This window comes from Arvicanthis niloticus, chromosome 2, assembly GCF_011762505.2.
Source record: "Arvicanthis niloticus isolate mArvNil1 chromosome 2, mArvNil1.pat.X, whole genome shotgun sequence".
NCBI classification, from domain to species: Eukaryota; Metazoa; Chordata; class Mammalia; order Rodentia; family Muridae; genus Arvicanthis; species Arvicanthis niloticus.
In genome coordinates, this window is record NC_047659.1 from 13,647,008 (window position 1) to 13,699,257 (window position 52,250).

The following is a 52,250-nucleotide window of genomic DNA, read 5'->3' on the forward strand; positions in this document are numbered from 1 at the left end:
TCATTAATATCCCTTTTACACTTCAATGCTTTCCCTTGGGAAGATTTGTATACCGCACACTCTTGCTGATTATAGTATCTCTTCAGTGAGCATGGATTCTGGGAGATGGATTCTTTGGGGATTCAGAGATGGAGGGGTTCACAAGAGGAACCCAGGCAGGTTCCTGCACTCTAGATATAATAACAGCCTTCACTTGAATGGTTGCTAGGCTCTCTAGAAGACCTCTGTACAGTGCTCTATTCAGACATTGTTATGCAGTTATTTTTCAATATAATATATATGGACTATTGGAGAAATGTGGTGTTTTATTTTAGCTCCAGCACAGTGTGTAGTTCACAATTAACTTGTAAGCTGTTTATTAAATCTGAGAAAAAGTTTTAGGCCCAGATGCTCTGTGGCACTGCTTCTTTGGGGATACAAGGAAAGACCTTAGCTCAAAGGTCCTACTGGATTGTCCTACTGAATAAGCCTGGTGTTTGCTGGATAGCTGACATGACAGGTCCTCACCAGGCCTTTATGTCTTGCTCCCCTATGTCTGAAATACTCCAACAGAAACTCAAACAGGGCACAGAATAGGTCAAGGTATCCCGCAGACACAATTCTTCACCAGGAGCACTGATTGTGCAAAGCAAGTGAACCACCATTGCATCTCATCCCTATAACCATGGAAATCTTGGGCTGAATTTTCTTCCTTTCTTTGGGTAACTATATATCATAAAGGCCTTTATTTTGTCTAGCCTCTGGTTCAGCAAGAGTGCATGTTTGGAAGGCTTCAGAGAAGTGCTAAGGGTCATTAAGATATGCTGGTCATCCAGGAGGTGCCTGAGAATGCAAATTTTGCTTGTCCTCATGGGTCATCCTGAATCATTTCATGGAGATAAGTCAAGCAAATTTTAAGGACTTTGAGGTATTGTCTGTAACATGACTCCTGCTTTGCTTTGCAAGGACTTGTCCAACAGCACCCCCACCCCAATTGGGGCATAGCTACATTCATCTTGAAGACATTATTACCATTAGTCACAGACTTTGCACTATATTTCTAAGGCCATCAACAGACTGTAGGTCTCTGTTACAAAATCTACAGGAAGAGAATGCTGCTTAGCTTAAGAACTGAGTTTTGGTTTTGGTTACTTTTGATTTCCTTGAGTATATGATTTTCTTTCTTTTCATTTGAAGTTTTGTCATTTATTTGTTTTTGTTACTATAATTAATGTGCTGTTTTGTTAAGGCTATGTACTACATATTTTGACTCTCCTATTTTAAGCTTTTATTGAATAAAATTAATGTATTCTTATGAATAAAAACATAATCTCTAATTTTTATCTCATAAGAACCTTCTGTATTCATGTGTGGTTCACAGTCTTGTAACACTAGAAGTATCAGGTAGGAATGAACCTCTTCAAGTGTAATGTGGCTTAGTCTTCATTATTCGTTCCCAAATAGTCACAGCTACACAGAGAATTGTGCTTTTGGTGTGGATAGTGTTTCAAAATCTGTGGACCCAACTTCATGATGAAAAACATATCCATGCTGTATCTTTGTGGTCATAAATTCAACTATGTTAAAATGCACTACTCCATGGATTCTCATGATGAACAAACAGAGGAGAAACACAAGAGTGTTTCTATAATACATCCCAAGAAATAAAATTCACTAAGGGAATATCAAAGAAATTAGTAACCACAGAGCTGTATGCCTTTTATTTCCTTGAATGGTAGCATCACCTATAACTGCAAAGCAGAGATCATGAATTCCAAAATCATTTGGCAGATTTTAGGATTTTTGTTTGTTTGTTTGTTTGTTTTGTTTTGGTGGTGGTGTTGTTCGACTGATGATGAATTTTGTTCTCTTGGCCTGGAAAATGTATTTGATGATATTTTTTTCAATTTGGTTAGGGTGTTGTTTATATTTTTGCATTATTTCATTTATGTGTATGGGTGTTTTTCCTGCTGTATGTCTGTACACTACATGCATACAATTCTCCCAAGGCCAGAAGAGGTCAATGGATTACACCTGGACCAGAAGTGATGGAGGATTTTTTTAAATTTTTATCTTATGTGCATTGATGTTTTGCCTGCATGTATGTCTGTGAAAGTGCCAGATCATGTAGTTATAGATGGTTGTAAGTTGACATGTGGATGCTGGGAATTGAACCTGGGTCCTCTGGAAGAACAGTCAGTGCTCTTACCTGCTGAGCTATCTCTCCAGCACCGGAGATGGAGGATTCTTAATGTGACTCTTTAGATCTTCTAAGAAACAAAGTCTCAAATGGATAAGCCATCTATCCAGCACATGCCTGGACTTTTGTCTTTCCTTGTGTGGTGTATCAGCCGCACTAGATAACACCCAACCAAAGACAGAAGATTCTTGAGACCTCTAGGGTCACATACTTGGGGTAGGCATGCTCAGTGTTTAAACTTTGAGGCCTGCATGTAGGGCATTAGAGTGGGTTCCTGATCATGCCTCAGGATCTCTTTTTGTCAGGGTTGGAGCAGATCTCTCCTTTCTCATACTGCATGACAATGCAGATTAGGCTTTATTAGATGAATTGCAGAATTGAAAACTCTCCTAAAGGTGGAGGTGGTAAATAAATCATGTTGAAGTACAATCAAAAGAGTGTTTAGATTAAGCTTCAGACAAGCCCAGGAGGGTGGAACCTGCAGCAGAGAATACAAGTCTGTGATGGTAAATATTTCAGTTCAAGGCTAGCAGGGAGAGGAATGGTAGATGTTGCCTGTATCTTTGCTCTACCTACTGCCTTTACTCTGGGTAGTGACTGTGCTACCTGAGGACCAGGCCCCTCCTAGCTTCCCTTAAATCTGAGGCTAACACAAACACCAACACACACCCACACAATTTTACAAAAATACTTTATCTCAAAAAGATTAGGGCATCACATACCCACCATGACCTTCTATTCTTGAGAGTATATTGATCTGTAAGTACAACCAGAAGTTAGAAATGTATAAGGCATTCAGTGATTAGTGACAGGCTTTGGTCCTGGCTGAACCCCAAGGCTGTACAAAGCATTCCTGATCTGCTTGCCATGCTATTTTCTTTCCCAGCAGCCACATCTGCTGCTCAGTGTCATCATGATTTTCTCCAATGCTGCACAGCAATTGTCCTGTCATCTCCTTAAAGTCGGAAGTCCAACAGAGATTTGTTGAAGGTTTCCTCTTATTTTGTGTCAATTATCAAAGAAAGGTAGTCTAGAATAAAACCTGCAGTGGGGTCATCTCTAATTTGCTCTCTTTTATGCCAGCTAGCAAAAGACAAAGTGTCTTGCCCTTGATCTTCACTTATTGCCAACCCTGGTTATGCATGCTGACCTCTGCAGGTGTCTTTATACTAAAGGCTCACCCCTATATTCTACATTCATTGACTCAAAACTCCAAGAATGTGACTGAGGCATAGGTGTCTTCAACAAAACTCTAATGGTCATTCTAATGCTCAGGCATTGCTGTAAGCCACAATATTACCTTCTCCCTCATTAGAGCAGTATTCTCTAATACCAAGAAATACAGTTTTGGTGCAAACTAATAAGAGGTCATCAGGACTTTGAGACAGTTGGTCTATGGAGGAAAGGGCAGGATTAGCAATTTTGCATCTGGCCCTCTTCAGGGGTGTTCATCTTTTCAAAAATTTAAAAGCCCTTATACAAAGAGCAAAGACACAAGTCTGGTGTATTTTAGAGGAAAAAAAAACAGATCCTCTGTCAGTGGAAGCTGACATCACTGGTAGTATGGTCAGCGAGCACCTCGCCATCAGATCCCATGGTCAAGGAGGTGAGTCCCGGGTCTCCTTTGCAGGCAACTTGCTCCTCTCATCCGCAGGCCTTGGGAATCTGCTCCGGGCTGAGGAGGGGTGAGGCAGGTCTCAGGAGTAGGCAATCTGGCAATGGTATTCCAGGCAGCCCAGGTCTGATCGCCCCTTCAACCCCTCCGTTGTCTAGGCAAGAACCTCACGGAGCAGGTCTCTTGGTCCTGGTGCTAGAGCATAGGGTGCTGGTCAACTTTGCAGTCAAACTGGGTTCCACCACTAAAGTTTGCCAACTTGGCAGTTTCCAAAAGTTTGCCTAGATGGATGAATGACTGGTACCTCATTGTGCCATTTGGGCTGGTCTCCTAAATTGTGGATTTTCTTTCATTTATGTACTTGAAACACAGGTCCTACTCTTTCAGGATCTGGGTAGGATTCAGGGTTTCTCCAAAATAGTCAATACTTTTAAAGAAGGCACTCTGGTGAAAGCAACTAACAGGCATTTGTAGTGGTGGAATTTAAGTCCACTTCAAATTTGGTTATGCTGTTCCCTTGGGGTGGGGCATGCATCCTCATCTCGATATTAAATCAAGGCAATATATTTAATATTAACAGTAAGCACATGGGGAAGTAACGCTTTAAGAAACAGCACTTCTGTGAACAGCTTCCCATCTTCCAATACTTAATTGTGACAAAGCAAAAATACATTTGAAACACTCATGAGGCATGTGCTGCAAACCACTATGTATTCCAGTCATTGGGTTTCTTAGAATCTAAACTCCTGGCCATACACACGAGTCTGTGGGGCTGTGTCAACATTTAGTAGCAACAGCAAGCCAGCCATCCTATGCCAGCAAAACAGAATTCAATGTTTAACTTGGAAGGAGGCTGGTCCGTGTTGGTTCAACTCTGGGAATTCTTGACATGTCTGCACTATGATGTTTCCTGCTGGGTTTGCTGTGCAGACTGATGAAACCTTCTCTCCTGTAGAAGTTCAATTATAGGTTTAGCTAATGTCTGGTGAAAGAAGGCATGTTTTATTTAACTGGTACTTTGGTTTCTCAGTTGTGGGCACACAGTCAACAATCACCCTTACTGACATGGGTTCTTTTCCTTAGTGATGCCCCTCAGCATGGTACCATGCAGACATATGGCTGGGCATCTCTTCTGGGCCACTCTGGCCTTCCACCCACAATCTCTAGGCAGTGGCTGTCTGTCAGCAAGCACCAACAACTTGCTGCAGGTCACCACCTGTCTATAAAGTGTTATCCTTTAAGATGCATGGCATTACCACACAGTTCTTGCTGGACTGTTTGCCTGTCCTGCACCAAAAGGTTTTTGAGAACAGACATAGCATTTGACTTTGTATTTGCTGTGTCTCCCATCATTGTTCAGTTTGGTTAAGAAATTAACAGTGAACACCTATATATTTATGCATCACTGTCTGCCAGCTTGAACCACCAGACTTAAAATACACTCTAAACTTAGAGTAAACTGTTTCTTATACTTTAGTACAATGCATGCTACTCTATTCCTAGGTACCTCATGCCAAACCACTCACTTTATAATATTGGTTAAAGTCAGCAAATGGCATGGAGTAATATATCCTGAAGACAGACTGTAAGCATCTCACAGGCAGGCTTGAACTCTCATTCTCTTTCTCCTCTTTAATGCCTATGTAATAATCAGCCTTCTAAGAACTTGTTGAATGGCATAGATTTTACCCAGAAGTCTTTCAATGGCAATGGTCAATACACAACTCAACACAAGCAATCAGTCAAACAAAAAAGAGGAAGGTATTAACTATGTAACTGAGTCAGAAGTAACCTGGCTTCCAGTGCTTAAGCTATTGCCAGCAGGATTTCTCACTGCCCTTCTTTGTTTCTTGTTTGGCTTTTCTGTGTTTGCTTTCTTGTGTTCACAGGAAGACATCTTTTGTCTTACATGGGTAGCGTTTTAACTTAGCAAACATGTTAAGGGTATCACTTTATTCTCTTCCACTGGGGATGATATCAGAAGAGGACTGTAACTTATCAACTAGATTTGGCTGCCATCCCTAAGCAACTCAGTGTGATCACAGGAGTTAACTCTTGATGGCCAGGCCTGTGTCATTTGCTTGTTTCTATAACCAGAAGATGGCTGTTACATGGGACAATCAAAATAGATTTGTGTATCTAACATTCCAAATCAGCACTTAGAACCACAAATATTTTGTGTGGTAGGGCTTTTTAAAATCTGTGGATTTTAATATGTAACATACAAATGTAATAATTTATATAATCAAAATAAGAGACCTTGCAGATAAGATAAAAGTTTAAACAGGAAGCTCATACAGGCTTTGCTTACACTTTATATAAATATGCTTAGCCTGAAGATAATTTAATATACAAATTATGACTTACTGTCAGATGTGGTGGTACAAGCTTTTAATCCCAGCACTTGGGAGGCAGAGACAAGTGGATCTGTGAGTTGGAGGTCTGCTATCCATAGCAAGTTCCAAGTCAGCAAGGACTATATACTGAGAAGCTACTATAGAAATGTACAATTAGAACATATTTACTATGCCTGACATTTCTGTGCAAACCCTCATGTGAGGTCCACTTGTGTTTCCATGAACAGACTCCAGTTTTGCACTTTGGAGCATTTCAACACTGTGAGTTTTCACGTGAGGGATGCTCAACCTATAGTCTCCTCCAGGATGTTCCAAGATAGGGAACTCTGGAATTCCCAGAGCACCTTAGTAAGAAAATCCACAATACTGCTGTCATGGAAAAAGCTGACCTTTAGAACTTGGATACATTCTAAGTATTATAATCTACTCCTGAAAATAACTTTCCACTCAATAAGGCATCACAGGTGGTCCAAAATCCCAAAGTATTTGGAATATTTTCCAACAACCTACCTGTTTTGTGCCTAACTTGTTTTTCTTTTGTTGGACAAGGTACAGATTGGAGGTATAACCTTCTAGAAGTGAAATAAAACTCATTAAAAATGATGGAGACTATTATGTCCTGTTTGTCATGCATAAGATGTGCAAAGCCAAGACTGGATCAGGCTCCATGAAGTTCTTAAGGAACAATTTTCTTGGTTTAGGAAAATTTTTAACAAGTTCCTCTCCACAGGGTTGACTGAGAAAGTGGGCTTGTCAGTGACTGAACACAACTTAATACCCATCAGAAATAGGTGAGTAGCCACTTTTACCAACAGGGCTTGTCCAAAGGACACTCTGGCAGTGCAGCCTTTTGTGCCTTGAAGTAACTATTGGGATTCAGCTTCATGACTGTATCTTTTCTCTTTCCTACCTTCAGGAATGTTTCAGCATACAAAGCAGATCATTTTTGTTACAGATTCCATCATTAACGTGGAAGCCTAGGAAACATTATCTTCCTGAAGTTCTCTATCAACTTCTTCAAGACTTGATGATAGAATCAATGCCAAAACTGAAAAATGCATTCCTAATTCCATTTATCTTTAAGGGGAACAGGCTTTTGTCTAATTGAGAACTTGGAGTAAAATCTTCCTGTAGAAAAGAGAAACAGGCAATTCTATATGTTTCCTATAAGTAACAGGTCACTCATTGAATGAATAATTGACATTAGTGAACTGGTTGAAGGCTAGTTAAATGTGTAGCTTATTCACTATTTGAATTTTAATTGTGTGGTTCTATTCTACTTCTCAACTGAATAAGTACTTTACATTGTTCCATCAAAAAAAGTATTGTTTTTGGACAATGGTGGTGTATGCCTTTAGTCCCAGCACTTGAGAGAGAGACACAGACATATCTCTGAGGCTGAAGCCAGCCTGGTCTACAGAGCAAGATCCAGGACATCCAGGGATACACAGAGAAGGGAAGCCCTGTCTCAAATACAAACCAACAACAAAACAATAGTATCATAAAGGGAACAGACTTCCATTTTCTTTGTTTAGGTGGCTAAGGCCACACTATTTTACAGCATTCAAGGGGATCAGTAAAGATATTACAAACCCAGAACAACTGTGGAAAATGAAGCCTCAGCAGAACCTGGAAGATGACAGTTACTTGGTAAAATAATGCCTATAAAAGTAATAAATGAAATCTATATACTTCAAGTGTATTCTGAATCTCCTAGTGTTGGGAAGGGCACTCCTTTCTAATCTGCTGATCTCTGTGCTCAGGTGCCTGTAGCTGAAGCTGTATAGTATAATTGAAGTGACTTGACTAATTATCAGTGCTTAGCTGTATAACCTCCATTGTTCCCTGAAAACCCTGGGTCTTGCATTTCTATGAATCAACTGGACCAGATCATCCCCAGAGCCTTTGGGTCCTTTCTAACACCTGTGCTTCTGAGTTTCAAACCAAAAGTCATGATAGCCTGTATAATAGTAGTTTTGTAAGCATTTTTATAGGTAGATTACTAGAGAGTTCACCATGTAATCAGTGACTGACTGTTTAAACCAAATAAACTGTTTTGTGTAAAGAATCAGTTGTCTCACTTTAGATCAATAGCAATGTTTCTTGCTACATCATTTAAAAGGTGGCAGGAATTTTTGGTGCCAAACAGTTACCGTTTGAAAATATTCAATGTGCAATTCTAAAAGTCACAAGCATATATGCCATAAAACAAAATTATTTTCATTTTTCCATTTAGCTCTCTTACTTGCTGTAACGTAATGTTTAGCAAGAAAACTGTTCTTGCTGGTTCACTCAGGCTGTTTTAAAATGCAGAAATTACAGAGCCATTTCCTTTCTGGGTGGAGTGCTTAGAAAGATATTGGATAGAAGAATGATTTATGTCAGGTGACAAGAGAACTCATCCTTAGACACTGGCAACTGTGGGTACTGTGGGGATGATTCTGTGTGCAATGAGAAGGAGAACCCTAACATCTGACAGCAGTGGAAGCTTCTCCTCCAGCACCCTTGGAGCTATGAAAAAAAAAGACTTAAATAAGCAAGCAGTTCAAAAAGAACATGATAGGAAACACTCTGTGGTCTTCATTTGAGTCTTTAAAATTTTTATTTCTTGTTATTCTCTGTGGAAACAACTAATTGTTCAACACAATTTTTTTTTGAATTGCTGATTGGCACAAAACACGGTGGACAGAGAAGTATAATTTGTTGGAAAGCAGATCGTGTCTGCAGGAGTTCACTAGATAGTTAAATAGCTTTTTCTAAACTTTCTGATCATTAATTCATCTCTTTCAGAAATATAAAACAGAGTATTGCTGTAGTAGGGACACATTCTGCTGTTGCCCCAAAGTGAGGGAACACAGGTGTGCATCAAGAGCCATGGATGGCAAGATTGTGGAGGAGCTGCTGGCCAAGGCAGAGCAAGAGGAGGCAGAGAAGCTGCAGCTCATCAAGGTGCACAAGGAGCTAGAGCTGGAATTCGACCTGGGCAACTTGCTGGCTTAGGACCACAATCCCCCGACAGTGCTGCGCCAGGCCAGGCCCTCGCTGGAGGCTGAGCTGCAGGCCCTGGCACGGGACAACATGCAGCTTCTCATCAACCAGCTACTGGCAGCTGCAGACCATGGAGCACATGGAGGAGGCGGTGGTAGTGCGGTTGCTGGAGCCTGCCACATGCCTGCCCTGCGAGAAGTTGCTGCCCTAGCCACTGCCCCTCACCCGCTGGCCTTAAGGGCATCCCATCAGTCCCAAAGAGAAGACCAACCTCATGTGGGTTGAGGTGAGTGGACAGTGGGGGTGTCTTGGGGCTACAAGTGCGCACAGGATGACACTAAGGAATGGCTCATCAAGGTGCCCAGGAGTGCCAACCCCATGGAAGACCAGTTCACCAAGAGGATTCAGGCCAACAAAGATCGCGTGGCCAAGAAAGAGATGAACCTTCTGTAGAACCTGGCCTGCGAGCACAAGATGCAGATGCCCAGCTCAGCTGGGCTGCACCCTAAGGGACACGAGAGTAAGGAGGAGCTTCGGTGGGAAGCTTCCAGGAGCGCCTCCCCAAGGAGAAAGCGCCCCAAAGCTCTGGCAAGAAGAGGAAGTTTCAGCCCCCCTTTGGGGACTTCCCAGCCAAGAAAAAGAACCAGTGGGAGCTACTTCGAATCATGAACAGTAATAAACCTCAGCTGGACGTGACAAGGGCCACCAACAAGCAGATGAGGGAAGAGGTCCAAGAGGAGCCTGCCAAGAGGAGGAAGATGAGCCAGAAAGGCAAGAGAAAAGAGGGCCTGCCAGAACCTTCCTGCAAGAGAAAGGGCAGCCTGCCTGCTGGGTCAGGGAGAGAAAAGGAAAGGAGGCCTGGGAGGCAAGAAGCATTCCAGGCCACCTGAGTCAGGGGGCAAGAAGACAGGGGTGCCGCGCCAAGGTGGGAAGAGGAGGAAGTAGTGTTCTCCCCTCTGGACCTGTTCTGAAAAGCTAGGACTGTACTAAAGGTTAAGTTGTGCATGCTGCAGGCTGGCTCAGGAGGTGGCTGCTGTCCTCAGTGAGATTGACATTGAAGTGACAGGTTTGCCTCCCCAAGAGAGTCAGTGCTGGACTATGAACTAATGGAGACACTGACTGGAAGTTAGTGTATTTTGGAGCATGAGAATTATAGAAATGATATGGTCAGAACCAGGAGTAAGTTAAGGCCTGCCTTTTTTATCTTGACTTTGGATACTGGGTAAGAGTTGATCAGATTTCTTAGTTATAGTAGATTGGTTTCAACATTTTTGCATTATTTTTGTAAGAAAGCTTATATATTTATCAAAGCAAAGGAGGATGGGGGAAAATTATGTCCACCTGTGATTTACAAGTATTGTAAAGGTATGCTTTAACCTGATGTTGCTTTTAACTTTTACTGTTGGTAGTGGTTGTATGTGAAGTCAGTAACCTGGGTACCAGTACAGAGTGTGCTTGAGAAAAACAAAGTAGTTACAATGGTTATAAAAAACCCCTCCCTGGGCGGTGGTAGCCCATGCCTTTAATCCCAGCACTGGGAGGCAGAGGCAGGCTGATTTCTGAGTTTGAGGCCAGCCTGGTCTACAGAGTGAATTCCAGGACAGCCAGGGCTACACAGAGAAACCCTTTCTCAGAAAAAAACCAAATAAATAAATAAATAAATAAATAAATAATAAATAAATAAATAAAAAATAAAAAGACCCCTTGTATTAGGAAAACTTTGCCACTAACTATTAATATTAAAAGTATAGTGCTTTTTTATGTTGGTTCAGGTTGTGCATTTGGCCAGTGAATTGCTTTAAGTGATATATTGGAATCACACTAAGTAATGGTAATTAATCTTGTAATAGTAATTAACTCCAGAAAATGGTTGTCATTTGGTTTGTAACTGATGGCTTTTGTTTAATTGGCTTGAGTTTAGCAAGTGCTGGTCTGGATTCAGTATGGAGCCAAGGCTGAGGTTAGAGAGGAGCAGCCACACCCAGCAGGAGAATTCATGTTTATTTCTGTCCTGGATGTTTTTCCCTGTTTCATTGTTTTATTTTTGGTCTTAATAAACCTATCTTTGCAAAATTAAATTAAATATATATATATATGTATATATATATTTATGCAAATATATATATATATATATGCAAAGAGTAAGACTATACAATGAAATTCATACTTTCATTGATTGAAATCACCCTGCTATTCCTGCTGTTCTCATAAAACCACAAGCACATAATGAAATTCATTTCTATACTAGGATTGACTATTATTCCAAATCCTTTTCATTTTACCTAATAAATCCACTGCTGTTTCTCTGCAGAATTGCCACCTTTGATCATTGTCATAGTGATACTACCTGGCTGAAGGAAGTAGCCCAGGACAACACAAACAATTTGGAAAGGACTTACATGATTTTTTCACTCTTACAACTGAGAGGTTAGGTCACATTGTACCATAGATTCAGAAGGCAGAAGCCACAGATGACAGTGCCAAACACAGTCTTTCCTGAACTACTAGACACATTTAAATGGAGGTTTCACTGGATCTCAGTGAACTCTTGAGTTCTCACTGGAACTCAGAAAGGTAGATATTGGAGAAGTGATAGCTAATGGAACTACAGAGCAGCAATCCAGTATCCCTGTTGACCTTTGCTCAAGATGCCTATTATGTCTGGTTGTAATGGAGAAAGGGAGAAAGTGGGGTTTTCTCTTTTGAAGAAGAGACATAAACTTTACAATTGGATATTCCCCTGGATGTAAACTCCTTCCTATATTGCCATGAACAAGGGAGTTTACATTGCAAAAATGGGATTGTGGAAACACATGTCTGAATATATTGAAGCAATGTCTCCCCTCAAGGCATGTGCACAATAAGAAGATATAATCCAATCTGCATAAGATTAAAGGTGCAGGAGAACCATTGTTGCCTCTGGGAAACAGGACACCCTTGGGAAGTGGACTGTGGTACATGAACGGAACATAAGGGTAGATTTATCATGAAGAAGAATCTCCTTCAAGCAAGAACATTAGACCTTAAGGTACTAACAAAGATGAGCTGCCCATGCCAAGGCCCTAACAAACTCTCCCGTACAAAGTGCTTGCCTTGTAACGAAGCAGAGAGAAATCTCTAGCTTTGAAGGGAAAGTTGCCAAGGTGTATCCCCTGAGTCAAAAGAGAGACTCCAGGAAAGGGCACCTCAGAAACTGGTCAATGTGGGGCAAGCTGGTCAGCAGGTAGGCCATGGCAGTTTCCAGTGACATCATCAGTCGTCACTTCCCTGGACAATCTCTTGTATCCAGGAGAACCCGAGAATCTTCTGTGATGTCACCAGTGTTGTGGAGACACCAACTGCCTGTGGGGTATTCCTTCAGAGCCTCTGGGTTCACAAGCAGTCATGTTGTCCATGCTGCTCAGGCTGTTTCATAGGGACAGTACAATACAACAAGAGACCAGACCTAGGCAGAAGGCATTCTGTAAAGCAGGAAGAAGGAGATGGCCATGGGGAAGACACAGTGAGTCCTGGGCAGTGCATGGGAAAGCTTCCTGGAGGAGGGGCACTTGAGCAGGTCCTTACAGGAGAAGGGCTTAGCATCTGGAGCCTCAACATTTCTCAATGGCAGACCCAGAGTCCAGAATTTCTGATGATTACTTTCTCAGAGATCCAGGAATTGACAAGCCTTCAGTTGCTTTGCTGAGAGATCTGAATTTCCTGCTGAGTGGCAAAGGATGCCAGGAGAAAGTTCTGTGAGAATAACAAAGCCTTGCTCTCAGGATAGAGTGCTGAAGCATTTCATCCTCAATAGATTCCTGTAGCTTACATGAATATGTGATGCCAAGAACAGAGAGGGATAATCCCCTTGTCAAGTATCAAGGTCTCAGAGACTTTGGTCTGGATCACACATGATGTGGGCTGAATTACAGTCTGGGATAAGTGTAGTAGTGTGTGGTTTTTCATCATGCATTTAAGAAGCAAGGATAGGTGTTGGCTTGTGGGAAATGTTTGGTGCTGGTGTTTATGGTCAATCTATTTTGTGCTAAGCAGTACAGACTACATCTTCAGATATAAACTGACAATGCCCTCAATTTCTTCTTGACTGGGAAAGCTTAAGCACATCAGGGTTAGTGGGACTGCAGTAGGGACTGAGCCATATGTTTAGTGATGGTGGTTGGGAGCAGGGACATAGGTGAGGAGTCCAGCTTGAAGATAGCTTTCCTGCTCTTTCAGGAATTCACTGTGTCTCTAGAATTCCCTCTTCCTCAGGCTTCTCTGTGGGAGTAAGTATGGTTTCTCCTTTTCCTGTCATATTTTCCCTACAAGTTTCCTTGTGTTTCTCTACCTGAAGGGTCTGTTGGGAAAGAGTCCTCCCAAGCCTACACCATCAGTGAGCAGGAGCAGAGAATGAAGAGGTTGGAGAAGCTCAAAAGGGACCTCGAAAGAATGAGTAATGAGAGAGACGAACTCCGGGGAATCCTGGCACATTATAATGTCAAGGATTTGAACAACAGGTAATCATTATGCCCAGTTCTCAGCTGACTATCTTGGGCCCTCTCTGTTGACCCTAGATTTTCACATATCACAGGAGGCTACAACTCCAGGCTGTCCTCATGTCCAAATGCATTTTGCTATTGGATATTCAACACAGAACTTGAAGTTCAGATAGGAGTGAGATGGGGTCACAAGCTCTTTTGATTCCTCCAAAAGAAAACTATAGCCTGTTGCATGAATCATTCAGGAAATAGCAGTATTAGTGTGTGAGCTCTTATCATGCATTTTTAAGATGCCTGGACTGGTATTGCTTTGTGGGAGATGCTAGCTGCTGTGTGTTTACAGTGAATCATTTTTGTAATTTTCTGAAGTTGCTTTGGGTCCATTTAGTCCTGTTAACAACTGGAAGGACCTGGTTCTATATGCTGCCCCTCAGTGTGAGTGGATTTCTGCCAAGTCATCACTGCTTTTTTCATATTCTGTTCAGTTTACACTGAGATAATGTCACATCACTGTATGTACTTGACATTGTGATAGTGTATGTGTGTATGTGTGTGTGTATGTGTGTGTGTGTGTGTTTATGTATGTCTGTGTGTGTGTATTCCACTTAAGATCCAGGGAGTCTGTGTAGTGTGATGGGGCTGGAGACTTTACCTGACTGACTTTTTAGGTAATGATAGTGATGAGGCCATGGAGGGTCACTTGTAGCATCACAGCACATGATCTCTGTGTGCACCTCTGATGGGCATTAGAAAATCCGGATATAGGCAGGAAAACCTTTTCCCTGTAAATACTGAAGTGTGGAATTTATGTAGTGATAGAACCAAGGATTGAGAAAACCTTGTCTACAAGGTGAAAAAGTGTCATCACAGGATTAATTTGGACCCAGGACTGTGGCACAGGCTCCTGGAAAGTTCTTGGAGACCTAATCTATTCCTTCAAGACCACTCATGGAGCCAAAGCAGGTCAGCTCCCATTTTTTAGTTCCCTAGCTCTACTGTGCCCAGATCAAGTGTAACAAGTTTAATAAGCACCAAGAGGACCCAGTACAAAGGCATTAGGTTGTGGCATATATGGGCTGGGGTAGTTCACGATTCAACTTGAATTGATGTAATCCTTGAATCCTTAGTTCAGGGATTATTTGCTCCTTGGGCCACACCCTTCCACAGGTTCAACTTTGAGACGATCATGCTGGAGATGCAACATGACCAGGTGACTCGCGATCTCAAAAACATTCCGCAGCAGATCAGTGAGGCCTTGTATAAGTGCCAGGAGTTGACTAAAAATAATCAACTTTACAGGTGAGTGACTAACACTGTTGTTTCCCCAGAACTAGGCACAGAATGTGTCTGCCCATCATTTTCTTTAAAACAAAGTGAGGACTCTGGTTCTATACTGTTTGCCTCTCAACAGGAAGCTTCCTCCCTCAAAGAAAGGCTCTAGGATTGTGATCTTTTGAAATCATTTTGATCAAGTGTGATGAGTCTGTGAGCCCCTCCAATCATTGTCCTTCCCAAGTCAGTATCCTCTAAATAGAAAAGGTGTGCACCTTGATGGAGACATCAATCAACCTTGAGTCTCTGGGGCACTGAAAACACATTTACAGATCTGGTTTGCATGAGACACATAGAATGATGTGTACCTGTTGGGTCTCCTCTCTTCTCCTAGAGCAGCTTTGCCTTGTCTCTACCTAGAGGTGGTTCTCTAATTCCAAAGACATATATGCAATCATGGGTCCCATGTCCTCTTCTGGGAGATACATGAGTCCCTGTTGGTGTCAGGGATTTCAGAAGTACCTTGAGTCTTCTGGAATGTTGCTTTCTTCTGGATTTGACTTTCCTATATGTGAGGTCCCATGGCTACTCTGGTGTGTAGTCTGGGGCTGTCTGGGGATCAGGGCCCATGATGAGAAGGGATGGTACTTGGAGAAGTGGGAGGAAGATGGATGGTGCCTGGGAATAATCACCATTTCTTCTTTGTGGTTCAGCATCAGGAACTGTCACCTCCTGACCGAGTCTCTTCATATGAAGAGTGAAGTAAAAATGCTCTGGAATGCAAACAGGCAGCTGCTTAAGGAGCAGATTACACTGGAAGTGTGTTCTAAGGAAACAAGGAGGCTATGTGTGGAGGCCAGCATGAAGATCTATGACAAATTTTCCAAGCATATCCAACAGGTAAGATGCATGGAGGATGCTTAGGAGCAGGTTGCCCTCATGTCTAACCATAAACAATGTCAAGCCCAGGTAACCATCCTCCACCTTGTCCAGGCACTCTCCTAATTCTTATCCAGTTGTTCTGTGATCATTTACAAGATATTCTGTGGAGTTAGGCTCTCTCAAAAACTGGATGATTGGCAAGCACACACTCCTGATCAACTACAAGCTAAAGTTCATTAAGACAGATGGGGTGAACATACATTACATACCTACATGCCATTGTACTAGAGGGGTTCTATGTGGCTGCCGCCTTTGCAGTAGCACAGAACATTGAGTGATGAAGTCAGGGCCTGTAGCTAGTTTGCTTTGGACCCATGGCTCCAGCTGCATATGTAGGGGAGGATGGCCTTTTCAGATATAGGTGGGAGAGGAGGTCCTTGTTCCCATGAAGCCTAGATGACCCAGTGTAGGGGGGAATTCAAGGGCATGTAGGTGTATGGGGGGGTCAGTGATGGTACATCCTCATTGAAGGAGGAGGAGGGGGATGGGATAGGGAGTTTCTGGGTGGGGAAGATGAAGAAAGTGGATAACGTCTGAAATGTAATAAAATATCTAACAAAAATTATTTAAGAAAAAAAGGTGGGGGTAGAGGTCTTGTGTCTTTTCTCTTTCTCAACCCTGCATTGCAACATGTCTCCTAACTGAGCCTAGACCTTGGTTCATACTGACAGCCTGACAGATAGCTCATCCATCAGTCCTGGTTTCTGTCATTGTTGCTAAAGTTCTTTCCTGTAGCTTGTATTCAGGAGTTGACTAGATGAACAGGGATGTTTGAAAGACTTCTCTCAGGCTGAGGGTTGGGGTGAGAGTTGTGAGGCTTCAAGAAAAAGATTTCCCAAACTCTCTCAACCTAGTCTGCAGAAGTTACTAAGTTTTATTTAGTCCCCACGGGATGGATTACAGAGTCCTGGGTCTCACATGAAACATCAGATATTCACAGTCTACATTCAGTGGTTCCTCCTGCATTTTGGTCTCCTTACTGTTTCCTGCTCACTTATGATTTCTGGTATGTGTGTGTGGGGAGGGGGGAGTCATATGCATGTCTGTGACAATATGTATATAGATGTGCCTGTTGAGAGGCCAGTTAATTCCATGTGGTTTTGATCAGTCTTTCTGTTTTGGTTAAGCTGTCTGACCAGCATCTTTGAATCTTCTGTCACCTCCCAGGCAGAGCTCCTCGAATTGCTTTGTCTCAAGTAACTGCTACAATCTTTCATAACTCACAGAGAGGAAGAACATGTTTATATTTTTCATTGTTTTGAGTTTTCTTGTTGCTGTTGTAAGAAAACAATTTTTTAACTTAGAAGAAGCTAATGCTGTCTGCTCCATGTGTCAGATACACAACTTGGCCCACTATGCCATCTTATGAGCTTTCTTGTCATTCAGCTCAAATCAGCAGGGAAAGGAGGAGGGCGTTTGTTTGCCAGGATGGGTCTTACCCAAGACACAAAGGCTCCACATAACCCACAGTTGAGTTAATCAAACCTTTATCAAACGAACAGAACCCATGTTGCCAACACTTAAAAGTCAATAATTTCAAATTTTGCCTGGCCCACCCTTCTGAAATCTTACCATGTGACTTCAGTTTCTACTTCCCAGTCCTTCCTTCATTCAGTACAGTTTCCTAGCCTGGGGTTTGAAGGCCCACCCATGTGAGGAACAACCACAAAGCAGACATGTAACTCCTGTAACCACAGCAGGATATGGGGCACAAGGGGGTGCTCAGTAACAGCTGGCTGCACACATGAGACAAAAGGTGGCTCCAAGGTGGTCCTATTCAAAGGAAACTTATGGACCTGAACACCAGCCTCTTGTTCTAAGATGGGAGTGTGGGGCTCACCACAGTGTCAGTGTCAGTTCACTTTGCATCAGGGAAACATGAAACAGAGCAGCAGGTCATCAAGCTGCTACACCTAGCTCAATAGAACAAAAGGAGACAAATTATGGTGTAAAGTCAGATTGTCAACCATTGGTAGTGGGAAATCTATTGATCACTACTGAAACTGGTTATAGAGGGAAATCTATTTACCCATATTGAAATCACTTGTAAGAAAACCAAACACTTTAGTACATGGAGGTGAGTAGGAGGCTGCTGTGTCAAATCCATGGGCCTGAGAGTCAACAAGGCTGCCTAAGGGTCTGTGTCCACCTCTCTGCTCTTGGTGGACAGTGACTGCCTGCTGGAAGGTCAGGTGGCTCATTGCATCTTCTCAGCATCCTAGTTTGTTTTCCTCATTACCTCCTACCATTTTTTCCAACTTTGCCTAAGCTTGACTCAGTTATCTTTGGCCTTGAAGTTTGTCCTGGGTATAATTCTGTGAAACACTGAGTTGCTTGGTGTTGCATCTGCATCAAGCAGAAGGCCCATACCTCTGATGAGGTACTAGAACAGGGCTGCCTCAGACAGCCCCTTAGGCTCCTGGTAGTCTAAAGCACTTACCCTGTGTTCTGTCTGTAGCACTCTGTAAAGGCTGTCATTCAAAAGTGATTTGCTTTGAGTTAAAATCATCCTCATGGAGGGCTGGAAGAAAAGAGGAACTTCAGACTTGGCTGATGATATAAAATGTGGCAGCCCTGTGAGAAGCCATGTACAACTCTTCAGAAAGTGTATAGTTTCTGTAGTCCCCATTGACCCAGCCACTCCAGAACAAGAAGTAGGTGTCCACAGAGAAAATTATTGCAAATCATGGTTGTAGTGGTACTTCACAGAGTTGCCCTGAAGTAGAAACTATCCAGATGTTCTTCAGTCAAGGAGTGAACAAGTATACTGTAGTCCAGCCCTTCTATGGACTATTGCCTAGGGTGATCATACAAACCACCATTTGGTCTTGAACTAGTCAGACTTATTTTCCACAAAATATTCCAGACAGAATCTTCTTATGTGAAGAAACGTCTCACTTTGCATCCTAGTTACAGAGATTTCCTAGTTGTCTGGGCTCATAGCTATGGTTACAAAGCCACACAGGCTGTGGAAAATGGAGGGCCTATTGGAAGATGCTGCTAACTTTAGAGTCCCTGGAAAACAGTGATCAAGATGCAGGAACTGGCTTGTCCACCCTGATCCCATGTGCCTTTGTTGGGAACCAAGCTGACTGTGCACAGCCTTAGGAACTTCCTAAGCAGGCTTGCATACCAGGCCAAAACTCCATATTTCCATCCTTTGTTTATTAGGGAAAAGCATTTATTTTATTGAGCTGTCTCTAGGCTATGCCTACTATGTTCTCGTCCCATTCAAGGTTTTTTTTTTTCTTTTTTCTTTTTTTAATTTACTCAGATTATGTTTGTGAGTACACTGTCTCTCTCATCAGACACACCAGAAGAGGGCATCTGATTTTACTAAGATGGTTTGTAGCCTACCTTGCGGTTTTGGGGAATTGAACTGAGGACTTCCAAAAGACAAATCAGTGCTCCTAATTGCTGAGATCTCTCTACAGGATTTTTCAATTCAATGGTTTATTTCTTATGGCTTTATAGTGTCTTGGATGACCTCTTATATTAACATGAACAGGGAAAGTCAAAATGTTCCTGCAACTGTATGTATGAACATGTGCTTGTGTGTGTTCAGGAATGTGTGTGTCTGTCTTTGGGTGTGATTGTGTGTGTGTTTATGTATGTGTTAGTGTGAGTGTGTGCGTGTGTGTGTGTGTGTGTGTGTCCATTGCTGGGCTCAAACAATGCAGGATCATTTTGCTGTCTCTCAGATATGAGGTACTAGGATGGGATAGCAGGAGCCAAGAAGATTTCCTATACCTGTATAACTGTATTTTTGGGTCTCAGGCCTTCCACATGATTCTCTGCCTCAGTCACCTAGGAGCAGCTCAGAATATTGTTCTGATCTAGTTTAAAAGAAATCCTGTCCATGATCATTCTTGTGATCCACAGAGTTTGTGTCGATTGTGTACTCTTTCTTCCCTTCTGAGCTCTCTGGTATGACCTGAGCCTGTTGTCCCTTAAGTCACCCCACAAATAATACCACAGCAACTATAAATATAGCAGGTGTATCCTTTGTCCTTCATGAATATTTGTTTTAAAGTTCAAGGCTTTCCCTTGGGAAGATTTACATGCAGCACACTCTTGCTGATTATAGTATCTCTTCAGTGAGCATGGATTTCCTGTGAGATGGTTTCTGTGGGGAGTCACAGATGCAGGGGTTCAGGAACCTGAACCAGGCAGGTTCCTGCACTCCAGATATAATAAGAGCCTTCACTTCAATGGTGGCTAGGTTCCCAGAAGGCCTCTGTATTGTGTTTGATTCAGACATTGCTATACAGTTATTTTTCAGTATAATATATATGGACCATTGGAGAAATGTGGTGTTTTATTTTAACTCCAGCACAGTGTGTAGTTTACTGTTCACTTTCAAGCCATTTTTTAAATCTGAGAAAAAGTCCCAGGCCCAGGTGCTCTGTGGCTCTTCTCCTTTGGGGATACAGGGAGTCATCTTAGGCTGAAAGGTCATACTGGATTGTCCTGTTCAATAAAGCTGGTGTTTGCTGGATAGCTGACATGGCAGGTCCTCAACAGGCCTTTGTCTTTTCCTCCCCTAGGTCTGAAATACTCCTCCTGAAGCTCAAACAGGCAGACCAGGTCAAGATTTCTCTCAGACACAACTCTTCACAAAGAGTGCACATGTTGAAGTGATTATTACCATCGTTGGCAGACTTTGGACAATATGTCCAAGGCCAGTAACAGGCTGTAGGTCTGTGCTGTAAAATCTGCAGCTAAAGAATGCTTCTTAGTTTAATTATAATGTTTTGGATTTGGTTAGAATTTTGATTGCTTTGAGTATATGGTTTCTTTGTTTCATTTGAAGTTTTGTTGTTTTTTATTTTTTGTTATGTTATTAATTTGTTGTTTTACTAATTTTATATACTATATATATTGACTCCCCCACTTTAAGTCGGTATTGAATAAATTTAATGTATTTTCGTGGGTAAAAACGTAATCACCAATTTTTTCCTCATGAGACCTTCTGTATTCACATGTGTTTCACTGTCCTATAACACTGGAAGTATCAGGTAGGAATGGACATCTTCAAGTAGCATGTGGCTTAGGCTTCATTATTAGTTCCCAGCCAGTCACAGCTACACAGAAAATTGTGCTTTTGATATGGATAGTGTGTCAAAATCTGTGGATCTCAACTTCATGATGAAAAATGTATCCATGCTGTATCTTTGTTGTTATAAATTTAGCTTTTTAAAAATGTACTACTATGTGGATGATTAAGTTGAATAAATTAGAAACACAAGTGTATTTCTCTAATACATCCCAAGAAATAAAAATATTCAATAAAGGAGTATAAAAGAAATCAGTAATCATGGAGCTGTATGCCTCTTGTTTTCTTGAAATATAGCATCACTTATGAATTCCCAACAGAGATAATGAATTTCAAGACCCTTTTGGAGATGTTGGTTATTTTTTTTCCAGGTTGGATTTTTTTTATCCTTTGTTTTTTTTTATTGTTGTTCCAATGATAATGATGGTTTCTTTTTCTTTTGTGCTCTTGGTCTGGACAATGTATTTGATGCTTTTATAAAAATTTGTTTTTTATAAAGAAAATTTGGAGGCATTGTTTCTGTTTTTGAGTTATTTCTTTTATATGTATGGGTGTTTTTCCTGCTGTAGGTTTTTGCACTACATGCTTGCAAGTCCCCAGAGGCCAGGCCAGAAGAGGTCAGTGGATTCCACCTGGAACTGAAGTGACAGAGGATTGTTAATCATTGCTCTTTAGGTTCTCTGAGAAAGAAATTCTCAAGTGGATAAGCCATCTGTCAAACCACTGCCTGGACTTTTGTCCTTCCTTGAGTGGTGTATTATCTGCACTGGATCACACCCAATCAAAGAGAGAAGATTCTTGAGACCTGTAGAGTCACATTCCTGGGGTAGGCATGCTCAGTGTTTAAACTTTGAGGCCTCCATGTAGGGCATTAGAGTGGTTTCCTGATCATGCCTCTGGATATCTTATTGTTAGGGTTGGAGTTGATCTCTCATGTCTCACTTCCTGCTTGACAATGCAGATTGGGTTTATCAGATGAACTGCAGAATTGAGAACTCTCCTAAAGGTGGTAAATAAATAATGTTGAAGTACCATCAAAACAGTGTTTAGAGTAAGCTCCATACAAACCAAGGGGATGGAGCCTGCAGCAGAGGACACAGGACTGTGGTGGTGAGTATTTCAGTTCAAGACTAGCAAGGGAGAGGGATGGTAGATGTTGCCAGGATATTTTTCATGTGGTCTGGAAATTTCATCTGCCATCTTTTAGTTTTGAATTTAGCTTTATTTATAACTTAAAATTGAAAGTAGAATGCAGACATATTTTTCTTTCTTTTTCTACGTTTTTTATTGAAAATATTTTTAATACAATACATTCAGATTATGGTTTCCTCTCCTGCAACTCTTTTAAGATCCTCTCTCCCACTCCTATTGGAATTCACATATTTTCGAATCTCTCCTAGACAACAAATAGCCGTTTAGATAATATTGATCACCCAGCCTGCCTCCATCTTAGTCTTGAAAACCATTTTATAGTGAAGGAAAATTATGTTCATTGCTGGTTAGGGTTAAATATATCTCAAGGATTGGGCTATGCTCAACCAATAACCTTAACTCAAATGGTTCTGTACTAGCTGTTTCAGAATGGCAAAAATGCCTTTGTTTATTCTAAAGAAAATCACCAACACCTCTGTTGATGACCACCTGTTATGACCACTTTGTCATGATGCTCACCTTGCAACCATGTTTTGTCTCAGGTGGTTTTCATGATCCACGTGTTATGTTTAGGTTCTGCTTCTATAACAACACTCATTTGCCTGGAAGTCACTAGGAAGACTATGGTCTAAACATAGGCAGAAACCTGGAGGCAGAAACTTTAATAGAACCCGTGGAGAAACATTGCTCATTGGCTTACTCCTTATGGAACCTACTTTCTTATAATCAGAACCAGGCCTTCAGTTGGCAACACCCACAGTGGGCTGGACCCACTCCTAACAATAATTAATCAGGAAATTGTCCAATAAAGTTGCATATAGGCCACCTTTACGGAGGCATTTTCTCAGTTGAGGGTCTCTCTTTTTCTGATTGATTCTAGCTAATGTCAAGTTGATCATAAACTAGCCAGCATAATTAACAATGATAAATATACCCTGAGAAAGAAATCAAGGAAACAATTGGATTCACAACAGCCTACAAAAGCAAATGATATTTTGGAGTAAACCTAACCAAGTACATCAAAGACATCTAAAGTCTAAAACACTGAAGAAATTGAAGATGACACTAGAGGGTAGAAAGATCTCACAGAACCACAGACTGGTAAGATTAATATTGTGAAAATGACCAAGCCTAATTGTCGCAGTGCATGTAGATCCATGCCCTCACATTTGCCCACCATAGGAGATCATATAGCTAAATAGACAGGGTAAACTTCCCTTTACATTACAAGGTCATGTCCAGCACCACCTGGAATTCCTCCTTGTGCTAGTGAGGCATCTTCAGCACACTGGCCCCAGCCAATGATATACACTCAACCTGAAAGCTTTTACTCACCCTCCAAAGGTTTAAATAGCCTTTGATCTCCCCATAAGAGCACTGTCTCACTGAAGCTGCCCCCACTAGAGTCTGTTTTAACACTCTCAATACAGCCTGACATCTCTTTTGTTCTTTCCATCCACCTTGCTTCTCATCTCTAGATCCACTAATTACGATCAGTTGTAGGCTGATCAGGACACTATGGGTAGGTAGTCAGAAACTGAATAGCAGATGTTGTCGTTGGTTGCCTCCCAGGATCTGAAGGTAAGTCCCCATTGCTGAACATACTACAGATTTTAACATAAGACTTAAAGAATTCAAGCAAGTTCTGACCCAGAGCTTCCACTCTGAGTAGTTTTCACACTACCAGAGGGTGAAATGCAAGCTGTAAAGACAGGAAAGCAGTCAATACTTCTACCTACAAAGCCAGTGAACAACAACATGGCAAGTTCTCTCCAAAGATGTAAAAGTGGTACTTATATCTTGGGGGTAACCAACAACTGTCTAATTGGACTCAAGAAGTGCTCAACAGGAGGGAAATGACAACTGTCAACCTAGCCAACTGTTTGTGAGTAGTCAGGACATGGGTCTTGGGGAACATGCTACTGCTGCTTCCTAAACCAGCACAAATCCCAACTGTATTCTGAGTACTTATCCTTCTATCCACGGATAAGTAAGGCTCTCACCCTTTATTAAGGAAGCTTCTTATTGCAGGAGACAAAGACCATACTCATCAAAATGCAGGTAACCACTGACTGTAGGCTGCCCAGCACCATTTGATACATCTACAACACAATCCCTATACATTAGGCTGTGGGGCCATCTCAGAAGTGGGGGCAGAAAGGTTGTAAGAGTCTGAGGACTAGCAAGTCTGCTGTGAGACTTTGTCTTCTTGATATCACAGGGAAGCCACATCCATGAGATCTCAACAATATGGCTGCTCAAATGAGACCTGGACAATGATAACATCTGCTGACATGCCAACATGGATGGAGTAGTCTCACATGGTTCCAGATCTAAATAAAGAGCTGTGGGCAATTAACAGCAGCTGAGAGATGTAGAATTAGTGTTCCCCAGGACCAAGCCCTCTTACTGGTTATCTATTACACAGTAGACATCTTTAATAGAATAACAAAACATCAACAAGTAGACAACAACACATGGACTTATCAGGCTTCACTTATATATTTATTCTAGTGTGTATAACAAGCGTAATTTTTAAAAACAGTGTGTAGTTGATAGTGAGTAGGACACACAGGTGTAGTTCAAGTGAAGAGGAGGGAATGTTATAGATATATTTTAATTAAAAACACAATTCAGAAGGAGACAGGGAGAAAGCTAGAAAGTTAGCTGTGTGCTGGAATTCCATTTACCCCTTCTCCTAATTGGCTAAGAAATGAGCAAGCAGCTTTACATGCCTGTCATCACATCTTCCCCACCATGATGACCCAATAGTGAACCAAAATAAGACTTGTCCTAACTTGCTTTTTGTCAGGAATTTGGTTTCAAAAACGAAAATAGTGACTAAGCACAGATCCATCTGACCCTTGTAAGACTCCATCTTCCATTGTTATGTCTCTAATTTGTCTGTCCTAGATAATATTCGAGTGCTGTGCATAGCCAAGGCAACTCTTGTGAAAGAAAGCATTTCATGGAGGGCTCGATTACAGTTTCAGGAGTTTAGGATATTATTTTCTTGGTGGATAGTATGTCAATATGCTGTCAGACACTGGAGCACTGGTAGAGAGCTACATTCTGAGTTGTAGGCATAGAGGCAGGTATAGAACTGGGCCTAGCATGAGCTTTTGAAACCTCAAAGTCCATCTTCTAGAAGGCCGCACCTCCTAATTCTTTTCAAATACTGCCACTCTCCAGTGACTAATCATTCAAGCATATGAGCCTATGGTGTCCATTCTTATTTAAAGGACTATACAGTCTATTACTAAACAAGGTTACAGATTTAGGAGACTGAGGCTTAAATTCACAAATCAATCAAATCAATCTATTAGAGGGCCATAGTGTTTTCTAAGGGTACTTTGATAGGTTTGACCTTGGGATGAAGAGGAAGAGGAAGAACTGGACTTATCTGGGAAGAATAGATTGCTGTGTAGTGTGGGGAATTAGCATGATTGCTTCAGGCATTGGAGTTCTTTTCCCTTGAGGTGCAATCTAAATAATAATTTTTTAAAAAGCTCTCAGAAATCTTGTGATTTTCAAAAGTGGTAAAAGTAATTCACTGTGTTCTTCAGACCCAGTATCAAATGTCAGAGTAGGACAAATGTATCATGACTAATGAGAGGATAATTTCTCTCTTTAATGAGTTAATAAAAAGTACTTACAGAAGCTAAGGTAAGATGAAGTAGAATAAGTGTCATCAAAGATAAATTGTGACCATATGTGTATTTTCATTAAGTGTTTGCCTTTCATGGCAATTATATAATGGGATCGTTCTTTGGGTGTTGTGATCTATACCCTTGGTTGTAACCCACAGGACTTCCAGGCTCTGAGAGACCCTTTCTGGGAAAGGAGCAGCTGAGGTTGGTCCAGTGGAAGCTCCATGTGCAAGGTAGGGAAATGCTAGGGGCTGAGGCAGGAATGGGTGGGTGGGTGAGTCAGCACCTGCATAAAGTCATGGGGAGGTGGAATAAAAGTGTGTTATGGAGGAGAAACTGTGGAGGGGATAACATTTGAAATATAAAGAAATAAAAAATACAAGAAAACACAAGAGCAAAATAACCTTAGACAAATCACAGATGTAGGAAACCCTGGAGATGGACAACCTACAACAGAGATCAGGAGCTAAAGATGCAAACAACATCAACAGAATACAAGAGATAGAAACAAGAATCTCAGGCATAGGAGATACCACAGATGATATTGACAAGTCAGTCAAAAAAAATACAAAGTGTAAAATACCTGTAACCCAAAAGATTCAGAAAATTCAGAACACAATGAAAAGATCAAAAATATTAGAATAACAGAAATAGAAGAGGGTGAAGAATACCAGTTTAATGGCACAGAAAACATATTCAACAAAATCATAGACTTTTGAGCTTCTCCTCAACGACCATCTGTTGGGCTCTAAAGATGCAAAACCAGGGAACACGCTCCCCCAGAGACACTCAAGGACAGGAATCATTGCAATAATATGAGGTTTATTTATTAATGATAAGATGACCAGATGACAACCAGGATACTAGGGTTCTCTTGCATGCAGGCAAGAAGAACCCCAAATTAAAGCTAAGGGCAGCTTACATACTATTTTGCAAAATTTATGAGGGTAGTTATACAATTATTCTTAAACAATAATCATAAAGGCAAAACTCCAACAGCCATTCCCAGGCATGGTTTCTGTTCCCAGGCCTGGTTTCTAAGTAACTCAAAATTTCACCTTATCTTTTTACAACAAAAAAGGTCAGTTTAAGTAGCTTCTGTTTATCCAGGTTTACTGTGTTATGGGCCCATAAACTCCTATCTTGGGTCTTTTTTTTCCTGGAATGTTTGTTTGAGTCTTTGGAATGTGCTCTTCCTGGGATGTGCCTCTGGGGCAGCTAATATTTGACTCAAACTTAAGAATCTTTTAATTTTAAGTTCAAGCTGAGATCTGAAATTACATTCTTACACATCCTTGTGCTATACAAGGCTTTACCTTACCTTTTTTCACTACCTGCCTTGCTTGTTCACTTTTCCTTCGATCTTGAATGCCTCTCTCATTGTGTTCCCATCCTTGAGTCTGTTAGTTCACTGTTGCCCCAACTACCTCCTTTCTCTTTCTCAAACCATTCTTGATTACTGGAAGACCATGGTGACAACTCCCTCTGCCCTTTGCCCAGTTCTTCCTCAGTGCACAGCCTCAGTTGGGCTTTGCATCAAGGTAAGGGAAGAGAAGATGGAGAAGCAGATCTGTCTCCATTTCCTCTTCTCTTTAACAAAAGTCTGTCATGTGTTTAACCATAGCTCTGAGTCATGCAGTCATTTCTCCATATGTTTATAGACACTTACAGACAAACAGTCATTGGCTACTATCTCTAAGGGATGCGGAAGGATTTGCATCAGTTTACTGAATATATACCCACATTTCAAACGCTTTCAAAGCAGCAAAATGAAGCTGATAGAAAGTTCAAACTTGGAGTGAAATTAACTGTAGATTCCCCATTTCCTGTTTTCTGTTTTCTTGCACTTTGATTACAGATATTTGTCTTCCAAGTACAATGTCTTTGCAGGACTCTAAGTAACGAGGTTGAATTTATGGGTTTTACCACAACACTGCATGTAACACAGTGTTCTTTTACTATTTGTTCTCTCATATATTATTACATCCTGGCCAGAGTTGCCCTTGTTTCCTCTCCTTCCTGATCCTTCCCTTGTCTCTGCTTCTGGCGCACCTACTCCTCCTTCATTTCCCTTTAGAAAAAGGTAAGCGTCTCAGGCATATCAAACAAACATGGTACATCAAGTTGCACCAAGATAGGCACCTCCCCTCATATCAAGGCTGGAACTACGCAACCCAGTAGGAGTCAAAGTGTTCTTTAAGAGGCAAAAGAAAGAGATAGAGACATCCTCCTCTCCTGCTCTTAGGATTACCACAAGAAGACCAAAGTAAACAAAACCATAACATATGCAGAATTGCCTAGGTCAGATCCATGCTGGCTCCCTGGTTGTCAGTTCAGTCTCTGTGAGCTTCTATGACCCCACATTACTTGATTCTGTAGGTTTTCTTGTAACACAGTGTTCTTAGTAAGTACTTATTAATATACTGAAGGAATATATAGGGGGTTGATCCGGTACTGCTATGTAGTCAAATGGTAAATACTGACCCCCAAGATCTGGCTACTACCCCACTGTATTCCCCAAATACTTGATGTTGAAAATTTTCCAGGTTCTTGATGCTGCAGCAGTCTGGCATCCTGGAGAGGCATCACAGTCTGACACCTGCTGCTGGTCCATCAGGACTAAAGGAGACCTCCTGTTTTCTTTGTCTCCTTCGCCTTCTCCTCCTCTTCCTCCCCTGCTTTTTTTCTATCTGTACCTTTATACTATCTCCTCCTATCTCAATCCTCTCTTCTCCTTGTGGTCCCTACCTGTGACCCACACCCCACCCCCACAGCCTGGTAACTCACAGTTTACCTCACTCTTATTCCCCCCAGTAATTGGCTTTTGCCAGTTTTATTTAACCAATAGTTTTAAATTGGGGAGCAAGGTTTACACAACAAAGGCTGGTGTACATGAAGATCCTTTTATCTTGGAGCAACCAGGTCTTGGTGTTCAGAACTTAGCATTTCAATTGCACCTGAGCAAACCCTTAAAAATATGCATATTAGCACTTAGGTAGTTTTGTGTTTAAAATAAAACACGAAATAGGGAGCTAAGGTGCTATGAGAACTCAGAAAAGCTGCTGAGAAGAGGTCTGTGTTGCTTTGTGTAAGCGATCGATCCTCTCTTAGGAATGTGAAGGCCCTGAGCAAGCAGAAATGCATGGAAATGAACAGATGCTACCCGAAGTAGGATGAAGGACAAACATGACTATTGCCAGGATGTCATCAGCAATGAGAGAAAGCAGATTCTGATCAGACTCCTTAGTGCCTGCATGTTCTGGATCAGTAGTTCCTCATGAAGTCTTGGGCTCACATCCCCAGAAAAAAGAACAGAAAGAAAGGAAAGGAGGGGAAAGAAGGAGGGGGAGAGATGAAAGAAGGGGAGATTGGGGAGGAAGAGATGTGTTATTACAGCTAGGGTGTTTTTTCAGTTATGGTAAAGTATTTAACTACTTCTCTGTGATTAAAAACAAAATCAGATTGTGTCAGGTTTTGGAGACCTGTGTTGAAGCTAAGCAGTATTCCAACTAGCTCCTTTTAATTTTAATTCTTTAGCCATACTAACATATTTCTGTTAGGAGTCGCGGCGAGCAGTGACAACATTCACCATTACAAGATGGCGCAGGGATCTGGTGCTCCCACAAGTAAACAACTAAACTGGGCAGGTGCAAGAGGCAAAAGCGCACCAAGCCACTGCCCATACTGGGCTTACAGTTTCTGGAGTCTGAGTTGAATCTGCAGAACTTCCTGGTGAGAGGAGAAGTCTCTGGAGTTGGAGCTACAGGGTTATTTTGAGGTCCTCTCAACCCTTGCTTCTTGTGACGACGACCACACAGAGTGATCATCAGACCTCCACATGAGTACAGTGTCATTCATCCACATGCCTACAATAAGTAAATAAATGTGATAAAAGTATTTGAGTGCAGTTTAGGTATACAGACTTAGTTGTAGGAGCTAATTTATTTAAACTTCTGGTGTATCAACTTTATTATAAAGATTCTAGCCAGCGATGGGGATACTGAATGACAAGCTGGGTGCTCAGAACTGGACCCTATTCCCTGTGGTTGTGGGCCTTATCCCACTCACTAGCAGTTTCTCTAACCCTCCTTTTAATGATTTTTCTTCCATCCTTAGAAACAGAAGCTGCAAGAGTCTGACAACAAGGTGTCAGCCCAGGGTAACATAATCTTCAAAGGCCTTTTACACTCTGATGAAAGTCAGGGAATTCAAAAATTATATAAGAAGCATTAAAATATGCAGAACAATGGAGTGCAGAAAATCTGTTTGATTCCAGCACTCAGGAGGCAGAAGCAGACTGATATCAGAAAGAGGGGAATTTTGGGAACCAGGGTCAAATTAAAAACAAGACCCAGACCTACCTTGGGAGTTACAGTGTTGAATCTGAGTTGAATATTCAGAACTCTGTAAAAGGATCTGTGAAGTCAGAGCTACAGGTTTATTTTGAAATCCTCTCCACCCTTGCTTCTTGTGACCGCCACACCTAGTTACCATCTGACCACCACGTGGGTACCATAATATTCTTTCATATACCTACAATAAATAAATAAATAAATGAATGAATAAATAAATAAATAAATAGCGAGATCTAAGCTAATCCAAGCTCATGATGACCCTGTCTCAAAAAAAAATGATATAAAATTAAATAGTTAAAAAAACACCATTTGGCACTGTGTGGAAAAACAAGGATAATCATGGAAAATGATGACAGACATTTACTTTTCTTTACATTTCCTAATCAGCCTCGTCTGGGAATGCTGTGCATGAAATTCCTGAGATGCTGTTATTGAGATCTCAGTCAGTAATTTCCGAGGACAGCTTCATTTCAGAGGAGTAGATTCCCCACTGACACTTTCTCTACTTCCTCCTTCTGAAATTTTCACGTTATTGACAGAAACATTTTTTTTTTTTTTTTTGGTTCGTAATACTTGAGTGCTCCGGGAAGCTGTCCTTAATAGAAGAGATTGGAAGGTGAGGTGGGAAGGAGTAAATCTGGTGTAAAAGTCACTCACAAACTCAGATTCATTCTTTGACTGTGCTAACAGTTCTCTGGGAAACTGCTACATGTCTGGACCCCAAGCACATGTTAGTTGCAGAGCAGTTGGTCTCCAAGTGTGATCTAGGATTAGTTCAGTATCACCTGGTAACCGGTGAAATGCACAACTGCAGATTTCTTCCAGACCTGATACTGGAATGGAACATGTCCCAGGAGTCAGTAGGTTTCCAGGGATCCCTCCAGTTAATTCTGGGTCACCCTGCCTTGAGATGGATCACTACTGGGGACCCCTGCTGGCAGTTGCCAGCAGTTGGCACTGTGCACAAGGAGGTCTAGTGGTGGGGTCTGCGGAGCAGGCTATGCTCTGCAGTGAGAATCAGGCTCCACATGGGACTGTTAGTCAGGGCACCAAGTGCCTTGCGTTGGGATCCCATGGAGAAGTGGATGAGTCCCAAGTCTCTTTCGCAGGCCCCATGCAACCTGCCTTTATAGGCCTTGGGAATCTGCTTCGGGCCTAGAAGGGATGAGGCAGGTCTCCAGAGTGGGCAAGTGTGCAGAGTTGCTCAAGGCAGCGCAGCTCTGAGCACCCCTTCAGCCCCTACAGGCCACGGGAGGAATTGCATGCATGTGATGCACAGACATCCAGCAGGGAAAGATACATATAAATAAAAGAAAACAAACAAGAACCCCCCACAACCAAGCAACATCCCAAAGCTCCAAAAGTGTCGCCACACTAATATTACGTAAAAATAAAGCCACATCTCAACATGTGTGGGAATTCTCAACATGGAAATGTGGGAAGTCTTTATCTGGAAAGTTATTATTTCAACTTTATAGTTATCCCTGAGGCTGTATTTCAAGGACATGAGAGGCAGATAGCTCTGTATTTCTCTTTTTTTAAACACTCTGAATGAATACTCCTTTCCTAAGAGGCTTTAGAACAATACAGTGGTGATTCTCATTAATTTTGTTTGCACGACTATTTCAGGACCATGTGAATGCCTGCACCATATTTTAGGGGTATCTAAACATATGACCTAAAGGGTACGGTGTGGATACAGTTTTCATCAGTAAGTGGGTATTCACAGAGTAGACCATGATCTCCATGCCCCCTGAAAACTACTGTGTAGAATTGCCTGGCCAGCTGGGAGTTCACAATGTAGCCTGAAGCTACAATTCACAATGGTGCCTGGAGGTCATAGAGATCCATCTCTGTTTGTGAATTTGGGGAATACAGGAGTGTGACAACACATGTGGTAACAAGAGCTGTCAAAGTGTGAAGGCTTTGAAAAAGATTTTTTTCTAATTCACAAAAATGCAGCCATTTCTCTAATCAGCTAAATCAATATAGCCAATGCATATAGCCACAGCAAAATACCAAAATAATGACCAGAAAAAAAAAAGAAAAATAAATATCAAAACCTCAGACCAGTGGAACAAAAAGCCTAAACCTCAAACCAAACAAAACCCAAACCAAAATCAAACAAACAAGCAAATAAACATAAATCACTATGAGCAGTGTTTTCTTGCTGCAGTTTAGCAGCGGTGAACTAAACCATGTGGCCAGCCTTGAAGGCAGGGTATAAAGGCAGTTTCAGATATAATAGGCTATGGAGACTTTCGTTGCTATGTCTCTTTAGGGGCTTTTTAGGTGAAGCCTTCCCAAGGCTAAGGATGGAACGTATTATAGGCTTTTGCTCAAAGACATTTAACCTTAGTTAACTCATCTCCTTTAAAGATTATCACAGACAGATCAAAACTAGTATTAATTTTTACTCTTGAACCTTTTCTCCTGAATGCTGAGCAGCTATGGATGTGCTTCTGCTCTGTCTGAAGCCCTGCCTGCTGCAAGCACAGCAAGAGGGGTATCCTGCACACCTCTGTGTAGAAACACACTTGCCCTGCCAATCTGGAACCTCTGCTCAAATATTTCTACTCCTAAGAAGATGAACATCTTCTTGATGTACAGCAATAATTTTGTAATACATTATATAATATAATGTACACCATATAACATAGACTATAATTTCTAGCATCCTAAGTATTCTTCATGCTTTGTCCTGCTTACCCATAGCTCCCCTCCTGTTTTCTGACACATACTGCACACAGCAGCACTGACTTGGATATGATATTTCTTCCTTGGCTGTGAAATGGCTGCTGAACCTAATGAATTACAGCTTTGTTCATTCCCAAGTAGGCACTTTTTACCTTAGTTAGAAATATTGAATTTTCTTAGTTTCTCAGCTTGAAGTGTGATAGCAGTTCTTACTGTCCCCAAACAGGTACGTCTAATAATGACTTGGTCCTGACCTATAACATTGAGAAATGAATAATTGCAGTTAAACAGTTGCAGCAATAGAATTCTCTGAAATGCTATTTCACAGAAAGTTTTACAGTTACACTTTTCAGATGATCCCTCTGAAACTCTAATATGTCATCATTTATCAAAGGTGTTTTAAGAGTAGAGCAGGAAACCTAAGTTCTGTCTGTGACACTGGGTTTAACTTAATTGTGGATGATGCACTTCATATCCTGGACAGATCTTTCATGCCACACACAATGGACAGCAAGTATGTAGAAGAGTCCACAGTATGTCATGCTCCATAAGGTTAGGAGCACCCATCTTGAAAGAGAGCATAACCTCCTCTGTTATACACTTTATTAGCACACCACATCACCCCCAACTTAGACCATTTGCACACATCCTTGTGGTTCAGATTAACCACATACTACTGATCATTATTCTCTCCAGTGGGATTCATGACTGCATGGTAAATAATTTGTAGTGTCCTTAGGTTTTGTTTTCCACCAAGAGTCAGCAAATGTTGATTAATCTGAGAAGTTGAATTTGTCTTTCACATTGATATTTTGGCCATCAGAGGCTCATGTATGAACCTCATCAGCTGCAGGTACAACACTGGTTGAAAGCTCAGGTCATTCTCCATGAAGGTCATATTTGTTGTTGTTGTCCAGTTGTACTGTCACGTGATTCACAAGTGAATCCCATATATGATTCCTTTATTCTTAGCTGGATCTCATCAGAATTTCTGGGTCTGGGAGGCAACATCTTTGCCCTAAATGTATTTATCATGCTGCCTCTGGATTTTTAAAGAATGGTTCCTGCTGTGCACATGCCTTTAAGTTGACTTCACGTTATCTCACAATACTCAACATAGTCCTTGAGTGTCAGGGAGTTACCTGAAATTTCCCAGACAAATAAATTGTTTGTTCCTACAGGGTTTATCATTGTGTGTAATTCATTGAATATACTTTATTGACCTAAGGGATGCTTTTTGATAATTTATCATTAATTTATTTCTTCTAGCATAATATATAAAGCATTTGCTAGCTGCTCTGTGAGCAAGGATTATATCTTCATCAGGGTAGTCCTGTAAATATGTTGACCATTATGTGATTCTTCCAGCCAATTCTTTCATGCCTGTGTGCTAATTCAAGATCCAAAAATTCCATGGGATTACCTTCTGTCCATAGAGGTCGAATGTGACTCTGAAGTACTCTCTAAATACTTTCCAGGACCAGTCAATGCCAATGACTCTAGCTTGGGCATCCAAGTAATGGGTAAATAGAAACAGGCAGCCATTAGCTGTAACTGATAGAGCTGCTGTCTGGGGTAGCTTCAGATACTAACGGGGTCTACTGCCAAAGGCAACCAGAGATTAAACATGTTACTCAACAGACTTTTTCCTGAGGTCATAAAATCTAATTTACTGGTAATAACACCCTGTGGCCAGTGCATAATCTATGATGTTTTTAACTCCTAGGGGCAAGTGAAGAAAGGAAATAGAAAAAATTCACATTTACACACAATTACACACACACACACACGCACGCACACACACACACACACTGAATGAATGAATGAATGGTTTGTTTTGTTTTGGTGGTGATGTTGTTCTGATGATGATGATTTTTGTTCTCTTGGCCTAGACAGTGTATTTGATGCTTTTTAAAAAAATTTGGTTAGGGTGTTTTTTCTGTTTTTGCATTAGTTCTTTTATATGTATGGGTGTTTTACCTGCTGTGTATCTGTACACAACATGCATGCAATTCTCTCAAGGCCAGAAGAGGTCAGTGGATTCCACCTGGAACTGAAGTGACAAAGGATTGTTATTCATCAGTCTTAACCTCCTCTGAGAAACAAATTCTCAAATGGATAAGCCATCTATCCAGCCCCTGCCTGGACTTTTCTCCTTCCTTGTGTGGTGTATTACTTGCACTGGATCACACCCAACCAAAGAGAGAAGATTCTTGAGACCTGTAGGGTCAAATACATGGGACAGGCATGTTGAGTGTTTAAACTTTGGGTCCTCCATGTAGGGCATTAGAGTTGGTTCCCGATCATGTCCCAGGATCTCTTATTGTCAGGATCGGAGCAAATCTTATGTCTTATCATGCATGACAGTGCAGATTAGGGTTTGTCAGATGAATTGCAGAATTGAGAAATCTCTGAGAGGTGGGAGTGGTAAATAAATCATGTTGATGTGCCATCAAAACAGTGTTTAGATTAAGCTTCAGACAAGTTCAGAAGGATGAAGCCTGCAGCAGAGGACACAGGACTGTGAGGTGAATATTTCTGTTCAAGGCTAGCAAGGGAGAGGGATGGTAGATGTTGCCTGTATCTTTGCTCTACCTACTGCCTTTACTCTGGGAAGTGACTCATACCAGGACCCTCTTAGCTACCCTTAAATCTGAGGCAAAACACAGACAGACAGACAGACAGACAGACACGCAGACACACAGACACACAGACACACAGACACACACACAAACTGTTGTTCATTTTCTACTTGTCCTCTTGGGTTTTACTATCTCCAGACTGGAAAAAGGTGTCTTTATCAATTTCTTATCTCAACTTCTCCCACCTCCCCTACATGTTAGCTGTGTCCCCTGCTAAATGCCCCTGACCACCTGCCTGTAGGAGCAGACTTTGTGGACATTTTTTTTTGATAACTCACACTGCTGCATTGTTCTTCTTTCTACAATTTTCACACCCCTTCCTTTGGTCCACATTTCTTCCAGTCTCCTGTACCTTCTGCCCTGCAATTAGCCCATGGCTTTTTTTACTGACAGGTCAAGAAACAATCAAGAACAGGACCTTAATATCAGAACTGCCCCTTACAGGAAGATGTACTTTTACCATAGTAAAATATACTGATAAGTATACTGAGGAAAAAAATCAACGAAACAAAACCATTCACAGCCGCCTAAAGAAGAGAATATTTTGGAGTAAACCTAACCAAGGACATAAAAGACATCTAAAATTAATACTAAAACACTGAAGAAACTGGAGACCACACTAGAACATAGAACGATCTCCCACAACTGGAGATTGGTAAGATTAATATTGTGAAAATGATCATTCTGTGAAAAGTAATCTATAAACAAAATGCAGTATGAATAAGGTGCCAATTTTTATCTTCACAGAATTAGAAAACAATTTTAAAGTTCATGTGGAAGCACAAAAGACATGGCTGGTCAAAGCAGTTGGGAAGAATAAGAACAACATTGAAGGTGACTCAGTACCTGAGTTCAACTTATCCCAGTCTGACTTAGACAAATAGTTATCATCCTTTGGTCTTATTTTGGATTTTAATTTTGGGTATATGCATTTTATGTTTTTTTGAACTGCTAAGTCATTTCTGTCTTTGGGTTGAGGGACTCTATTTGGTTTGGCTTCCTTCACTCTTGGATTCTCTTTTCTCTAAAGTCTGATCCAAATTTTGGGGCCTACTGGATGACCTTGGAGAGGTCCCTCCCTGATCATCATCACTATCTAGAGAAATTAAATCTATATCTTCCTTGGAAGAATCAACCTTTTTTCTTTCCTTTCTTTTTTCTTTCTTTTCACTGTCTTTTAAATTTTTTCACCCTCTTCAACAACCACCACTATCGACAATTCGTGAGATCGTTTTATTTCTCAAGTTCCATTATGTAAAGGCAGTAACTGGGACCTTCTCAGGCCCAAATGGCCTGTAAATTTCTTTAAGTGCGTCACCAACTCTATGCCATCTTTTCTCATCAATGTTTCCTTCTTGAGGAACCCACAGACATAAGTCTTTAATGAAATAAAAAAATGACAACAAATGCTGAATTTGACACTTACTCCTTTCGTCTTTAAAGCATTTCTCATCTGTTCCACATATAGGTCATGCTGACTTATTTCTTGCCCCATTCTCATACTATGACTTACCAGTGTCAGTGCAGCAGGTTCCAGCAGAGACCACCTTTGTTACACTTTTGAATTTCCTGTCGAAGACCCTTCTTTCAATAATGTCCCTCAAGGAGCCTCTTGTTCTCACTGCCCCACATTGGATGACAGGTGACCCACACTGAGGGTCAATCAATGGGGTCTGCAAGGAAGAAAGTGGGGATTCAGGGGCAAGAGAAGCAATGAATGTAGACAAGACAGTTTTCTGATCAAGTCTCTTTTATTGAAACACAATTATGGGTATATAAGCACAAGCAGGGGAGTGCAGCTGGAGACACTTAACCACAAGTACCTAGCAGCTGGGGACACTAAACAACAAGTCCAGGGTATGTCTGAGGAAAACAACATGATTCTCAGAGTGTGCTCAGTGGTTGTGGGCTGCTTGCAAAAATATCAGCCTAGAAAAACAAGTCTTTATTCAGGGTGGACAAGGATCAACCTACATATATATGGCCCAAGAGGGCTGCAAAAGGATAGCTGCTTTCTGCTAGGAGTGGGCTCCCAACACCTTTGTAGCTCAGTCTGGCTCGGAAGTTGTTAGGAGCCAACTACTAGCAGAAAGTGGCTACCCTCTTTGCAGCCATCTGAGCAATATACCAACACAAGGGACTTGTTTTGCAAACAGCCTACAACAGCTGAGCACACTCTGATAAACATCTTGTATTGCACACAAATCTTATTTTGCTGTTTAGTGTCCCCAGCTGCAAGTCTCTCATGAAAAGCACCTTCAGCTGTGTTCCCCTGCTTGTCCATGGCTGCAAGTCACGTGGTAAATCATACAAATACCCAGCATTTCCTTGCAATAAATGGGACTTGATCAGACTCTCAGTCTTGTCTCCATCCTCTCTCTCTCTCTCTCTCTCTCTCTCTCTCTCTCTCTCTCTCTCTCTCTCTCTCTCTCTCTCTCTCTCTTGCTAGATCCTGTTGACTGACCTGAAAAGACCAGATCAGGAAGTAATTAAGAAACCCAAGCCCCGGGAGAATTTACACATCCATCTCTGTCTAATAGGTGTGAAATTTCAACATAGTGACACCATATCTGAATAAAGAAAGTTCTTATAAGTGAAGAGTTAAAAGATCACTCTTTTCATTCATAAGACTACATTCAATTTACTCAAAAGTGACTGAAACCAAGCAGTCAATATGTACAGTGCATAGCCTTATCAAAATATCAAATCAATTACAAGAACAAAACAACAACAAATCAATAACAAAACTTCAAATGAAAACAAGAAAAACCAAATAACCAAAGTTAGAAAAACTCAAACCAAAATCTAAACTCCAGAACTGTGGGAAGCAGCATTCTTTGACTGCTCATTTTGCAGCACAGACATACAGCCTGTGGCTGGCCTTGGCAACATAGTAGGAAAGCAGTTACTGATGGAAATAATCTTTTTTCAAGAGAAATGTAAGCAGGTCTCCTTTTTTTGGAGTCTGTGTTTGAAGGATATGTCCTCCCAAGACTGAGCATAAGATATGTTACAGTTTTTGGCTCAAAGTCTGCAAATTTGTTGACAGATATCCATGAAGTTATTCTTCGTCAGGGCAAGAAAAAAATGTACACTTTGACTCTTCCTGGATGCCCAGCAGTTCTTGATGTGCCTCAGCACTTGTCTTCCTCCAAATGTGCACTATTGCTGGGCTAGAGGCTAGATGAAATTAAGGCCTATTCACACCAAGGAAAGCAATGGAAAGAAGAAACTGCAGCCAAAGATTGCCATGATGATTAGGGATGAGATGCCATAGTGGTGCATTTGCTGAGCACACTCATTGCAACTCACGCAGCAGTTCTCTTGGTGCAAGGTCTTGTCCTGGTCTGTGTCATGTTTGAGTTTCTGCAGGAGCATTTTAGACCTATGGAAGGAAGGGCCAAAGACCTGGTAAGGATTTGTCAGTTCATATCTCCCTGAAACACCAGTTCTATTCAGCTGGACAGTCCAGCATGACCCATCAGCTGAGGCCATTCCTTGATGCCCAAATGTCATAGAGTACCCAGGCTTTATCGTTTTCTCAGCTTTTAAAAACTGCTAGAAACTGAACTGTGAACTACACACTCTACTGGTGTAAAAAAAAAAAAAAAATTGTATTTTTCCAGTAGTCCATGTATATTATATTGAGTAGTAACATTGTAGCAATGTCTGAATTTGACTTCAAGAAACATGAGAGTTACCTAGAAAACCATGTAGATGTCTTATAAAAAACCTGCCAAGAATTGAAGACTATGATTATTTCTCCAGTGCAGGAACCTGCCTGTGTTCCACTTGTCAGTCCCTGTATCTGAAAATACCCAGAGAAACCATCTCCCATGAAATCCATGGGCACTGCTCTGGTCCTAAAATCAGCAAGAGTGTGTTAAAGAAAATTACTCCACTGAACTATAAGGTGATGGTCATGAAGAAACAGAACATACAACTGTATGTCTATGGGTTTTGTAGGGCACACTCTCAAACACACAAAATATATGTGTTCACACAATACGAGCATGGTATATTGCAGTGACCAGGTTAGTTTCCCAGTTATTGCTAATAAAAAAATCTACCAGTATATTTCCAGGTATAAAAAAAATCAAATCTTGAATGGGATAGGTACATAGTGGCATAGCATATGGACAGTGCAGTCAGTGATATGCTTTCCTCCCTTAAACCTAACTTGGAATCAGGCTTCTTGGCCTATTATCTAATCTGGCTTAGCAAGTTCCCAAGGCTGTGTAGAGTAGGCTTGTTTCCCAGCTAAGGATCACATGTTGGTGGTATATTAGCTTCTTGTTCTTCTTCACTGTTTCAGACTTGTCCCCAAGTAAACAGCTTCTTCCAATAGGAGCTCCCTTTACCATAGCCTGACTGACTTGGTGTTCAAAGCTATGAGCCAAGAAAAATAAAAATTCCCCATAACTAGAAAAGAATGTAAAACTTTTCCCCATCATCTGACTGTGTCAAGGATATTTTGAGTAAGATAAGGCTGACTAGTTGAAAGGCCAAATGCTTGTTTGGATTATCTCACACTGAGCAATAGTCCATGGAAGGGCTGCACCAAATGGTGCATTTTCACTCTTTAGCTTATGGACATCAGGATAGTTTCTTTTTCAGGGATGCTCTGCAGACCACTACAACCCTGATGTGCCCTATTTGCTCTGTGTACATCTACTACTTGTTCTAATTCGCTGGGTAAAAGGGGACTTCTTTTCCACTTTCTGCAAAAGGCTTCTCACAGACTTACCTGATTTTATACTACCAGACCTGTCTGAAGGTCCTCATTATTCTCAACTGCCATTGAGGCTGATTTTATCTGAGAGGAAATTATTTTGAATACCAGTTGTTGCAGAATGCTACACAGATAACACACAGTGAGTGCTTTAGAGATCTTGAGCTTCAAGGGGCTCCTGAAACACCCCTGTTCTTGCACCACATCCCTGGGATTTCTGCTAGATGCAGATACAGCGCCAAGCAACTCAATCTCTCAAGGAATAAAATCCAAGACAAACTTGAAGACAAACTTTTACTGAGCAAAAGTAGCTGGAAAGGAAATGGTAGCAGACAATGAGGAAAACAACCTGGAATGCTAAGAAGACACAGTGAGCAACCTAACAATACAGTGAGCCTTGACAATTCACCAAGAGCAGAAAAGGGACATAAACACATGGATTTTATACAGTAACCTCCCCCTTACCTCCATGGACCATATTCCTTTGATTTGCTCCAAAGGACTTCAATGAGAATCAATAGTTTTGCCCCTAATCATTTGAAAATCTGACTTTACAAGAATATTTTGTGTCCTGTTTCTCTTGAGAGCTAGGTGGAGATGCAGAATAATTTGACTGCTGTATTTGATGTTTCATGGAAACAAACTGAAATCTCAGAGTGTTTTTTTCATTAAACTTGGCATCTCAACACACACACAGCTTCATGTCTGAAGAAACACACTAACACCACACTAACACCACACACACACACACACACACACACACACACACACACACACACACAGTAACACCAAAAATCTTAAGTGAGCAGAAAACAATGAGGAATCTGTCATGTTTGAAGAAAAGGTCATTTGTCTAGGCAAAGCAGATGTTTCAAGTGAGACCTACATCACTTCTACTCTTCCTAGAGAAATAAAAAACCCTAGAGAAAACTTTTCAAGGCCAGAATGGGGGTGGGTATATATGCAGAAATTTTCTTTGAAGACTCAAATCTCTCAAAAGAAACCTCAGCTTGTGAGAATCTGTTCCCACATCCCTGCTCATCCAGCCAGCTTTAGACTGTAAGGCCAAACTGTGAGGCCCAGGAACAATGACCTCTATAGCAGCACTCAGAGAAAACAAGCCCGACAAGCTGCTACTGAGGCTCTGTCACTGTGGATCAAGATCTACGAAGCCTGAAGAAACCAACCTGAGATAGAGGGAAAAGGGCAGAGGGAGAAGAAGAACAACATCTGCCAAAGTCAACAGTGAGATCCACTTACTTGTCATTTCCACTATGCTCTCATCCCTGAAAACTACCTCCTACCTGGAATCTCACATGATCCTTGTAAAGCAAATGAGATACAGGTCTTTTCTTCATCTTTCCAAGCCCTGTGCTATGCTAAATAAAGGGCTTCCACCTAGCACCCTTCGAACTTAATGGCAGGCAGTGGTGTGGTGTGTAGCCAACCCATAGCCCTTAAAAAAATGCAGACTCAAGCAGAGCAAGAGCATTTGCTATCCTTTTTTTAATTTTTTAAATTTTTTTATTTTATATTTTATTTACATTTCAGATGCCATCCCCTTTCCCCATTTCCCCTCCCTAGAAAACCCCTATCCCATGCCCCCTTTTTCTTTTTGCTTTTATAGAATTTTTAAAATGTTAATCAAAGGCTTAATAAGTTTGGTAATGTTCAATCAGAAGTGTAACCCAATACCCAACCAAGCTATATCAACTATCTTTGATTGGTGGAGACATGTGAACATCTGCCTCCATGTCCCCCCCTTTCTCTCTCTCATCACCTAGCTTCTCCTCTCCTTCATCTTCTCCTCTCCTTACTCCATCTCTTCCTCTCGGTACTCCTTCCCCTTCTCCTCCTACGTATCACCCTTCCTGTTTAAATAAAACTTTTCTCTCAAAATACAATTAGTGCATAATCATTCCTAATTGTACGAGTGAGGTACAAGATTGTCCTAATACCCAGTCCATCATTTTGTAGAATAACCAGAACCTCTGTCATCTATCCTAACTAAAACACTTAATTTTGAATCTGGCTTTTTTTCTTGGCTTTAGAATGAATGTCAGCTGAAAACCATCCACTCAGATCTTTTCTCTCAAAGTAAGAAGTTAAAGAAGAGTCAGTGTCCCTATTCCCTGGGCTTTGGGACTAAGGTGGTTGATATTGGTCTGTCTCTCTAGGGAAAAGTAGTGTTTTTGTTAGAACAGGGAGGATTAGCTAGGACTTACTGCATAGCCATAACCTATTGGTAGAAATCTGTATAATTAATATCAAGATGAAGTTATAATTTCTTAAGTGATACAAAATTTACTTAGATTTCAAATTTAAGGACTTCATTGGCATGAGCTTCTTATTGATATAAAAGTGAGATGAATATTGATACTGTCATGGGCATTGTGCCTGTATAACACATTTAGGAATACAAGGCTTAGAACCAGTCCTTCTTTAACTTTTTTAACTGATTTGGGACAGTTAGCCTATGAGTTAAGGGACTATAGCAAGTTCATGGTTTGAGTTTAATGTTAGGGTGTTTTCCGTATTTTAGTTAGAAATAGCTGAGAGGAGTTAACAGACAACAGTCCAGGTTACCTTACATGGATAGTTGGTTTTCAAAACGTCAGAAGTCCATAGAATTGACATTACAAATATTTCTATATTAATGTTCATTTTGGTTAGAGACCTCTCTGCTCCTGACAGATTCCTGTCGTGGATTCTAAGAAGAAATTGAGCATCCTTGGAGTTACTCTAGTTGTGCGGTGACAGCCACTAGGCAAGAATTGCCTCTTTCCATCTACAGACAAATTACTGTCCAGAAAAGGACACACTTGCAGAATAGTCGACTGATTATATCTGCCTAGACAGAGTAATCATCCCTTAATAATTCTGCATCACTAAGGTTTGTCAGATAACTCTGGGCCAGAAGGCTGAAGAGTTGATGCTCCAAAGTTCAGTATTATAGGGGCTTTACAGGTGTTCAGTGGTCTCTATAAATTTGCTAAGTTTTAGAAGCTATGCTTAGTCTTCCCATAATTTCAGTGAACTCAGTCATTCTGGACTTCTGACAGGGTTGAAGACCTATAGAACATTTAGTTTCTAAACAGGGAGTTTTTGAAAAAGGCTACGTCCACACAAAGCCTTGTAAATGATCACATAAATGATCACTTGGATGAGACATAGGTGAGGGCCTAGATAAGTTGGTGGACAGTGACACTGGTTTATCCATGTTTCTGGTTAGACATGAGGACACTCTGCCTCTGATGTTTCTTCCTACCTGCTGATGCTTGGCACCCGGGACATAGATGTTCTTGCTGGCCTCCTCACAGAAGCTCTTATCTTCTCCATACGACACTTGTGGTTCACTTTGCTCCACCAGCAGATTTCTGTTCCCGCTCTGCAGCAATATCCTGACATTGTCTTTCAGTTGAGAACATTCTCTAAGGAGTTGGCAGTGCCTGGTGCTGAACCACAAACAAACAAAATGGTGATTCCCAGCCAGCTTCCATTTGCCTGTCACTCCTCCCAGTACCATCATCCCTGCAAGTGTCTTAGTCCCTAGACAACCTCAGACTAGAGTCCCCAGTATACATATCAGCACCAATTAGAGGCAGGTCACATCCAGAGACCAGCCACATTCCCCCAGACTGAAATTACTTCTGTAAGGCCTGACAGCAAGTGGGTTTATGGCCATCAAGGAAGATGAAATGTTCCTCATGGGTGCTTATATGTCCCTGGTACTAGAAAACCATCAGCAGGTAGAGGGCAATTCCCCTCTGACAGAGGAGAGAAGACCCAACAGGAATACACTCTTTCCATTTTTGTCATGGATCCCAGATCTTTAAATCTATTGTCAGAGCCATAGAGGTTCAGTGTTGCTTGATATTCCCATTGAAGTGAAAATATTTTCTATGTAGAGGATCCTGAATTTGGAAGAATAAAGATTGAAAGGTCTTATAAACTTATACACTTACACACTCTTCAGACTTAGGACACCTGAGTGCAAGAGGTACAAATCCATGACTCTTGCCTCAAGGCAGGGTTCCTGTTAAGAAACAGTATAGAACCAGAGCCCTTACTTTTGTTCAAAGTCCTAGAAGGACAGAAGCATTCCCTGCCCAGTGCTGAGGTCTCAGCTATGTCAGTCACTCACCTGTAGGAATGGTTTTCTTCAATGAGCTCCTTGTATTTCTCCATGGCTTCAATTACTGACTCTGTCATTTTCTGGATATTCATAATGGTCTTTTCGTGGTTTCTTTTAATGATGTTGAATTCGATGTTCATCCTGTGTTAGGGCATGGCACACAGAGCAAATATTTCTGTAAGGGTCATGTGCAGAACAGCTGTATCCTGGACTACCCCAGCCAATAATATATGCCACAGCCTTGCTCTTTGGACATGGGGCCCATTGGTGCTGATTAAACTTATAATCCTCGTCACAGGACAGCAGATCCAGGGGAGCAAATGGAGGGAGCAGACCTCCAAGAGCATCTTGTGTGAGCCTGAAGGAATACACTAGTTCTGTGAGAAGTTTCTCCTAGTCTCTGCCACAGCTTGGGCCCACCAGATATCTCTGATTACTTTTATTTTTAAAGCAGGAATATCAATACTTAGTTCCTATTGTTACATGAATTCTCAGAGGACAAGATTAGTATTTACAGGGGAGATTCTTAATAACACTTCCTCCCCCAGGAGATTCCTATGTGACACCAGTGCAAACACAAGGAGCAAAGTACCCTGTGGATCCATTTGGGCCTCTATGGACTCAACACTATCATGACCTGCAAACTGTGCATCAGACAAATCCTCAAACCCCATCAAAGGTCCCAGAGCCTCAGATCCTGAACAGCACAAACACAACTACATTCACACACATACACACCAACCCACCCACAAACACAATTAGAATGCCAGCTAAATCCAGGGAGGTGCCATAGTCTCAGAGTATAAGGACCAAACTTAAACAGAGTATAAGTCCAGAGTATAAGGAAAGCAGTGATGACCTGCAGGCATTTCATTTACACACTGAGAGGCAGCAAATCTGACCAGGGCCTTCCAGCTGTGGACAGAACCAATCAAACTCCAAGTACCTCAAGGTCAAGGATCCTACTTCTCAATACCTGTCAGGGCATTCTAACATGCATGATTAGAGGTGACACACTCCTTTGATGAGAGGAAATCTTGGGTTAATAGAGAGGGCACAATACAGTCAACAGGGGAATGAGCATAATTACTACCTGTAGTTCAAATCATGATAATTGTACAGGTTCAGCATTTGACTAATTTCTTCCTCCTCAAAGCTCATCTTCTTGATCTTCAATTTCAGTTCTTCCAATTTTGTCATCTCTTTCCAGTTACTGATGGTGGAATTCTGGGATGATGTTTGCCTAGCAGAGCCTGGAGATAAATAAACACAAATGAATTTGCAGAGTGGATGGCCCAGGGGCAGCAGAGACAATTCTGAGTTTCAAAAAGAATGGTGAGGGAGAGGAAAAGCTAGAGACAGGGTGAATCCCAGAAGGAGCAGAAAAGCAATCTTTGAGCTGTTCTGCTCAGCTATATCCCTCTTCCAAACCACCATCATCATACATATGCCACACTCTCTATTACAGAGAGTATGATGCACTGAAATCCATAAGCTGCCTCAGACATAAAGACATAGGGATCTTTGTCAGCTCATATCAGATGTGATGCAGGTAAATCCTGGAGTTCATATTGCTTAGTACCATCAAGGTCTAATCATGTGTGTTGAAACCCAAAGTGTCTGAGACTCCACACATGACCAGGGTCACATCCTTCTCTGTTTTTGTCCTCAGAGACTCCTTTAACCTGTAGTAATCTAGAGGATGAAGGGCTTCAACTCCTACCATGAACGGACACTGTTAATCTCATAGTTCTTCCTCCTGGCCTTCTTTGTCACTCAAAATGAAATTAAATAGCTCCCAGAAAAGTAGCTGCAGGCTTGTCAGTACCTGGCTCTCTGTCAAACTAATAATCAGAAATTCTTGACTCTTGTTCTACCATTGAGAAATTCCAAAACTCCAGCTTGTAAGGCATATCCCTGGAAGGCCCAGCTCAAGGCTATTTCTTCCAGAAAGTTCCCCAACTCTACCCAGGACTCACTGTGCCTTCCCCAGAATGATTTCAGTCTTCCTTTCTTACAAGACAGGAGGCCAGCTTCTTTCTTAGTTGGTGTGGTCTCTCCTTGATCGCCATTCTCTTTCCGAAATAGCCTAAGCAGCCTGGAAAACATGTCTGTTTGTGAACCCAAAAGGTACTGAAGAAATATCCCACAGGCAGTTGTCACCACAACACAGGTGACATCACAGAAGATTCTACTTCTTTCCTAGATACAAGAGAATGTCCAAGGAAGGCATTCCTGATGATGTCACTGAGAACTGCCATGACCTACCTGCTAACTAGCTGTCCCCAAATTGTCCAATTTCTGGGGTGTCCATTCCTGGATCCTCTCATATGACCCAGGGAATACCCTTTGGCAACCTCTCTATCCAAAGTTAGAGATTTCTCTCTGCTTCATGACAAGTCAATTTCTTCGAATGAAAAGAATTGGTTTGGACCCAGACATGGGTAAAAAAAAATTAGCACCCAAATCTCTAGAGACCATGGAAATTGTTCTCAATAATAAATATACCACCTGATTCAATTCATGTGAAATACAGACCGCTGCCCCGGGTTTTCCCTTTTTCCCAGAGGCCAATATCTTTCTCTTATACCTTTAACTGTATAAAACATGGATAGTATTTTCTTAATGTCCATTCCTTCATAGTGGGCATTGTTTCCATATACACATGCATGTGTTTCACAAAATCTCCAGTTTACAATCCTATCTTTTACAAGGAAAGCTCCCATTTCTTTGGAACATAGGGGCTCAACTACAGGGGAAATTTAAAATTGTAAACTTTCTTTTACTTCTTCAAAATATTAACGTGCACATCCTTTCTTTCTCAAATACAACTAGACAATTATATAAGTGGCCATCAGTGAGCAAAGGTCAACCTGGACTGTGCACTACTACATTGTAGCCACATAGCTGTCACTTCTCCAATAACTGTCTTCCTCAATTCCCAAGTCCAGGCATGAGGATGTTGGGGGTTGTACCATGACACTGTACTCATAGCACACATAAGAATCAGGAGGCTAGGCATGGAGTGGAATGGCCTGAGGTCAATTGTAATGGATCCATAATTTCAGGAGGGAGTCCTTTTGGCATCCTCATCTGTGGCTTCTGCATTCTTATCCTGGATGTGCTAAATCTGTGCTATAATGCCACATAACTTCAAAGATGTAAAAGTGAAGTCATGTATGGATTTTGCAGGGTGACATGTGCCTTTGAGTACCACCTTGAGGCACACAATATCACCATGTAAAGCTCAACAGAAGAGGGGAAGATTGTTGATGCATTAGAAGTTTGAGGGCCTTTTCTTCTTATTAAGGCACATGTTTTCCCAATGTGATTTCTCTTTTGAACCTTCACTGATGGTGTCTTGGTTGTTTCTTGACCTAAAGGTTCCTGGATGCCCCAACAAGGGGCCAACTGGATTCAGACTCCTTTTTACCAAAAGAAGGGTTCCTGCAGAATCATGCCATGGCAGCAGGCAGGTCAACTAGGCTACTCTTATGTCCAGCACACCTGGTACAGGACTGGAGGCCTGAGCTATCTGGGGAAAGGAAGCAGCACACAATATCACACAGCAATCTCTGCTGTAACTGATACAACTGCAATAGGAGTGTATGTCTGTTTGTTTTATATTATGAATACCTACAAAGCTGTTCATTGTTAATACATGCCTTTCATCCCAGCACTCAACAGTTTTTATTTAAAATTGTTGTGGTTAGTATTTCTGTTGTTTGGTTTGGTTTTTGTTTTTAATTCTCGCAGCTAATTGCAAGGCACCTAGAATGTTAAACCCATGTATGTAAAGCTGTATTAGTCATGTTAGTCAATGATTTTACTCTTAGCAACCACTCCACAGATGATCCATCCCAAAATTCAATTTAAAGTCAGGAAAACAGTCATAGAGATGTTAGTAAACTTGTATGGTCTACCCAACAGATCAAGACTATAGGATGACATCCCATTTTTGGATTACCTAAGAGATTGTTTTTCAGATTACAGGACTCTGCATAAGTCTGCATTTGGGTGGCAGAAGGCCTGGAATGGCTGAAAGAATGCCTGCTCTCTGAAGGCCATGTCTGGCCCTTTAGTGCCTCTGCAGCCTGAGGCAGACATCTGCCAGGAACCCAGGAACATTTGGCCAGAGCTGGTTCAGGACTGCATTTTGGATGAGCCCTGAGACCTGGGTGAACAGGGGCCTCAAGAGTTCTGGAAAAGGTGAGCAGAGTCACTTGGATGTGAGGGGAACAATGGACCATTGGGCTGCAAGTCGTCCATTTTATTTATCTTTGCTGTGTACATAGTATATGTAAATGACAAAGGTATCCTGCTGTACAACATCTAGTTACTCTAGATGTTAAAGTGTTTGCCAGTGTATCCACCCTAGAGTTAGTAGAGCAATACATTTTTCCCATTCTGTTAAAAAATGTAATATAATTTCTGTATGAATATATTTTTTACTTGTTCACTTTACATGCTGCTCAATACACCCCCATCACCCACATTTTTCCAGTACATCTGGCCCCTTCTCTGAGCAGATGAGGGCCAGATCTCTCAGGACCTCCCTTCTTCTACCTAACCAAGTTACTCTGTCCTGAGTAAAGGTGCTGAGGGAGATGGTAATAGATGCCTTCTGCCTGGCTTTCTTCTTGCTCCACTTTGATGGCTTAGGGAAGTTCATGCAGAACAATCCTTGAACTTGGTACTTCATTCTGATACTGCACAAGAAGCATTGACTCTGTGAATATTCTTGAGAGGATATTTCCATCAAACCGACTCCCACTAGGATCCTGACAATGACAAAGGTAATGGGACACTGGACCTCTATTTCAGGAGTTTCCAACTCTTCTCAGAGCAGCAGTATAGAGCCCACAAAGTTGGCAATGTTAAGTGAGGTTACAAGGGGGACCTAAGCTTGTACTGTTGCTTTCCAAAAGTACCTCCCAGAGGCTTATCAGATCTATAAACCCATAGATCTCTATGCACTGGACATCAGGAAGTGCTCAACATACATTGATTTTTGTCACTCAGTTTCCCCAAATATTAGAAGTCCCAAAATTTAGAGAGATTTGAGGATATGAATAAGGCCCAGGGGATGGAGGTAACGCAAAAAGTGTGTAACAATAGAGAACTGACTGTGAATCAGAGACACCAGATGCTTCCCAAGATCATAGTTGCAGCACAATAAGAAAATCTGAATAATAAGCCATTGGGTGAAACATGAAAAGAGGCCAATGACTTTGAAGGTCAGTCTGAAGTGAATCTGGTTTATTTTTTTAATTCCTTTTAAAAATTAGATATGTTTTGTTTGCATTTCAAATATTTTCTATTTCTAGGCCTCCCCTTAGAAACCCCCCTATCCTATCCCACTCTTCCTGCCTCTATGAGGGTGCTCCATGAACCATCCACTCCTCCAGTCTTCCCCCCAGCCATGGTATTCCCCTACACTGGACACTGAACACCCACCTGAGTTACATTTCAGGCCTGTAACTTCATTCATCTGCGACAACAGCTACAAGGCAAAGGGCAAATAAGACTCAGTAGTCAGTTTGCTGCTACAAGGTTGGTCCTTGAGAATGGCTGACAGAATGCTTTCAAGATTAGGGATGTCTATCTGAAAGAGAAAAAAAAGGCCTCAGTCCACACTGCATACTCAGGAAAGTTTAGTCGATGAAAGGCAGATGTCAAGAAGTTTTTCACCTACACAAATGACAGTAGTGGGAGCCAGGTTAATCTGTCTGGTGGGTAGCATTCACCAAGAGTCAAACACTGTGCTGAGGACCTACAAGTAAGTAAGCCCCAGGTTCCTTAAACAGAACGGACAGTTGGACAAGAAGACCCCTATCACATGATGGTGATTGGTTTCCTGTGTGTTTACAGATGTCCCCTCTGTGTCAGCATAAGCTTAGAAAGAGTTGACCAACAACAGTGAGTAATTGAACCCCTTCCCTCAATCCTTCTCAGGCTGCTGCTTAAAAGCCATGGTTTGACAGCACCAGGTTGGGGAAGCAGGGGATTGTTTTCTTCACACATGAAGTTTCTGATTCACTGTTAGTCTCGGAAATCACTGACCTGGCTATGCTATTGCTTCCTTGGCTGTGAAATGGCTGTTGAGCCTAATGCTCTTAAAGCTTTGGTCATTCCCAAGTAGGCAATTTTTACATTCGTTGCAAATAGAGAAGTCTTTAAGGTTCTTAGCTTGAAGTATGATAGCAGCTCTTACTGTCCCAACACAGGTATGTCTAATAATGACCTGGTCCAGACCTATAACATTGAGAAATGAATAGTGGCAGTTAACCAGTAGGAGCAGAATTCTCTGAAATGCTATTTCACAGAAAGTTTTACAATTACACTTTTGAGATGATCCCTCTGAAACTCTAATATGTCATCATTTATCAAAGGTGTTTTAAGATAGGAGCAGGAATCCTAAGTTCTGTCTGTGACACTGGGTTTAACTTAATTGTGGATGATGCACTTCATATCCTGGACACATCCTTCATGCCACATACAATGGACAGCATGTATCCAGAAGAGTCCACAGTACATCATGCTCCATAAGTTTAGGAGCACCCATCTTGAAAGAGAGCATAACCTCCTCTCTTATACACTGTTAGCACACCACATCACCCCCAACTTAGACCATTTGCACACATCCTTGTGGTTCAGATTAACCACATACTATCTATCATTATTCTCTCCAGTGGGATTCATGGCTGCATTGTAAATAATTTGTAGTGTCCTTAGGTTCTGTTTTCCACCAAGATTCTGCAAGTGTTGATTAATCTGAGAAGTTGAATTTGTCTTTCACATTGATATTTTGGCCATCTGAGGCTCAGGTACAAACCTCATCAGCTGCATGTACAACACTGGTTGAAAGCTCAGGTCATTCTCCCTGAAGGTCATGTTTGTTGTTGTTGTCCAGTTGTACTGTCACAAATGAAGACAGTGATTCTCTAATCTGGAATGAGTCTGCACAAACCATCTTTGAGACTTTGAAGACAAGTGATTTTGGTTCTAACCATAGCACTTCAGGATACTTCCAAACCTTTTCATCTACAGGCCCGTGAAACAAAAGTTACTGCAAAGGGTGTAGAACCACACATTTAGGCCCATGAAGTTACAGTGTACTAGACTTGTCCAAGCTATTGGACCCTGTATAGTCAGGCTGGTCTACTTGTTTAAGAGCTGTGGTGGCTACCAAGATATTAGTGAAAGAAACAGAGAAGTTAACTCTGGGTTAGCTTCTTATACTTACATTCACCCCATGCAGTCGAGACTCTTCTCAAAGGAACACCAGAACCCGGGCTGTTTAATGCACATGTGAAAGAGTAGCAGGTCCTATTTCTGAACCATCCTGGAGTCTGGTTTGAAAACCCCACTGGCATCAATCTCGCCAGATGATGACCCACAGATGCTCATCAGTTACTGTATGAGGAAACAAACACAATGAAAAAGATCAGTCTAGAACTAATGGAAACCCTACATTTCATGTAAGAGTCTGATGCATCACTCAGGATGGGTGGGAAATCTTCATTAAACATGGAACCAGGTACACAGGGGCTTCAGCATTTATTACAACAGAAACAATTTGGAACTAAGACTTATAGCCCAAATATATGGTGAAAAAGAAGACCTGTTATCAAGTATCAGGATGCCACTATGCTTTAGTTACTGCATATGTGGATGTTATGATCTATAGGAAAGAGTGCTTATCACAGCTGGTGGGAAGGACATTAATAACAAAGAGGGATTCTTGGCTCTCCTCCAAACTATTTGCCTTCCTTTATGAGTTTCTTGCTTTCAATGCTGAGGACATAGACTTAATGACTCCTTCAGGGCCAGAGGTAACATGGAAGGGTGCTGTGTGAAGATCTATGACCTATGTACCAAGCAACAATGGGTACGATGCATGAAGCATCAGGGGCAGGTTGCCCTCATTACTAATAAACAAAGTCAAGCCCATGGAACCATCCTCAACCTTATCTAGGCACTCTCCTATATCTTATCCA

General features: G+C 41.4%; 1 pseudogene; it reads right to left on the reverse strand.

Annotated features, from left to right (window-relative positions):
* Positions 1-38,506: 38,506 nt before the first annotated feature.
* On the reverse strand, positions 38,507-46,359 carry LOC117702869 (uncharacterized; annotated as a pseudogene).
* Positions 46,360-52,250: the final 5,891 nt, after the last annotated feature.